General features: G+C 43.5%; 5 protein-coding genes across 5 annotated transcripts; 4 read left to right on the top strand and 1 right to left on the bottom strand.

The window, feature by feature from the left end:
• Positions 1–21,230: 21,230 nt before the first annotated feature.
• On the top strand, positions 21,231–21,590 carry LOC132897591 (uncharacterized). Its single transcript, XM_060938839.1, has one exon. It carries the CDS (start codon positions 21,231–21,233, stop codon positions 21,588–21,590), a length of 360 nt encoding a protein of 119 aa, XP_060794822.1.
• Positions 21,591–30,935: 9,345 nt separating this feature from the next.
• On the top strand, positions 30,936–37,272 carry noxo1b (NADPH oxidase organizer 1b). The gene is made up of 8 exons (XM_060938941.1): positions 30,936–31,045; positions 31,230–31,310; positions 32,618–32,690; positions 32,805–32,988; positions 34,361–34,569; positions 34,663–34,773; positions 34,902–35,016; positions 35,657–37,272. The coding sequence occupies exons 1-8, from the start codon at positions 30,980–30,982 to the stop codon at positions 36,201–36,203; spliced, it is 1,386 nt and encodes a 461-aa protein (XP_060794924.1). The 5' UTR covers positions 30,936–30,979; the 3' UTR covers positions 36,204–37,272.
• Positions 37,273–40,272: 3,000 nt separating this feature from the next.
• Positions 40,273–41,252, top strand: rnf151 (ring finger protein 151; the record flags this gene model as incomplete). Its single annotated transcript, XM_060938838.1, has 3 exons — positions 40,273–40,424; positions 40,528–40,624; positions 40,755–41,252. Coding segments are annotated over 3 exons (747 nt in total), but the record flags the coding sequence as incomplete, so codon positions are not given.
• A 527-nt stretch (positions 41,253–41,779) lies between these two features.
• Positions 41,780–60,431, bottom strand: tex2l (testis expressed 2, like). Its single transcript, XM_060938940.1, is given in 12 exon segments — positions 41,780–42,436; positions 42,614–42,734; positions 42,952–43,164; positions 47,278–47,409; positions 47,676–47,835; positions 48,604–48,703; positions 48,846–48,986; positions 49,422–49,612; positions 50,989–51,259; positions 51,402–51,602; positions 53,077–54,387; positions 60,346–60,431. Coding segments are annotated over 11 exon segments (2,973 nt in total). The 5' UTR covers positions 54,355–54,387; positions 60,346–60,431; the 3' UTR covers positions 41,780–42,271.
• A 9,842-nt stretch (positions 60,432–70,273) lies between these two features.
• Positions 70,274–71,277, top strand: neurl2 (neuralized E3 ubiquitin protein ligase 2). Its single transcript, XM_060938939.1, has 2 exons — positions 70,274–70,994; positions 71,104–71,277. Exons 1-2 carry the CDS (start codon positions 70,274–70,276, stop codon positions 71,217–71,219), a joined length of 837 nt encoding a protein of 278 aa, XP_060794922.1. The 3' UTR covers positions 71,220–71,277.
• Positions 71,278–71,605: the final 328 nt, after the last annotated feature.

The following is a 71,605-nucleotide window of genomic DNA, read 5'->3' as shown; positions in this document are numbered from 1 at the left end:
TCATTGCAGAGAAATTGCAAATAGATGATAGCTTGGATTGGCTTATTTTGATTAAATGTCTGGGTAATGCCAGTAAGCTCTCTGAGTTAAATGTCACCTCTCTCAAAGTTGCACGTGATTTCCTGCTGTGAGTTTGGTTTGGGCTGTTAATGTTATATAATGATAGAAGAATCTTATGGAATTGTTCACAGAATTAAAAATGATTAGATAAGTTATACAAGTGAATGTAGGCATAATAGGCCTACATCCAGCTTGCCTGCGACCCTGTACAGGATAAGCGGCTACAGATAATGGATGGATGGATGTTAATGAACTACATGCCATGCTTTTAATTAGAATATGTAAAACTGTGAAAAAAGTTCCTGTTGAGGCAATATAACATTTGTAATTTGATAGGAGTGACACAAGCACACATTCTCTCTCTCTCTCTCACACACACAATACTTTATTCTGTCCTACATTACAAATGGTGGCATGGTGGTGTAGTGGTTAGCGCTGTCGCCTCACAGCAAGAAGGTCTGGGTTCGAGCCCCGTGGCCGGCGAGGGCCTTTCTGTGCGGAGTTTGCATGTTCTCCCTGTGTCCACGTGGGTTTCCTCCGGGTGCTCCGGTTTCCCCCACAGTCCAAAGACATGCAGGTTAGGTTAACTGGTGACTCTAAATTGACCGTAGGTGTGAGTGTGAATGGTTGTGTCTATGTGTCAGCCCTGTGATGACCTGGCGACTTGTCCAGGGTGTACCCCGCCTTTCGCCCGTAGTCAGCTGGGATAGGCTCCAGCTTGCCTGCAACCCTGTAGAACAAGATAAAGCAGCTAGAGATAATGAGATGAGATGAGACATTACAAATGCATATTCTGCTATCAGTTTCTTTTCAACTTGCAGAAAGAGGTTATTAAAATAATGAAGGGTTTGTTTAGTTGTTTGTATAGAGAGTGGCGTCTGCACAGAGGTATTGTTGGCTTGAAGAGACATACCTGTGGGAACTCCTTTACTTTCAATGAGAAAAACATTAAAAAAAAGTGTGTGCTTTTAAAGGTCAGTAATTAATGGCAGGATGTTGTGGTGTGTTTCTACTCCACATATATTTTCCTATAACAGCATGTGCCAAAGTGTTTTATTCTTCCTATGCAACAGGTATTTGACAAAGCTAACTATGATTTTTAATTGTTAATGAACTACAGCCCTGTGATGACCTGGCGACTAGTCCAGTGTCAAGGACCAGACAGGAGAGGAGATCAAATGCACTCAAACCACAGTTTATTAATAACAGGGGAAAAGGGAGTTGGGAAAATGTGTGTGAAGTTCAGTGGCAGGAGGACTGAGAGGCTGGTGGGAGCGTGGTGATAACATCTGAGGTCTTCCATCCAAGTACTGACCAGGCCCAACCCTGCTTAGCAGCTGAGATCAGACAGGATCAGGCAAAGTCAGAGAGGTGTGGCTGTAGGCTGACAGCTCTTGGGTTTCAGGCAATCTCCCAGCAAGCAGTCCCTCAGCAGACAGGAGATAGAGAGCAGGCTGGAACACAGAGTCACAACTCAGGTAGCAAGATAGGGGACAGAAATGCAGGGTCAGGTTACCAGGGCAGAAGAGTAGGGCTCCAGGCAGGGCTGCTCACACCAGGCAGATGGAGAGGCAGGCAAGCAGCAGGGCTGGGCGAGCTGGAGATCAGGCGAAGGTACAGGAGAGGCAGGCAAGAGGCAGAGTTGACAGGACAGAAGGCAGATCAGGTTACCGGGGCTGGAGAGCAGACAGAGTCAGACGGAACAGAATATCGTCAGGAGTAAGAGTAGTAGGAACACAGAGCAAGTTATCACGCTGGAAGTTGCAGACGATCTGACACTGAGGCTTGGGAGAACTGCAGCTTAAATACACACAGGGGGGAAGCAGGTGATCGGCAACAGCCAATGACAGTCACTGAAAGTTAATAAGAGGAAGTGAGAGTGGGCGTGGCCGGTAATGCTGAGTGGAGATGTTACCTGAAGAGAGAAGCCCACAGGTAGGACCATGACAGAACCCCCCCCTCAAGGGACGGCTCCAGAAGTCCCTAGCCACAGATCCACCAAGACGGGCGGGAGGAGGGGGAATACCGGTGGAGGGTCAGAACTCCTCTGACCGGTCAGTGTCCAAGGCCTCAGGATCTGGTTCAGAATCGGACTCGGGGACAGTGGTGGTTGGCGCATCGTCATTCCGACAAGGACCCCTTGGTCGACCCCTCCGGTTGGCCGGCTGGTCCGGATGCAGGCGATGAAAGGTGCTGATGAGGGTACGGTCTAAAATTCTCCCAGCAGGAACCCACATCCTCTCCTCAGGACCATAGCCCTCCCAATCCACCAGGTATTGGAGGCCCCTGCCCCTGCGCCGTGACTTCAGCAGTCGCCGGACGGAGTAGACCGGGCCACCATTGATGAGACAAGGAGGAGGAGGAGAAGGTACAGCTGGGACCAACGGGCTCTCGTGCACTGGCTTAATCTTTGAGACGTGGAAGGTGGGGTGCACTCTCATAGACTTGGGCAGTCGGAGCTGGACAGCAGACTGGCTGATTATCCTCTGGATCGGAAATGGTCCGATGAATCGAGGTGCCAGCTTATGAGACTCCACCTGGAGGGGCATGTCCTTGGCTGACAACCACACCTTCTGGCCCACTCAGTAGGTGGGCGCAGGCATCCTATGCCGGTTGGCTCCAATGGAGTAGCTGGTGACTGACTTAAGGAGTGCAGCACGTGCTTGAGACCAGGTGCGGCGGCATCGGCGTGCATAGGTGAGGGCAGACAGGCAGGTGACCTCTCCCTCCTGGCTGGGGAACAGGGGTGGTTGGTAGCCATACACGCAGTGGAATGGGGACAGTCCAGTGGCTGAGCTGGTGAGGGAGTTGTGAGAGTATTCCACCCACAGCAGGTGCTCACACCAGGCCCTAGGGTTGCGTGACGCCATGCACCGAAGTGCCGTCTCCAACTCCTGGTTAGTCCTCTCAGACTGGCCGTTGGACTGGGGTCGGAATCCAGAGGTGAGGCTGGCGGTGGCCCCAAGCAGGTGACAGAATTCCTTCCAGAAAGAGGAGGTGAATTGTGGCCCCCGGTCCAAAACGATGTCCCTGGGCAGCCCATGGATGCGGAAGACCTGCTGCAGGACGATCTGGGCGGTCTCTTTGACCGACGGTAGTTTTGGAAGGGGAACAAAGTGTGCCATCTTGCTAAAACAGTCCACGATGGTGAGTATGACAGTCATCCCGTTAGAAGGGGGCAGACCCGTAACAAAATCCAGGGAAATGTGGGACCAGGGTCGCATAGGCACGGGGAGAGGCTGAAGCAAACTGGCAGGAGGCCGGCTGGAGGATTTATTCTGATTACAGGTAGGGCAGGCTCGGACGAAGTCTCGCACATCCCTGCTCATAGACGGCCACCAGAACCGTTGGGCGAGCAGGTGGTAGGTGCGAGTGGAACCAGGGTGGCAGGCTAGACGGGAGTCATGTCCCCATTGTATAACCTGGGATCGCAGGTCTTCAGGAACAAAGAGGCCACTTGCAGGGCATGCACTGGGGCTGGGTTGGTCACGGAGGGCTTCCCGCACTCGTTCTTCGATGTCCCAGGTCAGAGCAGCAACGATACAGGGGTCAGGTAGGATGGGAGCCGGATCCTTGGAGGAGGCATCATCCTTCTGGAACTGGTGGGAGAGTGCGTCAGGCTTGGTGTTGCGAGATCCGGGCCAGTATGAAAGGGTGAAATTGAATCTGGTGAAAAAGAGAGCCCAGCGGGCCTGTCTGGGGTTGAGTCGTTTGGCGATGCGGATGTATTCCAGATTCTTATGGTCTGTCCAGACCAGGAATGGGACTACGCACCCCTCCAGCCAGTGACGCCATTCCTCCAGGGCGAGCTTGACCGCCAGTAGTTCCTGGTTGCCTATGTCGTAATTGCATTCGGCCGGCGATAGCCGGCAGGAGAAGAACGCACAGGGGTGGAGTTTGTTGTCATCCACTGACCTCTGTGAGAGCACTGCCCCAACTCCCACATCCGAGGCGTCCACCTCAACGATGAATTGCCGCTCCGCATCTGGCATCTGGAGGATGGGAGCAGTGGTGAACCGAGCCTTGAGGGTGGCAAAGGCTTCGTTGGCAGCCGGAGTCCAGGTGAAGGGCTGTTTAGTACTGGTCAAGGCGGTGAGGGGTGACGCAACGGTGCTGTAATTATGAATGAATTTCCTGTAGAAATTAGCGAAGCCCAGGAACTGCTGAAGCTTCTTCCTGCTCTCTGGTACTGGCCATGAAGTCACTGCTGAGACTTTGGCAGGGTCCATCTGGATGCTCCCCTCTGCCATGATGTACCCCAGGAACACCACAGACTTGGCGTGAAACTCACACTTCTCTGCCTTGACGAAGAGGGAGCTTTCAAGGAGACGACAGAGCACTTGCTGGACATACTGGGTGTGTTCGGACAGGGTTTTTGAGAAGATCAGGATGTTGTTGAGGAAAACGAACATGAACTTGTTCAACATATCTCACAGGACATCATTCACCAGAGCCTGGAATACCGCTGGCGCATTGGTAAGGCCAAACGGCATCACCCGGTACTCATAGTGACCGGTGGGGGTGTTGAACGCGGTCTTCCACTCGTCTCCCTCCCTTATCCGAACCAGGTGGTAGGCATTCCGGAGATCGAGTTTGGTGAAGATCGTGGCTCCCTGGAGCAGCTCGAAGGCGGAAGTAAGCAGTGGGAGAGGGTATCGGTTCTTGACGGTGATGTTGTTGAGACCCCTGTAATCGATGCAGGGGCGCAGGGATCCATCCTTCTTTCCCACGAAGAAGAACCCAGCGCCGGCGGGAGAAGAGGATGGACGGATGAGGCCGGCAGCCAGAGAGTCACTGATGTAGGCCTCCATCGCCTTCCTTTCCGGGGCGGACAGAGAGTAGAGACAGCCCTTGGGTGGTGCAGTGCCTGGGAGGAGACCAATGGCGCAGTCGTAGGGCCGGTGAGGAGGCAAGGAAGTGGCCTTGGCTTTGCTGAATACCTCCCGAAGGCTGTGATAACACACTGGGACATTAGTGAGGTCGGGGGCAGAGCTGGCAGGTGGAGTACGAGGGGTTAGAGTGGAGGCTCGTAAGCAGGTCCGGTGGCAGTCCTTGCCCCATTCTCTTATCGCTCCAGTGGCCCAGTCGAGGTGAGGACTGTGCTGGCGGAGCCATGGATAGCCCAGGATGAGAGGTTGGCCGGGGGAATGGAGCAGGTGAAACTGGATGGTTTCGTGGTGTTGCCTGACAGAGTCATCGGGACAGGGGCAGTGAGGCGGGTGACGGTGCCAAGGAGATGGCCATCCAGCGCCCTGGCTGAAATGGGAAAGGATAAGCGATGGCTTTGCAGACCCAACTGGCGCGCAAGCTCGGTGTCCATGATGTTAGCCTTGGCGCCAGAGTCAACCAGGGCGGGGGTGGAATCTGACAGACGAAGGCAAACTTGGAGCATAGGTTTCTGGCTGGTGGAGGATTGGATGATCATTGAGCTCAACCGGGCCCCTCCTATGTCCGGTGAGCTCGGGCTTCTCTGTGCGCTGATGACTGACTGAGTCTGGCGGGCCCTCTCTCATCGACAGGTCTGGACCCGGCGGTCAATGCGGACGGCCAGGGCGATGACCTCATCAAGTGTCGATGGTTGTTCGTATGAGACCAATTCGTCCTTCACATAGTCGGCCAGGCTGTGCAGAAAGGTGTCGACCAGCGCCTGCATGTTCCACTTGCTGCGCTGGGCCAAGGTCTGGAAATCGATCGAGTAGTCAGCCACTGTTCGTCTGCCTTGGCAAATACTCATCAGTCCTCCAGATGCCTCTACCGCCGACAAGCCCAGGTCAAAGACCTTAATCATCTCCACTGCAAACAGGGAGAAGGAGGCACACGCCGGTGTCCGGCGTTCATACTCAGCAGTCCCCCACAGGTGGGCGCGGCCAGTCAGACGAGTGATGATGAAGGCCACCTTCGCTGCCTCCAACGCGAAGGTTCTGGGCTGCAAGTCGAACAGCAACCGGCAGCTGGTCAGGAAAGCACGGACTTGGGAGGGGTCACTGTCAAAACACTCCGGACTGCCAACCTTGGTTTCCGGGGCATCGAGTGCAGCAGGAGCACCTCCCGGAGCTGGCCAGTCAGCGGCAGGTATGACAGGGGCTGATGCAACGAGGGGCAGCGATGGTTGACTCGGAGGAACAGGGGGTGCTAGGGCGGTGAGCAGCTGGAATGCTTGGTCCAGTCGTTGTTGCTGCTGCTGATGACCAAGCTGGATCAGGGCTGCAACATCAGCAGATATCCGACTGACATCTCCTTCAGTGTACTGCAGCCGGTCTAGGGCAGAGGGTTCAGGCACTGACTCCATGTTTGGTCAGATCATTCTGTCAAGGACCAGACAGGAGAGGAGATCAAATGCACTCGAACCACAGTTTATTAATAACAGGGGAAAAGGGAGGGCGGCACGGTGGTGTAGTGGTTAGCGCTGTCGCCTCACAGCAAGAAGGTCCTGGGTTCGAGCCCCGGGGCCGGCGAGGGCCCTTCTGTGTGGAGTTTGCATGTTCTCCGGGTGCTCCGGTTTCCCCCACAGTCCAAAGACATGCAGGTTAGGTTAACTGGTGACTCTAAATTGACCGTAGGTGTGAATGTGAGTGTGAATGGTTGTCTGTGTCTATGTGTCAGCCCTGTGATGACCTGGCGACTTGTCCAGGGTGTACCCCGCCTTTCACCCGTAGTCAGCTGGGATAGGCTCCAGCTTGCCTGCGACCCTGTAGAAGGATAAAGCGGCTAGAGATGATATGAGGGGAAAAGGGAGTTGGGAGAGTGTGTGAAGTTCAGTGGCAGGAGGACGCGTCTGAGGTCTCCCATCCAAGTACTGGCCAGGCCTGACCTTGCTTAGCTTCTGAGATCAGACAGGATCAGGCATAGTCAGAGAGGTGTGGCTGTAGGCTGACAGCTCTTGGGTTTCAGGCAATCTCCCAGCAAGCAGTCCCTCAGCAGACAGGAGATAGAGAGCAGGCTGGAACACAGAGTCACAACTCAGGTAGCAAGATAGGGGACAGAAATGCAGGGTCAGGTTACCAGGGCAGAAGAGTAGGGCTCCAGGCAGGGCTGCTCACACCGGGCAGACGGAGAGGCAGGCGAGCAGCAGGGCTGGGCGAGCTGGAGATCAGGCGAAGGTACAGGAGAGGCAGGCAAGTGGCAGAGTCGACAGGACAGAAGGCAGATCAGGTTACCGGGGCTGGAGAGCAGACAGAGTCAGACGGAACAGAATATTGTCAGGAGTCAGAGTAGTAGGAACACAGAGCAAGTTATCATGCTGGAAGTTGCAGACGATCTGACACTGAGGCTTGGGAGAACTGCAGCTTAAATACACACAGGGGGGAAGCAGGTGATCGGCAACAGCCAATGACAGTCACTGAAAGTTAATAAGAGGAAGTGAGAGTGGGCGTGGCTGGTAATGCTGAGTGGAGATGTTACCTGAAGAGAGAAGCCCACAGGTAGGACCATGACAGTCCAGGGTGTACCCTGCCTCTCGCCCATAGTCAGCTGGGATAGACTCCAGCTTGCCTGCGACCCTGTAGAACAGGATAAGCAGCTACAGATAATGGATGGATGTTAATGAACTACATGCCATGCTTTTAAATAGAATATGTAAAACTGTGAAAAAAGTTCCTGTTGTGACATACATTAAAACAGTGATAAATGGTCATTCTCTTACCAGCCTCTCTTTTTCCTATCTTTTGGTTCATAAGACAAAAAAAAATTATCCTACTTATTTGGGTCTACTTGGACTTTGAGCATTGGAGATCATGCTGCATTTCTCAGACAGGACTGCCCGTATGTTGGCTAGAAAGGCAAAGTAAAAACCTCTTATAACACTAAGGACCTGCAGGAACGTTTAGCTGACACCAGAGTGGTGGTGCACTGCTCTACAGTGTACCTTTGCTTGCACAAATGTGATCTGCATAGAAGAGTCAGAAGGAAACCTTACCTGTGACCTCATCATAAAAGTGAATGTCTTATGTATGCAAAACAGCATCTAGAAAAGCCAGAGGCATTTTGGAAACAAGATCTGTGGAATGATAAAATAAAAAATTAAACTCTTGTGCCACAATCACCAAAAGTATGTTCAGAGAAAAAAGGGAATCCCATTTGATGAAAAGAACATCTCACCAACTGTTTAGCATGGTGGTGGATTTATTACACATTGGGGTTGTGTGGCAGCCAAAGGTCCAAAAAAATTACATGGGTAGATGAAAAAATGGATTCTAGTAAATATCAGCAAATGTAAGACAGTCAAGAAACTGGATTTCTGAAAAGAAATTGGCTTCTACAAGCAGGCCAATTATTCAAAACATACCTCAAAAGCCACCATGAAATATTTCAAGAAATGCAAACTGAAGCTTTTGGAATGGCCCTTAAAGTCTCCTGACCTGAGTATCATTAAAAAATATGCAGGTAGATCTTTAACATACTGTACATGAAAGATGGCCCAAGAACCTTTCCAAACTAGAAATGTTCTGCAAAAATAAGTGGGTTAAAATTTTCCAAAGATGAATAGAAAGACTCCTAGCTGGCTGGAAAAAGCATTTGCAAGCAGTGATATCAGCGAATGGGTGTGTCACTAAGTATTAAATTAATGTCCAAAGTTTTGCCCATGCCACAATTACTTTTTTCCTCAGTTTTTTAAGTTAATCAAATATAAAATAACTATGCATTAATATTTGTACATTAATTATTTTTAAAATAGTTTGCTGTGGAGTTTGTGTTTACTTCTTTTCATTTAAAAATAATAATAATAAAAAAAATCAACAAAATATGTCATTTGGCCAGGGGTGTCCAAACTTTTTTCATACAACTGTATAGAAATCTCAGATATTGTGGCGGAAACTAGAAATCTACCTCCATCTCTCTCTGTTGCTCTTCACCCCTCGAGTTGGCACAATATGTAATCTGCTTGTTTTATCTTTATTCCACTGTGGTATTTCCTGTGACTATTCATTTCCAACTCTAGTGCATTACATTCACATACCTTGTGTATTCAAAAGATTTGTATTTTCAAGCTTTGCATTTTAAATTAATTGGCACAGCCCTCACAGATTCTGTCCTTATTAAGCTATATCTATAGACAACCAGAAATGCAGACACTTAGGTTTCTTCCACATTATTCATGCCATACAATTGGTATGGCTCTTTAGAAAATATATGAAGCTTACAAATGGGATTTTGAAGGGAGAATATATGACTCAAGGTATACACTGTGCCCTGCAGTACCAGTCAAAAGTTTGGTTACACCTTCTAATTCAATATATTTATTTTTTATTAATTAAAAGCCTGTTCATGTCTTAAAGTAATGATGAATGTCATTTCTCTTTACTTAGTTGCGCAGTTCTTGACATAATATAGATTGCTTCAGTTGTGGAATCAGGCTATTTACTGTATTTTTTATTATTCACTATTAACTGTGCCCTGCGATGAGCTGGCGACTTGTCCAGGGTGTACCCTGCCTCTCACCCATGGTCAGCTGGGATAGGCTTCAGCTCGCCCCCGTGACCCCGCATGGGATAAGCGGTTATAGATAAAACAAACAAACTATTAACTGTACGATCTCAAATGCATAAAATGCAATGAATTCCACTAATTAACTTTTGACAAGGCACATCTGTTAATTAAAATGCATTCCAGGTGACTACCTCATGAAGCTTAAGATAATGCCAATAGTGTGCAAAGCGTCATCAAGGTAAACGGTGGCTACTTTGAAGAATCTAAAATATGAAATGCATTTCAACACTTTTTTTGTTTACCACATAATTCCATATATGTTCCCTATATTATTTTCCATTTTTGATGTCCTCAGTATTGTTCTTCAATGTAGAAAATAGTCAAAACAGAAAAACTTGGGAATGAGTAGGTGTGTCCAAACTTTTGACTAATACTGTGTTGTTGTTGTTTTGTTTTGTTTTTGAAAAGTGCTAGCTTTTTCACATTTTCATCTTTATTTGTTCATTTTTTAAATTTGAACATAATAAAGCAACACTTCAAGAGTATGATTTTGACCAAAAGAACATTATGTTTGGGCTAAACATACACTGTTTAGTGACTTTTCGTGCTGCCAGTGATCAGGTCTGTAATCATATTTAGGAAAGGTAATAACTAGAGTCTATAGTTGCACAAATGCATGTATACAGTGGATTTTCAGGTCTACACACCCCTGTTTTTTGCAGGTTTTGATGAGCTAAACAAAATGAAACCAAGATAAATCATGTCAGCTATTTTCCCAGCTCACTTTCACTCAAATGAAAAACAAACAGAACATCAGTCCAAAGCAAAGACAAGAAGAAAACATATCAGGGTGGCTGCCAAGAGACCTGCAGCAACATTAAAGAGGCTGCCAGAATATGTGACAAGTACTGGTCACCCTCTGCATGTGAAAACTCTCTCATATTCTTCATGTGTCTGGGCTATCAGGTAGGGTGGATGAACAGAAGCTCTTTCTCTTGGAAAAAGAAACTTACAAACCTGCCTAAATTAAAAACAAGACTGCTTATCACCCAAAGAACACCATCCCCACAGTGAAACATGGTGGTGGCAGCATTATGCTGCTTTTCTTCATTTGAGACTGGTGTTCTATTCAAGAATCATAAATAGCTCCAAAAAAGGCAAGGAAGTGAGAATAAAATTTCCATATCAAGAGGTGCTAAGTTGGTAGACTCTGACCCAACAAGACTGTAACAGAGGCTGAATGACAAACAAAAGGTGTAATTAAGGGGTGTGCATATTTGTGCAACCAGATTTCTGTAAGTTTTTCTGTTTCTTTTTTACCCTAAAATATTTCTATTTGTTTTTCACTTGAATTTGAATTGTTGGATGCTGTATCGCATTAAATGTGGAAAAAATATCTGGCGTAATTTATTGTAATTTCTTTCTTTCTTTTTTTTAAATCACAAAAACTTGCAATTTTAACAGGGTTTTGTTGACTTTTTATCTACTGTATATACACTTCTGTGGTGCATGGAAGCTGGCAAAAGTATGGATATATGAATTATATACATTATGACATTATTAAAAAATTTTCTGAGCTGTTTTTACATTTACATTTTGCCCATGTTTTTTTTTTTTTTTTTTTTTTGTACTTAGGGTAAGGATTTGCCTTTAAAAACATTGGATCGTTTTTGAGATTTAAAAAAAAAAACCCTCCAAATTGAAGTCAAAATTCAAATCTCAGAAATAGAGATTTTATATAAATGATGGCAGGAGTGAAGCATCCAGGATTCCCAGAGACTGTTCTTATGTTCGATGGCCATGTCAAATTAGAAAATATTCTGTCATGCTTTACAGACACATTTTCTACTCTGGCAGCTTCTGCTCCAATTTGGAAATACAATAAGATTTTTGTTTGTACAGTGGATATAAAAAGTGTACACACCCCATTAAAATGATAGGTTTTTCTGATGTAAAAAAAAAATGAAACTATGATAAATAATTTCAAAACTTTTCCCACCTTTAATGTGACCTGTACAATTAATAAACCTTTAATAAACCTGTACAATAAATCTGTTGGGGGGGGGGGGGGGGGGGACATAAAAAAAAACCATACAATAAGCTGGTTGCATAAGTGTGCACACCCTTAAACTAATACTTTGTTGAAGCACCTTTTGATTTAATTACAGCATTCAGTCTCTTTGTGTCAGTCTATCAGCCTACCATATCTAGACTTGGCAATATTTGCCCACTCTTCCTTGCAAAAGCATTCCAAATCTGTCAGACTGTGAGGGCATCTCTTGTGCACAGCCCTCTTCAGATCACCCCACAGATTTTCAATTGGATTTAGGTCTGGGCTCTGGCTGGGCCATTCCAAAACATTTTTGGGGTCACTGTCGTACTGAAAGATGAAATTCCTCTTCATCTTCAGCTTTCTAGTAGACACCTGAAAGTTTTGGGCCAAAATTGACTGGTATTTAGAACTGTTCATAATTCCCTCCACCTTGACTAAAGCCCCTGTTCCAGCTGAAGAAAAACAACTCCAAAACATGATGCTGCCACCACCATGCTTCACCGTGGGTATGGAGTTCTTTTGGTGATGCGCAGTGTTGTTTTTGCACCAAACATACCTTTTGGAATTGTGTCCAAAAAGTTCAACCTTGGTTTCATCACATTTTCCCACATGCTTTTGGGGGAGTTGATGTATTTTTTGCAAAATTTAGCCGGGTCTGGATGTTTTTCTTTGACCCTACCTCATAGTCCAGACATATGGAGAATGGGGGAGATTGTTATCATATGTAGTACACAACCAGTACTTGCCAGAAATTCCTGCAGCTCCTTCAGTGTTGCTGTAGGCCTCTTGGCAGCCTCTCTGACCAGTTTCCATCTTCTCTTTTCATTAGTTTTGGAGGGACGTCCAGTTCTCGGTAATGTCACTGTTGTCCCATATTTTCTCCACTTCTTGATGACTGTCTTCACTGTGCTCCATGGTACATCTAATGCCATGGAAATGTATTTGTACCCTTCTCCTGACTGATACCGTTCAACAATGAGATCTCTATGATGCTTTGTAAGCTCTCTGTGAACCCTGGCTTTTGCTGGAGGATGCAACTGAGTAAATGTCTGAACTTTATTTGGGGTTAATCACAGTCATTTTAATTGATGGCAGGTGTGAACCCAAAAAGACTGAATGCTGTAATTAAATCAAAAGGTGCTTCAACAAAGTATTAGTTTAAGGGTGTGCACACTTATGCAACCAGCTTATTGTACATTTGTAATGTTTTTCCCCCTAACAGATTTATTTGTTTTTCAATTGAATTGTACAGGTTATAGGTCGCATTAAAGGTGGGAAAAGTTTTGAAATTATTTATCATGGTAATATTTTTTTTTTTACATCAGAAAAACCTATCATTTTAATTGGGTGTGTACACTTTTTATATTCACTGTACATATAGTATGCAAAGTGATCTCTATACAGAGACAGACACCTTCAGCTTAGATGGAAACATCTGCGAGTTTTTCTGTGCCATCAGTAATGAGAAAAAAAAAATATGGTCAATAAATAGGAAATAAAACAGGGTGTGCTTTTATGGGAAAACAATCAAGGACAGAGTGGTCTGATACATTACCACCCCACCTACTGTGCAAAAGGCTTAGTCACCCTTATTTTTTGTGCTATTTTTGTCTTAGATGTTCATTTTAAGACTTACAGTATTGCATTATTGGATCAGTTAAAACATATTTTATATTTCTAAACATTATGTTTCTGACCGGGGCAGCACAGTGGTGTAGTGGTTAGTGCTGTCACCTCACAGCAAGAAGGTCCAGGTTTGAGCCCTGTGGCCAGCGAGGGCCTTTCTGTGCGGAGTTTGCATGTTCTCCCCGTGTCCGCGTGGGTTTCCTCCGGGTGCTCCGGTTTCCCCCACAGTCCAAAGACATGCAGGTTAGGTTAACTGGTGACTCTAAATTGACTGTAGGTGTGAATGTGAGTGTGAATGGTTGTCTGTGTCTATGTGTCAGCCCTGTGATGACCTGGCGACTTGTCCAGGGTGTACCCCGCCTTTCGCCCGTAGTCAGCTGGGATAGGCTCCAGCTTGCCTGCAACCCTGTAGAACAGGATAATGCAGCTAGAGATAATGAGATGAGATGTTTCTGACCAAAATTAAATGTTACAGAAAAATTTTGATGTCCATATGGAAAGTAACATGTTACATGACAGACTGCTTTTCAGACAAAAATGAATTACCGGCTGTCAGGGATCAGCTGCAACAATAGATGCAAGTGTGACCGTGAAAGTCTCCAGAAAAACAATGAAAGTCTCCAAAATGCTTAAAGGAGATACGCAGAACCATGGCCTCACTTTTTGTTTATAAATGCCTTGAGACCTCAAGAATGGCATAGGAATAATTTTAAGTGTTAACAATAAATCTAATAAAGTAATTTTTACAATTAAAATGATTCACATAGGTAGTGGTCTGAGTGAATGACCTTGACATCTGTGACGTCACTGCAGGAAGGCTATCGGTCTCATTGCCATTTCCGCTATACTAAAACACAGTGCTGATGGTAACTTCGAGTTTCCATTTTGAGCTAATTTATCGCCATGCCATGTAGATGTGCTGCTGGCGGGTGCAGCAACACAACAGAAGGTGGATTTACATTGCACTCATGGTCCAAGAATGTTCAAACTGCAAAGATTTGGACACGTTTTGCGAGAAGTTCATGGGCACATTGGGCCATGAAAGTGGTCTCTCCTCTGCTCTGCACGTTTTACTGAAGACTCGTACAAAACCTCTGATCTGTTGAGGAGCGTTGGCTATAAGCCCGTATTGAAAGAGGGTGCAGTACCAACAATTAAAGGAAAAGAAAACTACAAGAAAAGGAAAGTAAGTTCAGTTGCACCAGTTCTTCTGGAGTGTGAGCCAAGGGTTGTTGCTAAAACCCGGGATGGAACGGGATGGGATGTGACATATTATTGCTCAGGCAGTGACCTCCCTGCAGTTGTTGCTAAAACCGGTGACGTCCCATCCCGAGTTTTAGAAATTGCCTGAGCTGAGCAGTAATGGCGGAGTACTCAGTATGGAGAAAATGGAGAATGAGTGGAGCAGCCATCTGATTTCTCCACTGGTTATGCTTACCTCAGCAGCAATATCTCGCCCTTACGTGGAAGAAGCAAATGAACAGAGAACTGAAAGAAGAACTGAAAGTCAGATTGTTTCAAAACAGTCGGCCACAAGATCAGCCTTCAAGAAGTGAGAACACAGACGGGTAAGATGCGACTCTCATTTGGATACAAAACAACAAAAACAACAACATTTGTTGTTTACCTACATTTAGATTAATACATGTAACTTGTATTGTGTGTTTAAGTTACTGGTATAAGATTATTTAATTTGCTTCAGAATGTGATTGTCTCAGTTCATCTGATTATTTAATTAGCCTTTTATGTTTTATCAGTGAAAATGCATGCATGTACATGTATGTTGCATAAGTTATAACACCTATCCTGTTTTAATGAGAGTCAACCCACAATCAATGAAGTCAAATCAGTCTTAGTTGAGCAAGTCGGTAATGGTATTTCTTACTTTCACCAGAAATGTTTATTTATATGACTTTGGTCTATAGCTGTCAAAGGCCTCGGCCTTAAAACCAGCTCCTGCTGTGACGTCACACACTCAGGGTTGGCTGGCTCAGCGGGGCAGCTCAAATGCCAATTTTGCGGTTGATTTTAACTCTCAAAAATATATATTTTTTATTCCCATTTATGCAACATACAAGAGTCAAGGATGGAGATACTATCCACTCAAAAATGTACTTAAAATAAAGGTTCTGTATATCTCCTTTAGATAATAATACTGTACAAAGTGTACTTTGCATTTTTAAAGATAAAGGGTTGTCTGTGAAGATTCTCAGTCATCCAGGTCATAGTAAACTGTGGATGGTAAAAGAGAGCAACTGGACTTGCTTGAAGATTCTTGAAGACATTTCACCTCTCATCTGAAAGGCTTATTCAGTTCTGTCTGACTAATAGGGAGTATCAGGTATTTATCCTCTCATGGATGAAAAGCAATCCTAAGGTGTTGTTGAGTCATCCTGTTGGTGTGGGTCACTGGGGGCTGGGTGTGAATGGCCTAGAGAGTCATTGGGGTGATCAATGGGTTGTTGGTTCTCTCTGTCCTCCTGTGAGTCACTGAAAACAGCTGGGTTTTAGTGTGCATTCAGTTGTCTGGGAAGTGTGCCAAGGACTGCATTGTAGGTGGCTGATAAATGGTGTCTTAGACCACCACCTCTGTCCAGTGATGGTCATTCCAGGTTGATAAAAATAGCTTCTTTAACTCCTCACTCATACCAACGATCCTCTCTGCCTAAAATGCGTACGTTGCAATCCTGAAATGAGTGTCCTTTGTTGTTAAGATGAAGATAGACAGCAGAGTCTTGGCCTGAGGAACTGGGTATCCTGTGTTGAGCCATGCGCCTGTGAAGCGGTTGTTTTGTTTCCTCGATATACGAGTCCGTGCATTCCTCACTACACTGAATTGCATACACTACGTTGCCCTGTTTGTGTCTGGGTATTCTGTCCTTAGGGTGGACCAGTTTCTGCTTCAGGGTGTTACTGGGTCTGAAATGTACCGGAATGTTGTGTTTGTAGAAGATCCTCCTGAGTTTCTCAGATAGGCCAGAAATGTAGGGAATGACAATGTTCTTGTGTTTGTTCCTGTTATCTTCCTTGTCTGTTATGTTCCTTTTTCTGCTCTTGAAGAAAGCCCAGTTGGGATATCTACAGTTCTGAAGTGCTTTCTTGATGTGATTTTGCTCCTTCTCTTTTCCCTCTACTGTTGTAGGAATGTTATGAGCCCTTTAACTTACTTTCCTTATCTTGTAGTTTTCTTTTCCTTTAATTGATGGTACTGCACCCTCTTTCAGTATGGGCTTATAGCCAACGCTCCTCAACAGATCAGAAGTTTCATACAAGTCCTCAGTGAAATGCGCAGAGCAGAGGAGAGACCACTTTGTAGGCACCCAATCCATGAACTTCTCACAAAATGTGTCCAAATCTTTGTAGTTTGAACATTCTTGGGCCATGAATGCAACATAAATCCACCTTCTGTCGTGTTGCTGCACCTGCCACATGGCATGGCGATAAATTAGCTCAAAATGGAGGATCGAAGTTGCAGTTAGCTCTGTGTTGTAGTATAGCGGAAATGGCAATGAGACCGATAGCCTTCCTGCTGTGACGTCACAGATGTCAAGGTCATTCACTCAGACTGCTACCGATATGAATCACTTTAATCATAAAAATGACTATATTAGATTTATTGTTAATGTTTAAAACTATTCCTATGCCATTCTTGAGGTCTCAAGGCATTTATAAACAAAAAGTGAGGCCATGGTTCTGTGTATCTCCTTTAAGAAAAATGTTCCTCATTGGAAAATTGCAAATAATATGGGATCACATAATCAATGGGATATAATATCATTAAAAGATTCAGAGAATCGGGAGAAATCTCTTGACGCAAGGGACAAGGCCGAAAACCAACACTGGATGCCTGTGATCCTCAGGCCTTCAGGTGACACTGATTTAAAAACAGAGACAATTCTGTAGTGGAAATCACTTGTATGGGCTCAGGAACACTTCAGAAAACCATTGTCTGTGAGCGCAGTTCATCACTGCATCCACAAATACAAGTTAAAGCCATATATAAACAATATCCAGAAACACCACCACCTTCTCTGGGCCTGAGCTCATTTATGATGGACTGAGGCGAAGTAGAAAACTATCCTGTGGTCTGACAAATCAAAATTTTAAATTCTTTTTAAAAATCATGGACATTGTGTCCTCTGGACTAAAGAGAAGAGGGACAATCCAGCTTGTTATCAGTGTACAGTTTGAAAGCCAGCACCTATGATATTTAAGGGTTGCATTATTGCACACAGCATGGGTAGCTTGCACATATGGGAAGGCACCATCAATGCTGAAAGGTATGTACACATTTTGGAGCAACATGCTACCATCCAGATGACATCTTTTTCAGGGAAGGCCTTGCTTATTTAAGCAAGGCAATGGCAAACTGCATTCTGGTCATATTACAACTGCATGGCTCCATAGTAAAAAAGTCTGGGTGCTAAACTGGCCTGCCCACAGTCCAGACCTGTCTTCCACTGAAAACATTTATCACATTATGAAACAAAAAATATGACAAGTGAGACCCCAAACTATTAAGCAGCTGAAATCCTATATCAGGCAAGAATGGGATAAAATTTCACTTTCAAAACTACAGCAATTTGTCTGCTCAGTTCCCAAACATTTACAGAGTGTTGTGAAAAGTAGAGGTGATACAACACAGTGGTAAACATGCCCCTGTCCCAATGTTTTTGAAATGTGTTGCATATATGAGCATATATTTTCAAAAAAATAAAATTTCTCATTTTTAGTTTTTGATATTGTCATGATCCAGCCCAGAACTTCCAAATCCTGACCTGTGCCTTTGCACTCCACTCTGTGTTTTCCCTGTTCTCCCTGCGCTGCACTAGCACACCTGCTATGCATTTACCATTAGCCACTGTATATAAACACAGCAAGGAGAATTACACAACATGGATAAATACTAGCCATTAAGTTTTGTTAAGTTCACATTCACGTTTGGTTCCTGATTTGGATTACGTTTTTTGGACTAAGATTTTTGCCTGCTGATGTTGGGAATTTTGACTGGGACTTTGACTCAGGACTCTGTTTTTTCTGGCTCAGTTTTCCCCCTGTGATTATTATCATCTATTACTCTGCCTTCACTCTGTCTTCCTGGGATTTCGCTAAGTTATTTTCAGACTGTGCTGCTGAGCTTGCTTCCTGACTGTTCTCCTCATGAGCCTACTCATCAGGTAGGCCTCAGTTCATTTTTAGAAGGTGCACATTGGGTCCAATCTGTTCCCGTGACCTCCCAGTCGTGACAGAATTTATCCGCCACACCATGAACCCAGCAGACTACAATGCTCTCAAATCTGCATTGGCTAAGCAGGGCTCTGTTCTCGGATCTCATCACCAAGAGATCATAGCTGTTTGCCAGAGCATGTCCTCGATCACCAATAACCTACAAAGACTCTCCTTATAGATGGAGAGCCTTCAGACTTCAATCGCAGGCTGACCAGCACCGGCACCAACAAGTCAACTGGCTCCTCTGGCCTTACACACACACACACACACACACACACACACACACACACACACACAAGCTTCGACTACTTGCTCCACAGCCGTATGATGGTGCTCCCAGGACCTGCCATTCGTTCCTCTCACAGTTCTCCCTATCCATGGAACTTCAGGTGTCTGCCTTCCCATCTGAGAGTTCCTGTGCAGCTTATGTCATCACACTCTTAGATAGATAGATAGATAGATAGATAGATAGATAGATAGATAGATAGATAGATAGATTATTAAAAAAACTCACATAGCAGTCACATGACTGAATTGCATGACATATATACACAATTGAAAAAATATATATAAATATACATACAACAAATTTATAAATACATTTGAATAATTCATAAAACTTAGAAAATAGTTTGATTAACTAAAATTTCTATAAGATGTTCTTTATTACAAAAACTGCATTGCACACATAGCAGGTATAAAGGTGTTTCTATGCCTGTCAGTTTTAAACCGCGGTAAGCAGAAATTCCTATTTCATCTTAAAATTTGAAAAATAGTTTAATTAACTAAAATTTCTATAAGATGTTCTCTTTTACGAAAACTGCATTGCACACATAGCAGGTATAAAGGTGTTTCTATGCCTGTCCGTTTTAAACCGTGGCAAGCAGAAGTTCCTATTTCGTCTTAACGTATACTTTGAGCAGTTAACTGGTGGCAAGAGGCAGTTTAACTTGTGAGTAGGATCACTGGTGATAGCAGTGAAGAACTTGGCACAGATGTTGGAACGTCTCTCCTTGAGTGTAGTGAGACCGAGGTTGGCGATACCTTTGCTATACGACGAGTGTGGGGCAAGAACAGGAAAGGCATGGGAATGGGGAACAGCTGTTTGGGATGCCAGGGTGCCATGCTGTTTAAGTTTCAGGGAGTTCACTGAGGAGATGAAGAAAGTTTTTGACTGTTCTCCCAAGGGCAGGAAGACAGCTGATGGGGCTAAAGCAAAGTGCTCATTCAGTTCATGATTACATCATCAAATTCCGGACTCTTGCCATAGCAGTTGATTGGAATGCGAGTGACTTGTATAATGCCTTCTTTCATGGGCTAAATCATGCTATCTTGGATGAGATTACACCTCATAACCTTTCTGACAGCCTGGATGGCTTCGCAGACCTGGACAGTCGGGTGGACGGTCGCCTTCTGCTGCGCAATCAGAGAAGGGATCAGAGGTGGAGCTGAAGGGTTGAACCCAGGACCATCACCTCTCTGTCAGAGGATGCCACCCCCGGTGAGTCAGAGCCCATGCAATTAGGCAGGACCTGGGTAACCCCAGAGGAAAGAAGACACCATCGAGAAACTAGGTCCTGTTTTTACTGTGGACATTCTGGACATTTCATCTCCCTCTGCCCAGTAAAAGGGTCTGCCCACCAGTAGATGCAGGGATACAGGTGGGCATCTCTACACACACTTCCCCTGCTGCTAGGTTTACATTGGTCATTGAGATTTCTTTCCAAAACAAGGTTCAGTCTGTTCAAGCCCTCATTTATTCTGGTGCGGACCAGGGCTTTATCAGGACCTCCTGGGCAGAAGAATTGGGCATCCCCTTGTGTCAGCTAGATTGCCCCCTTGTGACCAGAGCTCTGAATGGGGTGGAACTCAGTCCCATTTCCCATGTCTCTGACCCAATTACTTTAGAGGTTTCAGGCAATCACATTGAATCAATTGTGTTCTACACCATGAACAACTCCCTTGAGTTTATTGTCCTTGGCCTTCCCTGGTTACACCTCCACAACCCCCACATTAAATGGAGCGATGGGACCATTCTCTCTTGGAGTACTTGCTGTCTGGCCTCCTGCCTATCTTCTGCTCAGACTCCTCTGGCCCCTCCTGTCACCAGTCGTAATGAGACAATAGACCTTTCCAATGTGCCCCCGTATATCTGGACCTTTGTTTGGTGTTCAGTAAGGCTCGCACCACCGCTCTTCTTCCACATCAACCCTACAATTGTGCCATAGAGGTGGTACCTGGAACCACACCTCCCAGGGGTCATATCTATTCTCTTTCCCCCCTGGAGCGGGAGGCTATGGACAAATACATCTCACAGTCTCTAGCAGCTGGCATTATTCATCCATCATGCTCTCCAGCTGGAGCAGGGTTCTTTTTTGTGGAGAAGAAAGACAAGTCCCTCAGGCCCTGCATTGACTATTGGGGACTTAATGCTATCATGGTCAAGAACTGCTGTCCCCTGCCACTCATGTCCATTGCCTTTGAGTTACTTCAGGGGGCTCAGTTTTTTACCAAGTTAGACCTCTGTAATGCCTACCACATGGTGCAAATAAGAGAAGGAGATGAGTGGAAGATGGCATTTAACATTCCTAGAGGCCACTACAAATATCTAGTTCTTCTATGTGGACTCACTAATGCCCCCACTGTCTTTCAAGCCCTGATCAATGATGTCTTACGAGATTTCATTAACCAGTTTGTCTTTGCTTATCTCAATGATATCCTCATCTTCTCCCCCACATTGGAGGTCCATCGGTTCCACATCAGACAGGTCCTGCAATGACTCCTAGAGAACCATCTCTTTGCCAAAGTAGAGAAGTGCGAGTTTCACAAGTGCACCATGTCCTTCTTGGGCTTTGTGATTTCCCCTGGGGTGGCCCAAATGGATCCCGACAAGGTCAAGGAGGTCTCTGAGTGGCCTGTTCCCTCTTCCTGTAAGGAACTGCAGTGCTTTTTGGGGTTTGCTAACTTTTATTTGAGGTTTATCAGGAACTATAACAGCATCGCTGCTCCCTTGACCGAATTTACATCTTCCAAGCACCCCTTTTCATGGATTGACCATGCTGAGAGTACCTTCTCTTCTCTTAAGAACAGATTCACCATGGCACCTGTTCACATCATCCCTGACCCTGCCATTCAGTTCATCCTTGAAGTAGATGCCTCAGACATGGACATTGGGGCTGTCCTGTCCCAGAGGTGAGCCAGGGATAACACGGTGCACCCCTGTGCATTTTTTTTCTTGTTGCATGACTCCAGTGGAATGCAACTATGGCATTGGTGATCGAGAACTACTAGCTATCAAGCTGGCCCTCGAAGAGTGGAGGCATTGGTTGGAGGGGACTGAGATTCCATTCATCATATGGATAGATCATAAGAACCTTGAGTACCTCAGGTCTGCTAAACACCTCAACGTGCATCAAGCCAGGTGGTCATTGTTTTTCTCCTGCTTCAACTTTGTGCTCTTCTTTAGACCAGGCTCCAAGAATGTCAAGCCAGATGCTCTTTCCAGGCAGTTTTCTCTGGACTCTCAACAAGGTAGCGCTGAGCCCATCCTCCCTGCCCATAGTCTCATTGCCGCTGCCTGGCTCAACATAGAAACTGCTGTCCAAAATGCCCTGCCCAATGATCCAGGACCAGGTAATGGCCCACCCAACTGTCTTTATGTGTCTCCTTGCATGCAATCCCAGGTGCTTCAGTGGGAGCACAGCTAGCCTGTCACCCTGGGGCAGCCTGAACCCTTGCCCTACTCAGGCAATGCTTCTGGTGGCCAACCATGTGGCGAGCTGTTAGGACCTTTATGGCAGCCTGTGATGTCTGCTCCAGAAACAAGGCAAGTAACTAACCTGCTGCCTTACTATTAAGACCCTTACCTGTACCTCATCATCCTTGGTCCCACATTGTGGTGGATTTCGTCACTGGCCTCCCCAGGTCCAAGGGTAACACTTGCATCATGACAATCATCGATCACTTCTCTAAGGCTGCTCTCTTCATTCCATTCCCTAAGCTGCCTTCAGCTAAAGAGAGAGCAGAACTGTTTATCAACCATGTGTTCCAGATTCACAGTCTTCCTATGGACATTGTCTGACAGAGGTCCTCAGTTCTCTGCTCACTTCTGGAAGGAGTTCTGCAAGCTCATCGGGGCCACTCCAAGCCTCTCCTCAGGTTACCACCCCAGACTAATGGGCAGACGGAGGATACCAATCAGAAGCTAGAGGTCGCTGTATGATGCCTAACATCTGGTGATTCTTCCTCCTGGAGCCAGGCGCTTCCTTGGATTGAATATGCCCACAGCGACCTTCCCTCATTGTCCACCAGGTTGACTCCTTTCCAGTGTTGCCTCAGTTACCAGCCCCCTCTTTTTCCCAAACAGGAGGAGGAGGCATCTGTTCCTTTGGCCCAAGCCTTTATCCAATGCTGTCACAGAGTTTGGGTGCATGCCAAATGTCACCTGTTACGTGCCAATCACGCATATAAGAGGATAGCAGATTGATATCGCAGGCCGGCTCCTGTCTACAACCTGGGACAAAGGGTCATGTTGTCCATAGCCAATTTCCCTCTCAGGGTTCCTTCATGTAAGCTGGCCCCCAGGTTTGTTGGCTCCTTTCCTATTTCTAAGGTCATTAACTCCATGACTGTGAGATTGGCATTGCCCATGTCTATGCAGCACCTCCACCCATCCTTTCATATCTCTCAACTGAAACCCCGGTCTCCAGTCCCTTTGCCCCTTCCAAGGCTCCTCCCCCTCCCAGGATTGTTGATGGAGGCGAGGCCTACACAGTCAGAAAACTACTAAAGGTCCATTGACAAGGTTGGGGATTACAGTTTCTGGTCAACTGGGAGGGTTATGGTCCAGTGTTTGGGTTATGGCCCAGTGTTCAGAGGTGTTTGGTGCCAGCACATTTCATCCTCGACTCTGCGCTCATCAGGGATTTCCACCACAAGAACCCAGGAGCTCTGTCTGGGACACCCAGAGGCATCTTTAAGAGGAGGTACTGTCATGATCCCACCTGGAACTTCCAAATCCTGACCTGCACCTTTGCACTCCACTCTGTTTTCCCCGTTCTCCCCGCACTGCACTAGCACACCTGCTACACATTTACTGTTAGCCACTCTATATAAACACAGCAAGGATAATTACACAACATGGATAAATACTAGCCATTAAGTTTTGTTAAGTTCACGTTCATGTTTGGTTCCTGATTCGGATTATGTTTTTTGGACTAAGATTTTTGCCTGCTGATTTGGGGATTTTTGACTGGGACTTTTGACTCAGGACTTTTTTCTGGCTCAGTTTCCCTCCCTGGGCTTATTGTCACCTGTTATTCTGCCTTCACTCTGTCTTCCTGGGATTTCGTTACATTATTTTCAGACTGTGCTGCTGCACCTGCTTCCTGCCTTTTCTCCTCACAAGCCTACTTATCAGGTATGGCTCAGTTCATTTCTAGTAGTTGCACATTGGGTCCAATCTATTCCCGTGACCTCCGGGTCGTGACAGATATGGTTTCTTTGTGCTATTTTCAATTAAACATAGGGTTTCCACAATTTACAAATTATCATATTTTGTTTTTATTTATACTGACATAGCATCCCAACTTTTTGGAACTTTTGGAAACAGGGTTGAGTGATTAACTCACCTAGGGTTCCCACTCTAAGTTAAATGTCAAATTCTCTGATTTTTCCATGACTTTCACTGACTAAAAAACTGAACTTCCAGGCCACCCTTGTCCTGAGCAGACAAAAACCAGTCACTGTATTTTAAACCAATAAATTTATTAGATTTATTTACTAGTTCGCAGACATTTCCAGTAAAAACAAAAACAAAAAACACTTAAAGTTTTTGCTGCTTAGACAAAATGAAATAACCAGATAAACAAAAATGCAGCATGGAAAATATTACATTTTTCATAAATGGCAAGTAAAATTTAAACATTCTACAAACAAAATTCCCTGATATTCCATGACTCTCCCTCCCCTCCCCCCCAAAAAAAGATCAAATTCCTTGACTTTTCATGTCTGGAGTATACTTTTTAAAATTCTGTGATATTCCAGAAATTCCATGACGTATGGGAACACGGCTCACAAATAAGAGTCTAAAGTGTGTGTCGCACTAGACTGGATGAGCTGACAGAAACTGTGACAAGACCAAGACATATTTGTATAAGTGTCTTTGATAGGTGGTAGAGCTTATCAAAGAAATGTGCTGCCTTTACTGCCCTGTAAGAAAAGAAAGAAAATGTCTCAGAGAAAGAAATTTGGATTTGACACGTGCTGACTTCTACAAGCCTGTTGTAAAGAACAAACAAACCACTGCTGATAGTGGCAAGGTCAAACACTGAGTAGAGCTGGAAGAAACATTAGGGGTGAGTCTAATGGAAGATTAATGGGCATTGGGGAAAGAAGATGGCAATCCTAACTGATCAGTAACGGTGGTAATAAGTGTACCTGATTAAATATAATTGATGTGGACACGGGCACAGATAGAGAGGGGGATGGGGGGGATTCGTTCCACCCAGATTTAAATTCACCTCGTTCGGTCCCCCCCACTTATAGGGAGGAAAAAACGTCTATGCTGTCTTTCTTTGCATAAGGCAAACCTCACGGAAAAATCAAAAGACTAATTACCATTCGGTTTATTGAGGTGCACAGCAGTACATACATAGTTGCAACTGCGCAGACTGCACGGGTTGCGAGCTCGAGCTTGGTTGCTATGGTTACCCACAACAAGTTTGACAGGCATATCGGGGACAGCTCCTCCTAGTTCAGGACCCCAACACGGCATGATGAAGGGTGCCAAAAGGCAGAAAACAATTGCATCATTTTTTCAAAAAAAAAAAACGACTGTAAGTAAACTGTGCCTTACTTTATCATATCACCTTGCAATTTTTTGATAGTCTGTTCAAAGTAATGTCGTAGTGAAAGTAAAATCGTACGGAGTAGAGATGACTTTCTGGTAGCCTCCTTCTTTCGGTGGTAGCCTGTAGATACAGTGCTCAGAAGGCAGTTTTAATGTTTAATCTGGCATTCCCTGCCATAATTTCAGCGAGCATATTGTTTCATAAGGAAACTTTGCGAAGAGTTGTTGACTGATTGCCGCTCACGCAACACACAGACATAGTTAGAAAGTCAGGATGCACTGGTTTACACTTTACACACACACGTAGCCCAGCCTCTCGCTATGTTTAACAGTTGGAACTTAGCGGTTTTAAAACTAGTTTTGCAGTTTTGCAATTTCTGTGCGTGATGATAATGTGTAAACTTTGGATTTCCATAGGCTATGTTAAAATGTCCTAGGTGACAGGCCAGACTAAGAGCAGTTCACCAAAACCCCTATGGAGAAAAATCCGAGGACCGTGACGTCGCCCGGGATGACGCAGCCGGGGCCCCACCCTGGAGCCAGGCCCGGGGTTGGGGCTCGTATGCGAGCGCTTGGTGGCCAGGCCTTTGCCCATGGGGCCCGGCCGGGCTCAGCCCGAAGAGGTGACGTGGGCCCGACCTCCTGTGGGTTCACCACCCACAGAGGTAGCAGTAGGGGACTGGTGCAATGTGGATTGGGTGGCAGTCGAAGGCAGGGGCCTCGACGACCTGATCCCCGGACACAGTGGCTGGCTGTTGGGACATGGAATGTCACTTCGCTGGGGGGGAAAGAGCCTGAGCTTGTGCGGGAGGTTGAGAGGTACCGGCTAGAGATAGTCGGGCTCACCTCCACGCACAGCTTGGGCTCTGGAACCCAGCTCCTCGAGAGGGGCTGGACTCTCCACTTCTCTGGAGTCGCCCGTGGTGAGCGGTGGCGGGCTGGTGTGGGCTTGCTTATAGCTCCCCAGCTCAGCCACCATGTGTTGGAGTTTACCCCAGTGAACAAGAGGGTCGCCTCTCTGCGCCTTCGGATTGGGGAGAGGGCTCTTGCTGTTGTTTGTGCCTACGGCCCAAGTAGCAGTATAGAGTATCCGGCCTTCTTGGAGTCCCTGGGAGAGGTACTGAGGAGTGCTCAGACTGGGGACTCCATTGTGTTACTGGGGGACTTCAATGCTCACGTGGGAGATGACAGTGACACCTGGAGGGGCATGGTTGGGAGGAACAGCCTCCCCGATCTGAACCCGAGTGGTGTTTTGTTATTGGACTTCTGTGTTAGTCACGGTTTGTCCATAACGAACACCATGTTCAAGCATAGGGGTGTCCATAAGTGCACGTGGCACCAGGACACCTTAGGTCGGAGGTCAATGATAGACTTTGTAGTCGTTTCATCTGATCTCCGGCCCTATGTCTTGGACACTCGGGTGAAGAGAGGGGCTGAGCTGTCAACTGATCACCACCTGGTGGTGAGTTGGATCCACTGGCGGAGGAGGAAGCTGGACAGACCTGGCAGGCCCAAATGTATGGTGAGGGTCTGCTGGGAACGTCTGGCCGAGCACTCGGTTGGGGAGGTCTTTAACTCCCACCTCCGGGAGAGCTTTTCCCAGCTTCCGAGGGAGGTGGGGGACATTGAGTCTGAGTGGACCATGTTCTCTGCCTCCATTGTGGACGCAGCTGTTCGGAGCTGTGGCCGCAAGGTCTCCGGTGCCTGTCGTGGCGGCAATCCCCGAACCCGGTGGTGGACACTGGAAGTAAGGGATGCCGTCAAGCTGAAGAAGGAGTCCTATTGGGCCATGTTAACCTCCAGGACTCCCGAGGCAGCTGACGGGTATCGGCAGGCCAGGCGTGCTGCAGCTCGGGCAGTTGCGGAGGCAAAAACTCGGAACTGGGAGGAGTTCGGGGAGGCCATGGAGAAGGACTATTGGTCGGCCTCGAAGAAATTCTGGCAAACCGTCTGGCGCCTCAGGAGGGGGAAGCAGTACTCTGCCAACACTGTTTACAGTGCGGGTGGGGAGCTGTTGACCTCGACTGGGGACATTGTCGGGCGGTGGAAGGAATACTTTGAGGATCTCCTCAATCCCACCGTCATGTCTTCCACTGAGGAGACTGAGGCTGATGACTCAGAGGTGGACTCGTCCATTACCCAAGCCGAAGTCACTGAGGTGGTTTGCAAGCTCCTCGGTGGCAAGGCACCGGGGGTGGATGAGATCCGCCCTGAGTATCTCAAGTCTCTGGATGTTGTGGGGCTGTCTTGGTTGACACGCCTCTGCAACATCGCGTGGCGGTCAGGGACAGTGCCTCTGGAGTGGCAGACTGGGGTGGTGGTCCCTCTTTTTAAGAAAGGGGACCGGAGAGTGTGCCCCAATTATAGGGGAATCACACTTCTCAGCCTCCCAGGGAAGGTTTACTCCAGGGTACTGGGGAGGAGACTTCGACCAATAGTCGAACCTCGGATCCAGGAGGAACAATGCGGTTTTCGTCCTGGTCGCGGAACACTGGACCAGCTCTATACCCTTCATAGGGTGCTCGAGGGTTCATGGGAGTTTGCCCAACCAGTCCACATGTGCTTTGTGGATCTGGAGAAGGCATTCGACCGTGTCCCCCATAGTATTCTGTGGGGGGTGCTTCGGGAGTATGGGGTTCGGGGCTCTTTGCTAAGGGCTGTCCGGTCCCTGTACGAATGGAGCAGGAGTCTGGTTCGCATTGCCGGCAGTAAGTCAGACCTGTTCCCAGTGCATGTTGGACTCCGGCAGGGCTGCCCTTTGTCACTGGTTCTGTTCATACTTTTTATGGACAGAATTTCTAGGCGCAGCCAGGGGCCAGAAGGAATCCTGTTTGGGAACCACAGGATTTCATCTCTGCTTTTTGCGGATGATGTTGTCCTGTTGGATTCTTCAAACCAGGACCTTCAGCATGCACTGGGGCGGTTTGCAGTCGAGTGTGAAGCAGCTGGGATGAGAATCAGCACCTCCAAGTCTGAGGCCATGGTTCTCGACCGGAAAAGGGTGGCTTGCCCTCTCCAGGTTGGTGGAGAAGTTCTGCCTCAAGTGGAGGAGTTTAAGTATCTCGGGATCTTGTTCACGAGTGAGGGAAGGATGGAGCGTGAGATCGACAGGCGGATCGGTGCAGCCTCCGCAGTGATGCGGTCGCTTTACCGGTCCGTCGTGGTGAAGAAGGAGCTGAGCCAAAAGGCGAAGCTCTCAATTTACCGGTCGATCTACGTTCCGACTCTCACCTATGGTCATGAGCTTTGGGTAATGACCGAAAGGACAAGATCGCGGATACAAGCGGCCGAAATGAGTTTCCTTCGCAGGGTGGCTGGGCGCTCCCTTAGAGATAGGGTGAGAAGCACAGTCACTCGGGAGGAGCTCGGAGTAGAGCTGCTGCTGCTCCACATCGAGAGGAATCAGCTGAGGTGGCTCAGGCATCTTTTTCGGATGCCTCCTGGATGCCTCCCTGGGGAGGTTTTCCAGGCATGTCCCCCCGGGAGGAGGCCCTGGGGAAGACCCAGGACACGCTGGAGGGACTATGTCTCTCGGCTGGCCTGGGAACGCCTCGGTGTTCTTCCCGAGGAGCTGGCCGAGGTGTCTGGGGAAAGGGAAGTTTGGGCCTCCCTGCTTAGACTGCTGCCTCCGCGACCCGGTCCCGGATAAAGTGGAAGAAGACGAGACGAGACGAGACGAGAGACGAGATGTTAAAATGTTATCATTGTCCTGGCCTGCAGGTAGTTCCTGGTGATGGCAGTGAGGGAGGTGAAATAACATGTATACACACTACCGTTCAAAAGTTTGGGGTCACCTAGACAATTTTGTGTTTTCCATGAAAAGTCACACTTTTATTTACCACCATAAGTTGTAAAATGAATAGAAAATATAGTCAAGACATTTTTCTGGCCATTTTGAGCATTTAATCGACCCCATAAATGTGATGCTCCAGAAACTCAATCTGCTCAAAGGAAGGTCAGTTTTATAGCTTCTCTAAAGAGCTAAACTGTTTTCAGCTGTGCTAACATGATTGTACAAGGGTTTTCTAATCATCCATTAGCCTTCTGAGGCAATGAGCAAACACATTGTACCATTAGAACACTGGAGTGACAGTTGCTGGAAATGGGCCTCTATACACCTATGGAGATATTGCACCAAAAACCAGACATTTGCAGCTAGAATAGTCATTTACCACATTAGCAATGTATAGAGTGGATTTCTGATTAGTTTAAAGTGATCTTCATTGAAAAGAACAGTGCTTTTCTTTCAAAAATAAGGACATTTCAAAGTGACCCCAAACTTTTGAACGGTAGTGTATATATATATATATATATATATATATATATATATTATATATATCAGCACACATACATGTATACACAAAATGGAATCATTTGCTGACAGCTCAGTCCCCCCCAGTTCAAAAATCCTATCTGCGCCCCTGGATGTGGATACACATGGGTGCAGATCCCGGGGAGGATGGGGGGGGGACATGACCCCCCCAATTTCTGAAAAACATGAATTGTCCCCCCCCCAATAAAAATCCACTAAATTATTAAAAATTGTACAAACAAATGTATTGGCAAGGCAAGGCAAATTTATTTGTATAGCGCATTTCATACACACAGGCAATTCAATGTGCTTCACAAAAAATAAAAGCATAAGAACAGTAACGGGCGGCACGGTGGTGTAGTGGTTAGCGCTGTCGCCTCACAGCAAGAAGGTCCTGGGTTCGAGCCCCGGGGCCGGCGAGGGCCTTTCTGTGTGGAGTTTGCATGTTCTCCCCGTGTCCGCGTGGGTTTCCTCCGGGTGCTCCGGTTTCCCCCACAGTCCAAAGACATGCAGGTTAGGTTAACTGGTGACTCTAAATTGACCGTAGGTGTGAATGTGAGTGTGAATGGTTGTCTGTGTCTATGTGTCAGCCCTGTGATGACCTGGCGACTTGTCCAGGGTGTACCCCGCCTTTCGCCCGTAGTCAGCTGGGATAGGCTCCAGCTTGCCTGCGACCCTGTAGAAGGATAAAGCGGCTAGAGATGATGAGATGAGATGAGAAGAACAGTAACAAAGAATTAAAGTAAAAGTGAAATCATTAAAATCCAAAATTAAAAAGAAATTAAAATAAAGAATTAAAGTAAAATCATTAAAATCAAAATTAAAAGAAATTATGTTAAAGGAAATTAATTACACTTTAGGTAAAAATTAATCAAGCGAAAGCATCTGAAAACAGCTTTGTCTTGAGCCTGGATTTAAAACTAACAACAGTAGGAGCATTTTTGATATCATCTGGAAGTTGGTTCCAAAGCTTAGCAGCATAGCAACTAAAGGCTTTGCCTTTTCAGACAAATGATTCCCTGTCCAGTACTTTTTGAATGATGTGGCGAGCCTCTACGAAGTTGTGATTTATGGTTGCATGGTATGAGTTGCATACGGGCAAAAAAAAAAAAAAAATCACTTTTGTGTCCCCCCCCCCCCCCAATCCTGACATCGGATCTGCACCCCTGTGGATACAATGCAGCTCTATTTAATGAAGTCGCGTGAGTGTGGAGAGGGTGATGAAATGCCAGAAAGGTTAGCACCGCCCACTGTGATGTGATTGGCTGGCGCGTTGGTCTGTTGAAAGGAAATTAGAAAAAAAAAAAACCTGGAGCAGGTGAGGATGATTTAGAGGTGCCGCGCGCGCGCTGTATCACTCGTGTGAAGCCTCAGCTTTGAACACTGACATCCTGTTTATGACCAACATCCTGCGCACATCACAATGGGTGATCCTCGCTATCCTATGCACGTCCGGATACTCGGTATAATATGCAAAGGCAACAGCAAAGTAAGAAAGTATTGTCATAACTACGATCTAACACTCACACACACACATATATATATATATATATATATATATATATATATATATATATATGTGTATATGTATGTGTGTGTGTGTGTGTGTGTGTGTGTGTGTGTGTACAGACACACACACACATATATATAATCTCATATGTTTTGTATTTCAGTTATATATGGCGTCTGTGCTGTGGTCGGATCAGACCGATGTGGTTGTGTACAGGTCCTTCCGAGACTTCAAACAACTTCACGTAAGAACCCGATGATGCTTAAATAGCCTAATCATTTTCTTGGACTTTCTCATACACTTAACGGGGAAAAATAATTAATGTTGCGTAATGTCCGAAACCACTGATCAAGCGACACAAAAGCACATGCAGTGAGGGTGGGTTCATTTCTGAGTCTCTGGTTTGCTCATTAGAGATGTAGCCTAAATAAAAATCTGCATCTGGTATCCTTGTCTATTATTGATCTATATTCTATGGTCTATGTCGTCATTCTATACTGAAGTGAATACAATTTAAATCAGTAGACAGTAGTCTTAATCAATAAAGCGGCATTTCTTTTAGCTACAATTAGGCCTATAATAAGTTTATAATGGGGGGGAGCTTAACGTGAAACTCTGTGCTTTATATTTACTTTATGGGATCATTCTTTTGATAGTAGATTGTAGTTTTGATCCATAAAGTGTGTGATATAAATTTGGTGTTTCTAGGCTGGAACACATTAAGTCATGTTCGGTTGTTTCCATATAATGCGATTCTATGGAACGTGAAATTTGTTGTGTGTGTGTGTTTCCGACTACAGTGTTGTCTTTTGCCAGTATCTAATGTTTTTGCCAAGATAGGTGCGTGAGAGATTTGAGATTAACTTGGTCTTGTCATAAAGAAGTAGAATAAAAACTTCATTCCTAACACTCAGTGTGAAATCTGTGTATAGCGTCTAATTTTCTATTATGCACTGTAACTAAAATGTAGCCTGACTTTCATGAGGCAACATGAAAGTCAAATGTGGTTAAAATGAAAATCTCTCTCTCTCTCTGTCTCTGTGTGTGTGTGTGTGTGTGTCCCCGATGATTTTGTATTATTATTATTATTATTATTATTATTAACACCAAGGCCTGAACCTGTAGGCTATACTTGGGTGTGGTTAAAATGAAAATCTGTGTGTGTGTCCCTCTCTCTCAGGATACTTTATTCTGTCCTGTACGACAAATGCATTTTTGCTGTCAGTCCAACTTGCAGAAAGAAGTTATTAAAATAATGAGGGCTTTGTTTGTATAGAAAGTGACCTCTGCACAGAGACATTATTGGCTTGAAGAGACATACTTGTGTGCCTTACCTTCAGTGAGGAAAAAAAATTGAAAAATAAACAGGGTGTGTTTGCGCTTTTAAGGGCCCACCTTAAAAGCACACCTTTTTCTATAATGAATGGCAGGATAGTGTGGTAGTGGTGTGTTAAGTTGTTTTTCCTTACCTTAAGCATTTTAGAAGCTCCTGCCAGCTCAGCAATTCAAGTTCACATTAAAAAAAAATTATTTTCATTAATCTCAAAACAGAAGCAGCTAAAGAAGAAATTTCCACTGGAGAACCCGTTTCGCCCCCAGGACCGGGTGCTGCCCAGATTCGGAGGTACAGTGCAGCAGCTGCTCCGCCATCAGGGCGCATTATTCATTTAGCAATGGAATAAATCCAAACTCTCTTCTTTTTAATATCATTCTTTAATATTGACCACTCTTTTGTCAGGTTTAGTGATGAAGCTGAATCTCCAGATTAAGATTCCGGCTCGGTGTGTATATCGAGTCAAGGCTCTGGAGCGCTACTGCACTGCGCTGCTGCGCTGCGAACCCAGCGTCTCTCAGTCCTCCGACCTCATTCACTTCTTTATTCCCAAGGAAGAAGAGCTGCATCCTGAGTTTACACAGAACAGGTATCCTAGTTTCTCCCCTGATTTTCTGTCTTGTGGTGTGAGCAGGAGTTGAACTGGGATTGTAGGATGGTCTATACTCTCGGAGGGAGTACATTTCTTTGTCACTTTGGACATTTGGTATGTTTCATTTACATGATCATGTGAATGTAGTGGACTTGTAAACATGATTTGAAGTGCATACAGTGCCCTCCACAATTATTGGGACCCTATTGTAAAGATTAGTAAAAAGGGTGAGGAAAAAATCTCCCTTTTGGTGAAGTAGCTTCATCTTACACTGAAAAAAATGAGAAAAAAATCCAACTTTTAATTGAAATAAATTTATTCAGAGAAAAACCAAATCCCTTATCAAGAAATAATTACCAACAAAACACATGTGCTACTATTATTGGCATCCCTGCATTTAATACAACATTCCTATGCCAAGAAAACAGCACTAAGTCTTCTCTTATAGCATTTTATAAGGTTGGAGATACAGAGCAGGGCATCTGAGACTGTTCCTCCTGACGCAATCTCTCTACGTCATCCAGGGTCCTTGGCCCTCTCTTGTGCTCTCTCCTGTTCAGCTCACCCCACAGGTTTTCAACGGGGTACAGGTCAGGGGACTGAGATGGCCAGGGCAGAAGCTTTATTCTGTGGTCAGCTAACCATTTTTGTGTTGATTTGGACATACGCTTCGGATCATTGTCCTACTGGAAGATCCAATGACGACCCAGATTTAGTTTCCTGGCAGAAGCAGACAGATTTAGATTTAAAATGTCCTGGTATTTCATGGAGTCCATGATGCCATGTACCCTAACAAGCTTTCCAGGGCCTTTGGAGGAAAAACAGCCCCAAAACATCACAGAACTTCCACCATATTGTACAGTTGAGATAGGGTTCTTTTCATTATAGCCAACCTTTTAACACCAAACCCACCTTGAATGGTTATTGCCAAAAATCTCCATTTTAAAGGTACAATTCATGCACATTTTCAGTTAAGATATAGGAAATGATGCAAAAAATGAATTGTGTACAATTCCCAGTACAAGGAAATGTACAGTGTTTATTTGTGAGCCAAAAAATATGGGAGTCCTTTTAGATTTATTTTATTGTATGGGCATCTTAACATTAGTACCATTTTAAAACTTTTTCATATATCTAATAAGCCTAAAGCCTTGATTTAAAGACTTGATTGTGTGGCCAGACCTGAAATTTCTTTGTTTATTTGATCTCTTGTTCTTTCTATATGATCTTTTTTGACATAAAATATTGTCAAAATATTATATCAAAATATCTTTTTAATCTGATGATAAAGCAGTTAACAAATGCTTTGACGAAAGGAATACTCTGGGTAAAAGAGCTTTTGTGTACTGTTCTGGATTTTTTTTTCCAGCATATTGATTTTTCGACCAGAAGATGCCCTTGATGGTCAGCCAAGCGTCGACCTGAGCAGTAAACGCTTCAGTGTTGGGAACGTGTCCCAGCCATGTATCACCAAACTGTATCGGTGTTTAGCGTCATATGCGACTAAGGATACCAAGAACAGATCATTTAGTGTGACTGTGGATGACACACTGGAAGTACTCATTAAAGATCCAGCTGGTATATCTTGCCCTGTTCCTAAGCAATGAGCGAGAGGAATGATTGTTGTTGATTTTGCAGTTACCAGTGTTTGTTTCCATCTGAAATTGTCAGGATGGTGGCTGGTAGAGAATGAAGAGAAGCGGTTAGCCTGGTTCCCTGCTCCCTACTTACAGTTGTGTGAGGATGAAGATGATGATGAGCTTGACAGTGCAGGTGGTAAAAGTAAGTTACAGGGCTAAAAAGATGATGATGAAAGTGTATATTTGCATTTATTTGGTGTCATTTGAAAATGTCTAAAAGGCTTTTCAAAGCAATTTAATCTTAATTTTTCATTTTTGTCTCCCCAACAGCTCTCTACTGTGCTATAAGGACCTACAACTCAACCATGAAGGATGAGCTATCGGTGAACATCGGAGCCGTGGTCGAGGTTATTCAGAAGTCTGACAATGGCTGGTGGCTCGCTAGGTAACCGTCTATCCATTTTTACAGATGTTGTATCATTGGAATCAGGATTTTGCATCACAGTGCAAAAACATATATAGAATTAAACTACTACACTGGATACAGTGTCTTGGGGGAGTCCACTGGTGTTATCAAGGTTATTAATAACTTATTAAAAATGTCTTAATAAGTTGGATGTATAGTGGGGTAAGGGTTAAATGTAACCTTTTTTTCTGATGCACTTGACATAGATTAGAAGGATTTCTGAATAAAATCGGTGCAGCAACTTATATATATATATATATATATATATATATATATATATATATATATATATATATATATATATATATATATATATATGGAATGCAGACACTACACTGCAAGGTTCTTCAAGGGTTCTTTGGATAGATATGGCTTCTTGGCTCCATCATGGAACCCTCTGGTAAACCCTTTTGGACCACTCCAGTATTAGGGTCCGACAGAGACCCATTAAGCATTCCCCCAAAAACCCTTTTTCTAAAAATGTATGTGCTTTTGTAATCTAAGCATTATAGTTGTGTTGTAAATACTTTTTTAAGTGAATAGATGTTATTTAAGTATTCTTTGTGTCTGATTCTTACTAACTCAAACTGAATTGTAAGATATTACTTTGCTTTTACAGATATAATGGAAAGGCAGGTTATGTGCCATCTATATACCTGCAGCCATACTCCAACCCTATGTTTAGTATGCAGAAAAAGTTGCACAGCTCCAACTTAAATCTGTCCACTCTATCAACTGTTCTGTCTCACCCCACCAAGAAGTCTCAATTCCACAAGTCCCACTCTATGGAGGTGTTATCTGAGCCTCCAAGCCACAGTACTCCAGTCCAACGCAATGAATTTGACAGGTGCGAGAGCAGCTTCAGTGGTGACACCGACTTCTGCTCCAGCTCCTCTGTTTATCAGGGCCTAAGCCTGGATAGCTCTGAGGGGGAAGAGAACCCAAGACAGTCAGAGGATGATGCAGGCAGTCCTGACAGTGCTTTGTGTATAGAGCTTCAAAGCCCCACCAATTCAGAAACCAGCAGCCCTTGCAAACAGTACCCACAGGTCCCCCCTCGTCCACAACCCCAAGAGATCCTCACCCGCTGTACCACCTACACCCGCAAAGCAGCCCTGGAAACCCAAGCTCGCCTGTTGAGTGATAGAGAGGTTTTGGAATCCTGAACTGCTCTCATGCTGACTCATGATACTATTATTTCTGACTGGTACAGTCGTTTATGGTTGAATTCCTTCACATTCAAAACAAATTTTAAATCAATGAACCTGAGTACTCAAAGTATTCTAGTTATTGTATGCATGTACTATCATCCATCTAGCTGATTATATGCTAGTAATGTCTACAGTAGATGGATAGATGGATATGAATGGATGGCTGCATAAATGCTAATCTAGTGAGAGAACATGAATACCTCAGTTATTTCCACTGGTAAGACTGGTTCTAAAGATATGTTCAATAATAATGTTTGCCTTTCTTTTTCATAGTTACATGTCATGTCATATTATGCCATATCATAAGAGGCTTGTCATGGTAAGAAAGCAGCCTGTTAATTACAACCCTTGACAAAGGTGCTTGACAAAGGTTTGCCAAAGTAATCCTGAGCACATGTGATTCTATCAGTTATAGACGAATGCCTATAATAATGCGTGGGTTTCCTCCGGGTGCTCCGGTTTCCCCCACAATTCAAAGACATGCAGTTAGGTTGATGTGGGGCGGCCTTGGGCTGAGGTGCCCTTGAGCAAGGTACCAAACCCCTGACTGCTCCCCGGGCGCTCTGGGCTGCCCACTGCTCTGGGTGTGTGTACGTGTGTTCACTGCTTCAGATGGGTTAAATGCAGAGGATGAATTTCACTGTGCTTGAAGTGTGCATGTGACGAATAAAGGTTTCTTCTTCTTTTTTAATTGTTTTTAAACGTTTCAGTAATTTTCTCATGCAGTTTTTGACAAACTGGAGATTCTCTGCCCATCTTTGCTACTCAAAGATTAAGCCTTTCCTAGATACTGATTTTGTACCAAATCATGATTACAATCACTTGTTGACATCACCTGTTTCAAATCACATCATTTAATTGGTTTACCTCATTACTAGCACTAAACTGCCCTATTCCAACTTTTTTGGAAGGTGTTACGTGCCTGAAATGCAGGAATGGATGTACGGTATATTAACAAATGAAATGAAGTTGAAAACTTTGAAATTTCTTTGGTTCATCCTGTCTGCAATGAAATACAAATCAAAGTAAATTTAGAAATCACTGTTTTCTTTTTTTCTTTTAATTTGATTTTGACATACTGTCCCAACTTTTTCTGATTTGGGGTTGTTATATAAAATATTTTGTAGATTGTTTTTCCATAAGCTGGACTATGTCTTTCAACATTGTCTTTATTCCACATGTTAAATCATAGTTCATTAGATCCCAGTAGAATTATTAAAATGTGAAATTTCTAGCAACATTCACTCAATCACTCAGGTTTGTAGAGTGGCAAGATACTGATGTTCCAGGGTACCCATATGTCTGTGTTATACTGTGTATACTGTAATCCTTTACAACCTTTCCTTTTGAGTACAGTTCCTCTCAAAGTTTATTTCTCATGTTTTTCCTGGCTTGCTCATTCAGGATCTGAATCTATATCTCAAGGATTCCTACTATTGAAAGTGTTGTAAAATAAATATTAACATCTTAAAGACTGTAATGATTTCTCAGCATTCCTCAAAACCAAAATTAGTAGACAGTCTAATCAGTAAATCATTCTTTCTGTACAAATATGTGACTGCACTATCAACTTGCCAAACATCAGTATCCTTTTCAAGAAGTAAGATTAAAAAGGCATGACTTCCTGAAAGACAATAATTTTTTGTAAAAGCACCTATGCAAGGAAACTAATATGAGTTTCCCTGTTATGTTTCCTACTGACATCTGTCAGATTGCAGGCACTTATGGATGTATGTGCAGAAAGAGATTGAGAAGCAGACTGCAAACAAAGCCAAATCGTGTGACGAGAGACGTATTTGGTAACCAGGCGAGGGTTGATCAATCATGCAAACAACACAAAGTAGACGAGGCAAAAGACACAAGAGAAATACTAGCTGGGGTTAGAATAACGAGATAGCAGGCAGACAATGAAAAGGCTTGGTAGTACTGGTTGGACCCCAGAGCAATACTTTGCAATGAAGGTGTGGAACTGTCATGGGGGGACTAATTATGCATGTGAAGATTGTCAGCTGAGTTCAATAGGCCGGTGACAGAAGGCACTCTGTGTTCTGGAACGTAGTTCTGGGAGTCCATGTTTGTGGTTTGGTTAGTGACAACATCTATGTATATAACGTTTGGTATGTCATGTCAATTCACTTGTCAAAACATGATTCATGGCCCAAAGCTCTGAGTGAATGATTCTTCTGTATTCAGCATACCGTAAATGCATATCATTTATCTCATCATCTCTAGCTGCTTTATCCTGTTCTACAGGGTCGCAGGCAAGCTGGAGCCTATCCCAGCTGACTACGGGCGAAAGGCAGGGTACACCCTGGACAAGTCGCCAGGTCATCACAGGGCTGACACATAGACACAGACAACCATTCACATTCACACCTATGGTCAATTTAGAGTCACCAGTTAACCTAACCTGCAATGTCTTTGGACTGTGGGGGAAACTGGGGCACCTGGAGGAATCCCTCGCGGACACAGGGAGAACATGCAAACTCCACACAGAAAGGCCCTCGCTGGCCACGGGGCTCGAACCCGGACCTTCTTGCTGTGAGGCGACAGCGTTAACCACTACACCACCGTGCCACCCCGCATATCTCATCTCATCTCATTATCTCTAGCCGCTTTATCCTGTTCTACAGGGTTGCAGGCAAGCTAGAGCCTATCCCAGCTGACTACGGGCGAAAGGCGGGGTACACCCTGGACAAGTCGCCAGGTCATCACAGGGCTGACACATAGACACAGACAACCATTCACACTCACATTCACACCTACGGTCAATTTAGAGTCACCAGTTAACCTAACCTGCATGTCTTTGGACTGTGGGGGAAACCGGAGCACCCGGAGGAAACCCACGTGGACACAGGGAGAACATGCAAACTCCGCACAGAAAGGCCCTCGCCGGCCATGGGGCTCGAACCCGGACCTTCTTGCTGTGAGGTGACAGCGCTAACCACTACACCACCATGCCGCCGCCCCACATATCATTCAGTAAAATAGAAAAAAAAAGTTTGCTCCACTAAAAAAATAAACATTGAGTAGGCAGTGTGCAAATGTCTGCTTTGATAAGGAATAATATGCAGATATTATGTTAATGTTAGTGAACAACTTCAGTGTTTTTTTTATTAAATAGTCAGAAGATGAAAGACTACTACCATTATATATCCACATGAGCCAACCTGCAGAAAACACCACTGTGTTCCACTAGCCATTCAGAAACAACAGTGTCAAGAGAATAGAGTTTGTAGTCTGTAGAGCACACGAGCTATTGAAAGCTGAATGGTTTCCACAGCACCACCTTTGTCCACAAAGTAAAACCTGGATGGTACTAAAATAGGCCTCTGTTGGTTAGGTGTCTAACACCTTCTAGACAAGTGTGGGTAGCACCTGTCAACATTTACAACACCCTGTGCTAGAATGTAAAACAAAAGAAAAATGGAAACATTAATAGATTTCTGAATCATGTGGTGTCGTATGGTCTCAGCTGGGCCTGGTTAAACTGTATATTGTTGGATGGCAGTATCTGCTTGGACTTCATGGAGCACAGAGCTCTTTAGGATGCATCATTTCACTACCAGCTATAGTGTTACACACACTGAAATATGGTGAGTTCTGATGTACTGGTTCACTGACTTCACTGACTGTAATCTGACTAGACAAAAAAATAGACTTAGCTGCAATTACAATATTTTGTTTTTGCCTCTGAAGATCATTCAAGGCTTTGTTGAAAGTAAAATCAGGGTTACTTATCACCTCTGGCTTGCTGAATATGGTTAAATTTAAAATTGAATTTATAAGTTTAAAATTTATATCCAGGGTGTGTGTGTGTGTGTGTGTGTGTGTATATATATATATATATATATATATATATATATATATATATATATATATACTGTATATTTTTTCTGTAAAGCTGCTTTGTGACAATGTCTATTGTTAAAACTGAACTGAAATAATATTTCAATAATATTTAGAATTAATGGTAGTTTATGAAAAATTAAATCAGTGATGTTTGGTTGGTTATTATGTTTCATGCCAGAGTGGTGGCTATGAAGTCGACCTTTTTGTGGACCCCCCAGACTATGACCTTCTCTGTATCATATGCAAAGGGGTTCTACGCTGCCCTGTGCGTGTGGCATGTAACCATGTCTTTTGCAAGAAATGCATTTTGCAGTGGATGAGGAGGTATGAAAACTAAAAATTACATGTATATTAGAAGAGACAATTCATGCAAAAAGTAGTATTTTCAATGTGAATATACTAAACAGTGTGTACTAAACTGATCCAGACAGGAAACATGTCCATGCTGCCGGAAGCCTGTCAGCCAGCGCCTTATGTTTGTTATGTTCAAACTCAGTAAATCCATTGGCCGTTTACCAATCAAGGTAAGAAGAACCTTGATAAGAATGCTAGAGGAAGACTAGTATAAATGATAACCAAATACCTATTATTATAATAATTTTTACATGTCAACCCAGATGCCAAAAATTCATCATATCATGTGATTATTCTCAGTGTCGAAATGAGCAGCAGGGATGCACGGCCACCTTCCCTCTCTCAGAGGAGTATCTCCACAGCTCCACATGCCCATTCGAGTGGTTGCTGTGCCCACAACAGGGCTGTGGGACTAGGGTACTGAGGAAGGAGGCCCAGGCACATGCTCAGACCTGCAGCCACTGGAGGCAGCTGTGCCCGATGGGTTGTGGCACACTGCTGAGCCGCAATACTCAGGCCCAGCACAACTGCTACAGAGAGCTGCAGGAGCAGTACGAGGCCCAGAGACAGACGCAGCGAACCATTGCCTCTGCACTGCGCAGGAAGATGCAACGCATGCAGAACTGCATGGTCCACATGACTCGGCAGATCAGCCTGATCTGCGAAAACCTGGAGCTCAGTGAAAACCTGGAGGAAGAGGAGGAGGAGAACCCTGGTGAGGGAACCAGTACAGAGAGAAGCTCCAGAGTCGGCCACAGCTCCATCACACACACCAGCTCCAGTAGTAGCAGCTCCTAAGAAATATGCACTTCATATAATTTTATGTGTGTTAATGTATAATTTCTGATAAAATCTTAAACCCAGTACTTATATCTACTGTACCTCAAATGCTCGTCATGTCAACTGTGTGGTTTTATCACTAAATGAATGATCTAACAGCTGGGCTGCATATACTAAGCAATACTACTACAATATTATGTAGACCACAGAAAGTAGCTATACTGTGTTGAGTATGTCAAGTTTTTCATGACTAAATGTTCAGAAAACTTTAGTGTTAGTTCAAATTTATTTCATGTTTGAAATCTATACAGTAAATAGCATACTAAACCATAAAGTCCACAATAATGTACATAATTAATGTGTCCCCGCCACACATGTAATCAAGTTGAGTACTTTTATAATCAATTTTTCATAGTGCACTCTTTAGTACTGGTATGGAGAGACCACATCTATTAAAAACAAAAACTTCACAGTATGTCGTAGATGCATATAGGAAGCATGTTAAACAGTGAGCCCATCTTCTGCTTGCAGTGAGTTTATAGTCATTTAAACAGAAATATAAACATATCTAAAAATCACTATTGTTTTTATATATATACATTTTACTTTTAGAACTGGGGCAGCATGGTGGTGTAGTGGTTAGCGCTGTCGCCTCACAGCAAGAAGGTCCGGGTTCTGTGTGGAGTTTGCATGTTCTCCCCGTGTCCGCGTGGGTTTCCTCTGGGTGCTCCGGTTTCCCCCACAGTCCAAAGACTTGCAGGTTAGGTTAACTGGTGACTCTAAATTGACCGTAGGTGTGAATGTGAGTGTGAATGGCTGTCTGTGTCTATGTGTCAGCCCTGTGATGACCTGGCAACTTGTCCAGGGTGTACCCCGCCTTTCGCCCATAGTCAGCTGGGATAGGCTCCAGCTTGCCTGCGACCCTGTAGAACAGGATAAAGCGGCTAGAGATAATGAGATGAGGCTTTTATAACTGAACAAACCTACCAAATGCACAGTGATGATGGCGTATTTTCATAAATGGCCACAGAGAGGCACTACTCTAAAGGGAATGAATGGTTCAGGGTGCAGGTCTCACTGAAGCCCAAAGCAGAACAGTGTGAAGGCTGTGCAGGAGAATGCTGAGGTGCTGGCTGGCTCTCCAAGGTTGAGTGCATTAAAGGAAGGTATATGTCATCCATGTTCGGCAAGACAAACACTTTCTGTAGGGTAGTTACAATAAAACATACAATAAAATTTGCAAAAGATATTAAGAACTGGTCTAAAAAATATTTCTATGGACATACAGTTAAGTACATCAATTAATCATGTTCATATTTATGCTGGTGCAAAAAGAAAAGTGCAAAAAGAAATGTAGCAGAAAACAGTAAATATTTAACCTGAAACTCATCTTGAAGTTTTTTCTCAATCCATTCAGTGGCATGACACAAGTTTACTTGCCGCTCCCCCAGTTTTGGCTGAACTCGCAGGTCAAGCTTTGGAGGTACACAGAAACCGTACCTGAAATAAAAAAAATTTAAAAAAAAAATACACCAGCTCTTTCATTAACCATTTTATGAAACATGCACTGTCAGGACAAATGCAATTAGATGGTTATTACATTAGCTGATGGTAATCCAAGGGATAATAAAGTTTGATGTAACTCTGGTTATTAGTTATTTAACATATTTTCAAATTATTAGGATTACCACAGACTGTTTGTGAGTGTGGACTGTACCAGATTCGATCTGTAGGGGGAGGTGGAATGTTGACAGTAAGTTCTCCAGAAAGTTCTTTAACCTCAACAGTGAGCAGCAAAGGCGTGTTTGACATCTCCTCAATCTTCTTTTTGATGTACTCATTTTCTGTAGCCTTCTGGAAGTATTTGGATTTAGCAATTTTGTCAACAAGTTTCAAAATCCGCCGGCCTGTGCTGCCCCCAGCCAAACTGCTGTAAAGAGGAGAAATTAGAGATGTCTGACATCTGGACTGGGTTAAGCATTAGATTCTTTAATCTGGCAGTGTGCATGAAGCACAGAAGATTAAACCTAGCTGTCTCACTGAATTTCACTAAATCTAGATTTGAAAGCAGTTTAAAAAGAAATAATCCATGCATCACCATATAAAAAGCCAATTGGCTTCTGTATATTAAAGGTCATAGGCAACGGTCGGAGGTGAACTGTAGAATATCAACTTTATTGTCTAGAACAGACCTGGGCATTTTACGGCCCGCGGGCCGCATCCGGCCCTTTGGTTCATTCTGACCGGCCCACGTAAGGTTAATTAGAAATTACAAAATAAACGTATTTTCTAATTTTACCTCATGCATGGACTGAATGTGCATTGCTTTTATTTTGAAGTTGTGTTCAACAAAAACGCAATGCGCGCGACATGAACATGACATGAAATCCCACGAAACCTAAATCCCGCGATAACTACTTCCATAATTTGTCCAGACCAACCACAAACTTGTACGTCATCCTTCAAACGGTCCAGCCAATCACAGTGTGATGTCACCAGCAGGCACCGAAGCCCGAGCTGATCTGTAGATCTGATACCTACACCGAATCGACTGATGATCATCTGTCAGCTGTGCTTCGCTTTTCCACCTCAGACATTCAACCTGACTCTGATGCACTCGTTAAAGACCAACAGAGACTAGAGTTCTCTCACTGAACAAATAAAAAACTGAAAAACACCAAATGAGGTGATTAGACTACAAATGTGGGCATCATTATTATAATATGATGCATCTTGCTTGATATTTGGAGTAGAAAGACAATATTGTGATGTCTTTATTGTGTTTTGGGGTGAATGTGACTGAAAAAAAATGGTACAAACGTTCACATTTTGTTAACCATTGTTTTGGGAGGTGGCACGGTGGTGTAGTGGTTAGCGCTGTCGCCTCACAGCAAGAAGGTCCGGGTTCGAGCCCCGTGGCCGGCGAGGGCCTTTCTGTGTGGAATTTGCATGTTCTCCCCTGTCTGCGTGGGTTTCCTCCGGGTGCTCCGGTTTCCCCCACAGTCCAAAGATATGCAGGTTAGGTTAACTGGTGACTCTAAATTGACCGTTGATGTGAATGGGTGTCTATGTGTCAGTCCTGTGATGACCTGGCGACTTGTCCAGGGTGTACCCCGCCTTTCACCCATAGTCAGCTGGGATAGGCTCCAAGCTTGCCTGCGACCCTGTAGAACAGGATAAAGCGGCTAGAGATGATGAGATTGTTTTGGGAAATTTGATTGAATAAATGACATTTTTTGTAAGGCAACCTCGTTTTTTCCATACTCTTACCAGTCTTAGCAGCTTGTAAAAATAATGTTATTTATTGCTTTATATAAAGAAATACAATTAATTTTATGCAGAATTTAGTTCAGCCTTTTGGTCCGGCCCTCCACAAAATTTTCTGTTTCTCATGTGGCCCCATGGAAAAAATGATTGCCAACCCCTGGTCTAGAAGAACAACCCAAAAAGCGAATTCAATCTTCTTAGTGTCTAATTTGCACCTTAAAATTGAATAAAATGGTTAAAATATACTGTTTTGCCCAATTTCCGAAGGTTTGTTTACATCTCACTTATGGGCACTTTCACCACCAGGGGACCGTCGTCGTGACGTCATTTAAGCCAAACAGACCAGGAGCAGTTATGTTTACCTGTGAACTGAGCACACGTGTACGGACTTTGGTCGTGAGAGGTTGTGTAAAATGTCTGATAGCGATTTTGAAGTAGGAACTCTCCAAATTGAATATCGAGAGGTGAAACCATATATGTATGAACCTATGGCCTTTGTGAAGCAATCTGTGAATGTGGCTCACTGGTTTGACCGTGCGGCCTCAGAATCGGACAGCGACTCGGCCGACTCTGATCGCGGTGACCCCAGACCTCAACAAGACTCACGCCCAAACGATTTATCCTGGTAATTATGATAAATTCTTACTTTCGTCGTAATACTAAATAAGAGCCCTTTTGAAGAATAATTAAACCGCCCTCCCTAGTGGATATAGGTAAAGATTACTTGACAGTGCATCGGTAGGCCACATTAGCCTGCCATTCACGGCATTATACTATTTATAGCTATTCTAAGCGAGGAAATATCCCTTTGTCTCATTTCCACAATGATTGTACAGGATCCCTCAGGATTCTTGACTTGTCAATTGGAAGCAAAAGTAAAAATGTTTACCTCCAATCTTCTCCTTTTTGCTTGAGCGTTGCTGGTCCATTTCTTCTTTGACTGCTTGATTTTGTTTCACGCGCACAATCCACTCTCTCCACTTCGTCTCCTCTTCCAGAAAAAAACAACCCTCTGGTTTCACGTGCACAATCCACTCTCTCCGCCTCTTCTCCTCTTCCAGAAAAAAACAACCCTCTGGCTTCACGTGCACAATCCACTCTCTCCGCCTCTTCTCCTCTTCCGGAAAAAAACAACCCTCTGGCTTCACGTGCACAATCCACTCTCTCCGCCTCTTCTCCTGTTCCAGAAAAAAACAACCCTCTGGCTTCACACGCACAATCCATTCTCTCCACCTCATCTCCTCTTCCAGAAAAAAACAACCCTCTGGCTCCACACACACAATCCATTCTCTCCGCCTCTTCTCCTCTTCCGGAAAAAACAACCCTCTGGCTTCACGTGCACAATCCACTCTCTCCGCCTCTTCTCCTCTTCCAGAAAAAAACAACCCTCTGGCTTCACGTGCACAATCCACTCTCTCCGCCTCTTCTCCTCTTCCGGAAAAAAACAACCCTCTGGCTTCACGCGCACAATCCATTCTCTCCACCTCATCTCCTCTTCCAGAAAAAAACAACCCTCTGGCTCCACACACACAATTCATTCTCTCCGCCTCTTCTCCTCTTCCAGAAAAAAACAACCCTCTGGCTTCACGCGCACAATCCATTCTCTCCACCTCATCTCCTCTTCCAGAAAAAAACAACCCTCTGGCTCCACACACACAATCCATTCTCTCCGCCTCTTCTCCTCTTCCGGAAAAAACAACCCTCTGGCTTCACGTGCACAATCCACTCTCTCCGCCTCTTCTCCTCTTCCAGAAAAAAACAACCCTCTGGCTTCACATGCACAATCCACTCTCTCCGCCTCTTCTCCTCTTCCGGAAAAAAACAACCCTCTGGCTTCACGCGCACAATCCATTCTCTCCACCTCATCTCCTCTTCCAGAAAAAAACAACCCTCTGGCTCCACACACACAATTCATTCTCTCCGCCTCTTCTCCTCTTCCAGAAAAAAACAACCCTCTGGCTTCACACACACAATCCATTCTTTCCGCCTCGTCTCCTCTTCCAGAAAAAAACAACCCTCTGGCTTCATGCGCACAATCCATTCTCTCTGCCTCGTCTCCTCTTTCGGAAAAAGCCAACCCTTTCACTCTGCCTCTTCTCCTTTTTTGGAAAAAGCCAACCTACTCACTCCGCCTCTTCTCCTTTTTCGGAAAAAGCCAACCCTCTCGCTCCGCCTCTTCTCCTTTTTCAGAAAAAGCCAACTCTCTCGCTCCGCCTCTTCTCTTCTTTCAGAAAAAGCCAACTCACTCGCTCCGCCTCTTCTCCTTTTTCGGAAAAAGCCAACCCACTTGCTCCACCTCTTCTCCTTTTTCGGAAAAAGCCAATTCTCTCACTCCGCCTCTTCTCCTCTTCCGGAAAAAGCCAATCCACTCTCTCTGCCTCTTCTCCTCTCTCGGAAAAAGGTAAAAACTTCTTCCTGAACTGGTCCTGTTGATACAGTTCACTGCACAACAATAAGGCATGTTTTTTTTTTTTTTGAAAATTCCCGAACGCATGTCTGCAATCAAGCTGAATGGCAATGAAAATACACGGAAGTGGACTCAACTCGAGCGGTTTGTTTGTCTTAAATGACGTCACGTGCCGAGTGGTCACAAAAATAGCCAAACAGAAAGTCGCCGTGATCCACACTAACTTATTTTAATTATTACTTATTAACAATTCTTCTTGGGACCAGAATAAAATTACAGAGAGTTTTTTAACATATAAAGTTTCAAATGTGCATAAAATTAAAACCGTTGCCTATGACCTTTAAAGAATATTTTTGATGCTTCAGTAACCTCTCAGCACCAGGAACAGTGCCCTTCTCTCCCTGAGTTTTCGGAGGCTCATGGGAATAAACTTCCTCTTCATCAGATGATCCTGCACTTGAGGATTCCTCATCACTGTCAGCCAGTACAGTGAGTTTAGACCTAAGGAAAGCCACAACAGTCAGGCAATAAGAATACAAAATTTTCTGTTATCATGTGATGATAGGCAGAGAGTGAAATGAGCAGTTCTTCATTTTATTAAATGATGAAGCTAATTTCTGGGCTAGAAAATATAATAAAAAAGTAAACCATATCCTGAAATGAAGAATCCAGTGATCCATTGTATAGCCATACTGCAAATCATAGTTTCTCTAAGGAATATTTAAATTTAGAAATATTATGAGTCTAGGCAATATTGCAAACTGTACCTTTAGAAGTGTTCAGCACAAACTAACCTTGCATGGTCCGGCTGCATCTCTTTGACTGCTTTCGGAGCTTCTTCCTTGCCCAGTTTTGACAGGTTAATCTTTGTCTCTAATGTCATCTGCAGGGCTCCTGTGTACTCAATACTCAACTGGAGCCATAGACCTCATATTGAGAAACACATAATACAGTGATAACCTGCAATGGCATTTATAAATATATACACATTTAAAGCTTTTTCTCTCATAATTTAAGCCCTGAAACTCCTACATTCCTCACCGTCATTACTACCGGTACATACCTGTCCTATTAGTTTCAAAGTAACTACTGAATATTTTATTAAAATGAAAAGGAATAACTAAATTCTAAAATGGGATTTTTAAGGCTAATTGTTTGTGTGAGTTAAACGATAGCAGAATAAACAGTCATTATATTCCTCCAAAAACAATCAATACATGGAGCAAAATTAAAATAACATAAATTAAAGCTTAATCAGGGTCCTGATGGAAATGATTAGAGGACTGTGATAACACAGACCACAAATGACAAACTATTACAGCGGATTATGAGGCCCAATCACATGATAATGAGTGCAATCAATCTGTGAGTGGGATGATGTGTGATTAGAACAGCAGGACCGTGATGCACAGCATTGCATAACAACTGCAAATCATCAGGCACAGAGCAGCAAAAGTAACACACACACCTTCTCTTTCACAGAGAAAATATATTCTGTACATCTTCAACCACTACAGAGATTGTCAATAAACAATCATATGCACAAATACATGATACAGCCAAATGTTTGTGGACACCTGACCATCACATTCGTATGTGTTCTTATGCACAGATAGTCAACCTTCCTTCCTCTGTGTGAGAAAACATCTCATCTGTTCCTGTAAGATTATCTGTTGAGGCTTGTTCATCACTCACCTCTGGCATCGACCTGTGGCTGAAACAAGCCTGTGATCTGGGGCATGCAGGAGCCCATAGAAAGCTCAGTTACAGTCAGTCCATTCATGAAGCAAGGCAACTGTGGTGGAGAAAGTAATACATAGCAGAGTAAAACAACTGACGTATCTGAAGAACAATAATCCATTCCTTGTTAACCTTTACAATAACTTGATTAATTTTGATGGAACACTACTATTTTTGGTGAGCTTTTTGTAGCTTACTCTTATTTTGCTTAGCTTGCACTGAATCTTGTAAACAATTTGATCAGACCAGTACTTCTCACAGAGGAAATCCCAGAAGATACGACCGATCAGGGCATTAATCCATACAGGCTGCATGCCTTCTCCATGATAACATACATTCTAGAGTAAAGAAACAAAATGAGAACTTTAACAATAATAATAATAATAATAATTATTATTATTATTACAGTTCTTGAAAGGTCAAACACATTCATTGTCCCCTGAAAGCATTTGCTGTTCTAATTAAAAGATAAGCGTGACAAAGTTATTATACAATTAATGCTGTATAGCCCTGAGATGGACTGGCGACCTGGCCAGAGTGCACCCTGCCTCTCACCCGAAGTGAGGTGAGATTAGCTTCAGCTTCCTCTGCAACCCTGACAGATAAGCAATATAGATAATGTTTGGATGGATGGATGGATGGATGATGCATATTATCAATGCCCATATTCACTACTGATTTCTTTGGCTGTATATACATAATCGTTTCTTAATTGTATTCAACTGCAGTAGGTCAACTTTAAGAGGAATTGGACAGGATTTATTTTTGCAGACCTGATCGTTTTCTGTAGGAGTGCCTTTTTTGCTGTCATGGCAGAAGCATGGTGAAGATTTGCCCTGGCCTGAAGAGATGAGATCAGTCATGTAGGTGGTGTAGTCATAAGCAGACATCGATGAGATATTCTCAATGCTGCCAGTGACCTGCACTGAACTAGAGGATTTTGCCTCTTGCAATACAGGCACATCTATATGGGGAGAAAAATTACTGAGATGATTAACAGGATTGTATGAGCACAGTTATATAGGCATTTGAACAAAATCTAATTGACACTGCATGCCTGTATATTTAACACAAGAATTTTCTTTTATCACATGAAGTCCCTTTGGTCAGTAAGACATCTATAATCCCTATGTGTAAGAATTTGGCCACCTGGCAAATTCATACTCCACATTCCAAACAAATAGGGGGCAGTATATCACCAGAAAGGTAACACTGCTATCTTATAATCTTCATGTGTGCCATTAGGTTAGAGTTTATATTATAGCTTGCTTAGTTCAGTTTTATAAAGAAAACATCAATAGTGCAGTGAGGTGTAGCGTATATCTCATGAAGTGACAATGACTCGTGACCTTTCCAACAATACTAGTTGCTTGTCTATGCGAGAAAAGTTATTTGGAATTTATCAAATTGAATCATAGTGACTACCTGCATACAGCGCTGCCTCCATCTCCACACACACCTTGTTTGAATTACTCATGAACTCGTCATTGCATAGATATGAAACACATTGTAATGATGCTAGTAACATGCGTACAGGATTTTTACAGACCAAAATTGTTGATCTGGTTTTTAAATCACAGCAAATAAAACAATGGCCTTTATATCCGTGACACGTGTTTTTGCAAATTGCTAAGTCAGCTTGTGAATAAGCATTAGTACATCTTCCACACAGCCACTGCGAAACTGTTCATGAGTTACATGATTTGTAACTTTTAAACTCAAAGTGTATGCACTCAGTACAAAAATGAGGTCAGGGTCTTTAATCCACTGTTTGTTCAAATACCATTGCTTGGAACTGCGATTGAGTTTCTTCAGGTTCGGTGCCTTAACTATCTCTTTTCCCTTCTCTAAAAATAAATGCAAATCCATGTTTCGATACCTGGATCCCGCTTGTTTTTTTGTGTGTGATGACATCATGTGCACAACTTCTCTTTCAATAGCGATCAGATTGGGATGCTACAGTGACTCACTATCACCTCTTCAGGTACAAAGTGGTATTATGAGACGGACAGTGGGTCTTGTCTCGAGGCTAGCTGGTTAGCATGCTAACTTCAGGAGATCTCTCTGCAGCACAATACATAGATGTCTGACATAATGCCAAAGCTGATATTTCTTCACATTCTGTTGATAATTGTTGCTACCTTTTTAATGTTTTAAACTTAAATTCTTACACATAGGAACTTTTTAAAATGTACATTGCTTTTCCTCTTAGTTTCAGTAAAGCTACTGAACAATTCATACTAGCATAATAAGAATACTAGAATAATAAAACGAATAACTGAGTCCTAAGCCAGGACACTGATATTATCACTGCAGAATCACAGACACTGCAGCCCTTACCAGATTCATGCTGGCCTTCGTTTCTGTACATGGATGCTGTGCAAAGGTGATGGAACCACTCCTCTTTCTCCCTTCCTGTTCTGGCAAAGAGGTAGAGTGTGATATTATGATTGGTTTTAGATGGAGAGAGTGCTGATTTCTCATTGAAATGTGGGTCCTGTTGATCATCAACCTCCTCTGTTAGTTCCTCTGCCCTTGCAACACTGATGCATATGGGATACTTCCTGTTCCACACTCTCTTCCGTGCCAGGGATGGAGGCAACAGGAACACCTATTGGCAAAATAACAACTTTCATGTTCTTGTGTATTGTTCAGTCAGAAGGATATGCAATCAAACAAGTGACACAACAGGAAACAATGCTGTCGTGGTCTTGAGTTCAGAAGGATGTTATAATAAGATGTGGAGCACAGACCTTACTGCCATCCAGGTGAAACCTACGAGAGTGGGTGAAGCTTTGATCATAAAACGGCTCATTGAAGGTGGCCCACCGGGGGATGTTGCGGCTGGGATAGTCCAACTGAATACATGGCCCCTCCAGTGTCACATAAACAGAGTGCATCAGAGATGGGTGGTATGTTTCTGGATCATATGTGTACATCTCATTAATCCAGCCCTGAAATGCAAAGCAGGTTTTCTTCCATCTTCTATCTCAACATAAAAAATAAACCACAGGGTTACCACTGCAGCATTCTCTACCGTGTTTTAGACACTTCTCAATGTTTATCAATTTATAAAAATAGTTTAAGGGGCTTTGGTATGAGACTGACTTCAAAACAATTCAATCAATAAAGGCAGACATGTTAAAGAGCTGTCACTTCTCTTTAAAAGCAGCATCTGGATCTGACAGGTCGTGGGTGGCTGCTGCTCTGCTGGTGTACAGGCTGAATCCCAAAGAAGAACAATAAAACTTCTAACTGCATATTCTGAGAAGCAGTACATTGTGATATAAATTAATAAAGCTCCAAGGATCAATGCTGTGGAATTAGTAAAAATAAAGCCTGTCTGTCACCTTGGAGGATTTACAACAGCTTTTTTGTACTGGAGATCCTCAAAAATACCAGAGATTACTGTCTTGTGGTGCGGTGATGTATATTATGCGGCATAACAGTACACTATTGGAAAGAACAGTTAAATCTGACACCCTAAAATATCCTTTAGTTTGTTCCCTTGGACACCTTGTAACACAGAAGTTTTCAAAAGTTTGGTTCCAAAAAAGCTATATCCACACCATTAATCATTAGGCATATAACGATATATCGTGCAACGATAAATCACAATACAAATTTATGACGATTTGAATTTATGACATAAAAAACGAATTCCGATTATTCGTTGCATTATGGGACTGCGTAATTGCTTAGTTTTTCTTAGCCGTAATTGTATTGTTTCTACAACAGAGTAATGTAAAATGGGGGAATGCATGTGACTTGAGTGCAGGTGGAAGTTACAATGCTCTAATGCCCTGAGGGGAAGAAAAAAAAAACCACAGATCTAAAATGGGAAAGAGTTGTTGTAGGTTTGACTGTACAAACAGATCCATCAAAAATACAAGCTATCTTTATACAGACCGGGGAAAGCTAAAGAAAAGAGAAAATGAGAATTCATTGTTTTGTGTTTAAGCTGACTCTACAGCCTTCACAAATGTTCATAAATGGCTATTAGGAAATGGCCTATTTATGAAGGCTTTCATTTTTAATAAAATGAATATTTTTGTTAATAGACTATTGTATTTTATTCCAACCTTTACAAATGTGGGTAAATAATTATTGTTGGTTATTAAGAAAATGAACAAAAGTTGTTTTTAACAAAAAGGAATATTTAAGTTGAAAAAAAATAGGTAAATAAATGTTGCATTTTTTGGTAATAAAATTTTCTTCATTTAATTTTTTTCAAAAATATCATGGGAAAATCAAATCATGAGCCCAGTATCGTGAACTGAACTGAATCATGAGTGAATGGTTACTTGCCTATTAACCATCCAAAGAACCCTTGAGGAATTATTTTTCTAAGGGTGTATAAACTTTATTTGTTTTACAACAGTAGTATCAAATTAACAGGAACATGTTTTTTTTTTTTAATCAAATTACCTGAAGTGTCTTCTTTTTTCTCTCACTCTGAATCCAGTCATATGTGTTCTGATTAAACCTATTTGAGAGACCGGAATAGGGATGTCTGGCCAGTCCTACTTGGATAAGGAGGAGCCCCAGGATGAAGCCAAATGCCAAGCCAACAAATATTCCAGACCAATAAGAGGACAAAGGCAAGATGAAATAGCAGTATGACAAAACAGCAACACAGCTAAGACCCATCCCTGGGACTGGAGAACAGGGCTGCTCTGATGTGTGTTCAGCTGCCAGATCACTTTTATTTGTTACATTTATATTGTGTGCAGCATCGTCATGTGTGCAGATCTCAATGGGCTCTTCACCCTCCAATTTGCTGAGGTGATTGTGCGAATGGCAGGATCTGCAGTGAATACATTTGAGTCTCACAGGCTGATTAGACATGGCCAGTCCCTCACATACTATTTCCTTACAGCTTCTCATAGGAGTCTTGGTCACTGAAAGCTCACCACTTGATCTTCCAAGCCCTTTAGAATAGAAAGAATCAATGGAACCTGTGCTTTTCTGTTGCTTAAGCCTGCCCATGCTGTCCTCACGCATGATCTTACTGAACACACTGAGAGGCTCATGCATGGCCTCAGTGAGTTTCCGACGAGTGTCTTCTAGCTCCACTTTAAAAAAGCCTGTTTTGGCCTCAGTTGGGGAGAGATCAACAGGAGATGGAGGGGCAGTGCGAGAGTCTCCATTATGGCCTTTAGACTGCGTGAGCTGGGTCCACAGGTGCAAGCTGAGCTTAGAGTCTGAATTGGATTGGGACACTTCAGGATTGCTGCGAGAAAGCTCAGTGGAGATGGACTTCACCAAGCTGATGAAAGGCTTGGGCTTGAGTGATGAAGTGTCTTTCAACTCCAGCTCAGTGGACAGAGACTTCACCAGGTTAGCCAGAGGCTTGTGGGTGGGGGAGAGGAAGCCCAGACTGGAGGATCTGGAGGATGAGCAGTCTTCAAGGGATCCTGGTGAAGATGGGGACAGAGGAACATTGAACACTGGAGAGTGGAGAGCCCACTCTTTGTTTTTATCTGTCTGCATGTCACTGGAAGATGGCTTGGGATTGAGGAATTTCTGGTTATTCCTGTCAAGTGTGACGATAAGATCAGTGCCTTCGAGACCATCATCCCATTCACCCTTCGTGCTTGTTAGCTGGATGACAATACCACTCCTACCAGACTTGTGCTGTTCAGTCCACGGTGTTGGGTGTTCAATCTCAGTGGATGTCTTGTGGCCTATTTCATTTCCTGCCATGCTTCTTATCTTTTTGTGGCACACACAAAGCACCTTCATGTCAGCAGAAAAGACAAAATAGACCGTCAGCTACTTTGCCTTACAAATATGCCATTATCACTTCATAGTAATGCTTCCATTTATTATACACCAGCATTTTTTTAAGATAAGCCACTGAAAATTATTGCCTGGGACTAGGTTATTACATTCCAATTTACCTTTTTAATATAAGTATTCAATAATAAAAGTATTGAATGGATCTCTTTCTGATATAATGTACCTGTCTGTCACCAAAAACAATATGATGTCATGGGTAGTAGTAACTTAGTGGTTAAGACACTGGATTTCTGAGTGGAAGGTTGTGAGTTCAAATCAAAAGGAGATATGCAGAACCTTTATTTTTAAATAAATTTCTGAGTGGATAGTATCTCCATCCTTGACTCTTGTATGCTGCATAAATGGGAATAAAAAATATATATTTTTGAGAGTTAAACTCGACCGCAAAGTTGGCATTCAAGCTGCCCCACTGAGCCAACCAGCCCTGACTGCGTGACGTCACAGTGGTAACCGGTTTTAAGGCTGAGGCCTTTGACAGCTATAGACCAAAGCTGGACTTGGCAGGTGAGAGTGGTTGCAATGGCCTCTTTGTTCAGATTTACTGGAGATTCTTCAGATTCCCCAGATAGTAATACATCTGACTGTGATAGTCGAAACTGGAATGTGTGTACATGCTACTGCTATACACATAGAATTGTATCAGTTCGAACCATCGGAAAGTGAATCCGATAGTAACATGTCGGCCACGGAGGCCCCCACCTTGCACCCAATTCCGTCTAGAGAATTGGATGCAATTGAACTGACAGTCTCATGTGACTCTCATTAAAACAGGATAGGTGTTATAACTTATGCAACATACATGCATTTTCACTGATAAAACATAAAAGGCTAGTTAAATAACCAGATGAACTGAGACAATCACATTCTGACGCTGTTAGTATTTTGCTGGGATTCGAACCTGGTTCACTGGTGTGATAACCCAGCAAACCCCCACTAGGCCGATGATGCAAATGTAGAGGCGTGAGGCAGAAGTAGAAAAAGTATCAAAAAGGTTTATTTACAATATATACAGTCCAAAAGAAATAATCCAAAACGCTCAGAAGATGAAGGGAAAAATAAGAAATATCCAAAGTACAAAAGTCAAAACAAAAGCCAAAAAAAAAACAGAAAAGAAAAGGCAAAAATACCAACACTCAGAAGATCCAAAAAACAGTAAATACTAGGTCCAAAAAGTCCAAAAAAGAAAAGCAAAGAGTAAAACCAAAAAGACAAAGGCAAGGAACACGGTACAGAGGAAACTGGAGCTAAACATAACAGCACAAAGACTCCGTGACAAGAGGACTGAACTCAGGGGTATAAATACACAAACTAATTAAGGGCAGGGCAGGAAACAGGCAATAAGACAAAAACAAAACACAGAACACAGTGGTGACCTCTAGAGGCCAAAACAAACATGACCAGAAAAGGAAATAACAGCGGCTTCTAGAGGCCAAAACAGTCCCAGTCCTAACAGATGCAAATTAAATTATCTTATACTGGTAACTTAGGCTACGTTCACACTGCAGGCTGAAGTGGCTCAAATCCGATCTTTTCGCCCATATGTGACCTGTATCCGATCTTTTATTGACAATATGAACGACACAGATCCGATTTTTTCAAATCCGACCCAGGCCGTTTGGATATGTGGTGCTAATTCCGATTCCTATCCGCTCTTTTCATATGCGACTTCAGTCTGAACCGCCAGGTCGCATTCATCCGACTTACACGTCATCAACAAGCCACAAACGTCACTATTCTGCGCTGAAGTAGGCGGCGGGTCTCTCAAAAAAAGTTACAACAACATGGCGCATAATCACGGGCGCAGATAGAGGGGGGGACTCGTCATATTTAAATTCACCTCGTTCGGTCCCCCCTACTTATAGGGAGGAAAAAACATCTATGCTGTTTTTCTTTGCATAAGGCAAACCTCACGGAAAAATCAAAAGACTAATTACCATTCGGTTTATTGAGGTGCACAGCAGTACATACATATAGTTGCAACAACTCACATAAAACAAAACAAAGACTGATATTCGGTTGGTTGAGCTGCGCAGACTGCACAGGTTGCGAGCTCGAGCTTGGTTGCTATGGTTACTAACAACAAGTTTGACAGGCATATCGGGGTTGGGGTTGGTTTGCTGGCAGCTTTGTCCCCCCCCCAGTTTTTTGTCCCCCCCAGTTCAAAAAACGTATCTGCGCCCCTGCGCATGACATCAATGCGAGGGACGCTTCGGGCTGTGAAGGTTCTGAATCTTCTCAATGGAAGGACGCAGAGGTTAGGGAGCTGATTTCCATTTGGGGGGATGCAGCTATTCAAGCTAGATTGGATGGGTCATACCGCAACCGGGCGGTTTTACTTCCGTAAACACTGGCCATGCTCACTGCGTGTGACGTCGTCGTATCCTGCAGTGCGCATGCGGAACACTTTTAGGTCGCTTTTCATTCATACTGAGGATCACATACAAGTCGCATATATTTGTTAATGTGAACGACCTCACAAAAAAATCGGATTTCACAAAAAAATCGGAATTGAGCATTAAGCCTTGCAGTGTGAACGTAGCGTTAGATACACAATGCAAGTTACATGTATTAATCTAAATGCAGGTAAAAAACGAGTGTTGTTGTTGTGATGTAACCAAATGAGAGTCGCATCTTACCCATCTGTGTTCTCGCTTCTTGAAGGCCGATCTTGTGGCTGATTGTTTTGAAATAAATCTGACTTTCAGTTCTTCGTTCAGTTCTTCATTCATTCGCTTCTTCCATGTAAGGGAGAGATATTGCTGCTAAGGCAAGCATATCCAGTGGGGTGGGGGTGGGGGGATAAAAGCATATGCAGCAGAGAAATCTGACGACTGCTCCACCCATTTTCTCCATACTGAGTACTCCGCCATTACTGCTCAGCTCACACTCCGGGAGAACTGGTGCAACTGAACTTACTTTCCTTTTCTTGTAGTTTTCTTTTTCTTAAATTGTTGGTACTGCACCCTCTTTCAATACGGGCTTATAGCCAACACTCCTCAACAGATCAGAGGTTTCGTACGAGTCATCAGTAAAATGTGCCCGTGAATTTCTCGCAAAACATGTCCAAATCTTTGCTGTTTGAACATTCTTGGTCCATGAATGCAACACAAATCCGCCTTCTGTCGTGTTGCTGCACCCACCAGCAACACATCTACATGGCATTGTGATAAATTAGCTCAAAATGGAGGCTCGAAGTTGCAGTTAGTTCTGTGTTTTAGTATAGCGAAAATGGCGATGAGACTGATAGCCTTCCTGCTGTGACGTCACAGATGTCAAGGTCATTCACTCAGACCGCTACCTATATGAATCATTTTAATCATAAAAATGATTATATTAGATTTACTGTTAACGCTTAAAACTATTCTTATGCCATTCTTGAGGTCTCAGGGCATTTATAAACAAAAAGTGAGGCCATGGTTCTGCGTATCTCCTTTAAGTTGCTCTGAATAAGGGCATTTGATAAATGTTGTGTTGTACACAAACATAGAAGGGATTTTTTAAATTGAGGACAGATTTTTTTTAATGATATGAGGACAGAGCCCTTGCTCTAAATTTTTAGAGTATAGTAAATTGTCAAATTAGTGAAAATCAACATCTCCAATTAATATATGAAGAAATAAAGTACTGTGCCAGCAAACTTTGTCTAGGTCTATAGCTGCTGAATTAATGGAGCAGAATTTAATATATCCTCCATAAGCGCCTCTGCCTTATGTTTAGTATGGATGCGTGTTCCATAAAGTACTCAGTAAATTCTGCCCCAAAGGTTTGTTCTTACATTCCATCCTGAAGAAAGCAATCCACAGAGCCTGTTTTCATTTTCTAAATCATGTTATTTGGTGCATGACAGTGCCATTGTGTTTCCTAGCACTGTTGGAAAATGCTTAAGCCATTCAGAATTCATGCTAATTAAATGATTAAGTTTTAAAGGTGGGTGTGTGTGTCACAGAACTAGAACTATCAAGAAAATGGACTAGAAGGTGAATGAAGAATAAAATCAGTGAACTTCCATTATCATTCTGTGTCGATTAACATTTTAAAAGTAAGTACAGAAACTATACTTCGACCTACAAAAGATGGAATAACAGGAAAACCGGGCATCCAGCTGCCACATCAGAATTCCTAATACATGCATTTCTATGCAGCATTACACACTCCTTTGCGAGCATTAGCAGATGTAAGCCATGACTCATTCGCATTATAAGCAACTGACTGTCAATAAGTAAAATTACAAAAAAAAAAGATACAGTCGCAAATGTGATTGGTTAAAATTATAATTGTTACAGATAATAAAACTGCCACAGTTCGCAAAGTACTGATTGATATCTGAGGTATTATATTAATAAGCATTAGATATCCTTTCCTGAGCCAAACGTTGGACAGCTGTTTTAAATCAGTATCAACCTGAGACATTTCTTAGGAGGAAAAGTAAAGTAGAAAGGATCTAATTTTATATGATTCTTTCTGTGGTTTAAGTGGTTATGTTGGTGGTTCATGAAATCAGTGGTTAACTGATTTTACACAACTTTTTACACAACTTTTTACACAAATCATTGAACTCATTAAAATGTTTATTTTTTAACCCTTTCATGCATAAATTATTTATAAATATTTAGAAACATTGTTTTATATTTTCTTTTTCTGCTTAAAATTTCAAGATATATGAATTTTTATTTTTCCTCTGGATGCTCCGGTTTCCCCCCCAGTCCAAAGACATGCAGGTTAGGTTAACTGGTGACTCTAAATTGACCGTAGGTGTGAATGTGAGTGTGAATGGTTGTCTGTGTCTATGTGTCAGCCCTGTGATGACCTGGCGACTTGTCCAGGGTGTACCCCGCCTCTCGCCCATAGTCAGCTGGGATAGGCTCCAGCTTGCCTGCGACCCTGTAGAACAGGATAAAGTGGCTACAGATAATGGATGGATGGATGGATGGATGAATTTTGATTCTTTGTAAATATAATTATAGTAAAAAGTAAAGAAATTGTCCATGAGTTAAAAAGCTAAAGCAGTTTACCTGAAATAATAATTTTTAAAAAATTAAAAAAAAATTTGCATTCAGGTCTAAAATATGTAATATTAAAGACAAAAATGTTAGAAATATAATTTCTGAACATAAAAAATGACAGTTTGGGACTGATGTATGACACAAGGGGGTTTAAAAAAATCTTTTTTTCAATGTCTAAGATGATCAGTAGAGTCTGACAAAACATATATATATATATATATATATATATATATATATATATATATATATATATATATATATATACACACACACAGAGAGTAAATGTTTTGTCAGACGCTGAAAAAAAACCTTGATTTTTTAAACCCCCTTGTGTGTGTGTGTGTGTGTGTGTGTGTGTGTGTGTGTGTATATATATATATATATATATATATATATATATATATATATATATATATATATATATATATATTTACTTAAGTTCAGAAAGCTTGAGAACAACAATAATCTACAGAAGTTTGGGTTAATTTATAGTAAAGTGATTTGGAGATGTTTTACTTTTTCCTAAAATGTAAAAAAAAGAGCCTCAACTGCCTGCCCATCTGTTTGCACTATTCAAAAGGGTTAAATCCATAAATGCAGGGCTAAAAGCAGCATGTCTCCACCAGTCGCTTCCCTCAGTATTGTCCTGTTCCCTTTCTATCATTTTGACTGATAATTAAGATCCCAATCCAAATAAATTGAAAATGTGGACGCATTTGTGATCATAATCACCATAAACAGGGAAACGATCACCTCCTGACATGTGAATATTTTTGAACAAAATAAGACTTATCAAATATTAAAATAACAGTTCATTGTGCACATGATTTCATCTGATTTAAATCAATAGCAGTAACAGGGTCTTCCCCATGGGGTAACAGGAGCGACTTACCCAGATCCAGATCCAGCACAGAGCCTTACGCGCTCATGTCTTCTGAACTCTGCTCTCATCTTCCTGTAAAACACACCTTCACAAAGAGCATCGTGCTTTTCCAAAAACCGGAATCTAACCATGATTTGATCTCATTACAAACTATGATTCTGGCAAACGCGCGTAAAGACCTGGGAAGGTGTGTTGGGAAAGTCCGCAGTGTCCCTCCCGAGCGCTTGATATTAGAAAAAAGAAAAGAAGAAATTACATCACGATATTTAACAGATATTTAAATAGTCCTAGTGTTTACATTTACCGCCGGAGAACATGGCTAATACCGAGGCAGTCACTTAACATCTCGAGGTTTCTGCCTCTGTCCTGATGTTTGGTGAACAGCAGGGTGGTTATGGAATGCATGGTTACAGATCACTTTAATCCAGATTAAGTAATGCAGCGCCAACATACTCACTCTTACTGCACACTATTTAGAGCACTGACTTTGGGGCTTTTGATATTTGAACATTAGTGACTATTAAAGCTGAGTAAATTGAAATTCTGCCAGCCAGGATTAGAATTATTTCAAGACTTTACAGTCTGAGAATCAACCTCATTGATTCAGTATACAAATAATATCTGAATATTGCTTTCAAAGAGGATACTACTAGCATTTAATGACTTTTGGTCCTCTTCAAGGGCAGCACGGTGGTGTAGTGGTTAGCACTGTCGCCTCACAGCAAGAAGGTCCTGGGTCTTCGAGCCCAGCGGCCGGCAAGGGCCTTTCTGTATGGATTTTGCATGTTCTCCCCGTGTCCGCGTGGGTTTCCTCCGGGTGCTCCGGTTTCCCCCATAGTCCAAAGGCATGCAGGTTAGGCTAATTGGTGGCCCTAAATTGACCGTAGGTGTGAATGTGAGTGTGAATGGTTGTCTGTGCCTATGTGTCAGCCCTGTGATGACCTGGCGACTTGTCCAGGGTGTACCCCGCCTCTCGCCCATAGTCGGCTGGGATGGGCTCCGGCTTGCCTGTGACCCTGTAGGACAGGATAAGCGGCTACAGATAATAGATGGATGGATAGTCCTCTTCAAATGTTTTGGAATGGCAAGTCCAATTCTTTTGTTTTTGCTATACTTTGAACACATTTGGGTTTGATATAGCTTAGAATTTCAGGTTCCATTTCCTAATATGTACATCCAGATGTATTAAACAACGTAGAACATGGCACCTTTTGTTTGAATTCACCCACTTTTCAAGTGATGAGAAATACTGGCCACCCAATCCATTGGGTGGCAGTCGAAGGCAGGGGCCTCGACGACCTGATCCCCGGACACAGCGGCTGGCTGTTGGGACATGGAATGTCACTTCGCTGGGGGGGAAGGAGCCTGAGCTTGTGCGGGAGGTTGAGAGGTACCGGCTAGAGATAGTCGGGCTCACCTCCACGCACAGCTTGGGCTCTGGAACCCAGCTCCTCGAGAGGGGCTGGACTTTCCACTTCTCTGGAGTCGCCCATGGTGAGCGGCGGCGGGCTGGTGTGGGCTTCCTTATAGCTCCCCAGCTCAGCCGCCATGTGTTGGAGTTTACCCCAGTGAACGAGAGGGTCGCCTCTCTGCGCCTTCGGATTGGGGAGAGGGCTCTTGCTGTTGTTTGTGCCTACGGGCCAAATAGCAGTATAGAGTATCCGGCCTTCTTGGAGTCCCTGGGAGAGGTACTGAGGGGTGCTCAGACTGGGGACTCCATTGTGCTACTGGGGGACTTCAATGCTCACGTGGGCGATGACAGTGACACCTGGAGGGGCGTGGTTGGGAGGAACGGCCTCCCCGATCTGAACCCGAGTGGTGTTTTGTTATTGGACTTCTGTGCTAGTCACGGTTTGTCCATAACGAACACCATGTTCGAGCATAGGGGTGTCCATAAGTGCACGTGGCACCAGGACACCTTAGGTCGGAGGTCGATGATCGACTTTGTAGTCGTGTCATCTGATCTCCGACCCTATGTCTTGGACACTCGGGTGAAGAGAGGGGCTGAGTTGTCAACTGATCACCACCTGGTGGTGAGTTGGATCCGCTGGCGGAGGAGGAAGCTGGACAGACCTGGCAGGCCCAAACGTATGGTGAGGGTCTGCTGGGAACGTCTGGCCGAGCACTCTGTTGGGGAGGTCTTTAACTCCCACCTCCGGGAGAGCTTTTCCCAGCTTCCAAGGGAGGCGGGGGACATTGAGTCTGAGTGGACCATGTTCTCTACCTCCATTGTGGACGCAGCTGTTCGGAGCTGTGGCCGCAAGGTCTCCGGTGCCTGTCGTGGCGGCAATCCCCGAACCCGGTGGTGGACACCGGAAGTAAGGGATGCCGTCAAGCTGAAGAAGGAGTCCTATCGGGCCATGTTGACCTCCGGGACTCCTGAGGCAGCCGACGGGTATCGGCAGGCCAGGCGTGCTGCAGCTCGGGCAGTTGCGGAGGCAAAAACTCGGAACTGGGAGGAGTTCGGGGAGGCCATGGAGAAGGACTATCGGTCGGCCTCGAAGAAATTCTGGCAAACCGTCCGGCGCCTCAGGAGGGGGAAGCAGTACTCTGCCAACACTGTTTACAGTGCGGGTGGGGAGCTGTTGACCTCGACTGGGGACATTGTCGGGCGGTGGAAGGAATACTTTGAGGATCTCCTCAATCCCACCGTCATGTCTTCCACTGAGGAGACTGAGGCTGATGACTCAGAGGTGGACTCGTCCATTACCCAAGCCGAAGTCACTGAGGTGGTTTGCAAGCTCCTCGGTGGCAAGGCACCGGGGGTGGATGAGATCCGCCCTGAGTATCTCAAGTCTCTGGATGTTGTGGGGCTGTCTTGGTTGACACGCCTCTGCAACATCGCGTGGCGGTCGGGGACAGTGCCTCTGGAGTGGCAGACTGGGGTGGTGGTCCCTCTTTTTAAGAAAGGGGACCGGAGAGTGTGCTCCAATTATAGGGGAATCACACTTCTCAGCCTCCCAGGGAAAGTTTACTCCAGGGTACTGGAGAGGAGAATTCGACCAATAGTCGAACCTCGGATCCAGGAGGAACAATGCGGTTTTCGTCCTGGTCGCGGAACACTGGACCAGCTCTATACCCTTCATAGGGTGCTCGAGGGTTCATGGGAGTTTGCCCAACCAGTCCACATGTGCTTTGTGGATCTGGAGAAGGCATTCGACCGTGTCCCCCGTGGTATTCTGTGGGGGGTGCTTCGGGAGTATGGGGTTCGGGGCTCTTTGCTAAGGGCTGTCCGGTCCCTGTACGAACGGAGCAGGAGTCTGGTTCGCATTGCCGGCAGTAAGTCAGACCTGTTCCCAGTGCATGTTGGACTCCGGCAGGGCTGCCCTTTGTCACCGGTTCTGTTCATAATTTTTATGGACAGAATTTCTAGGCGCAGCCAGGGGCCGGAAGGAATCCTGTTTGGGAACCACAGGATTTCATCTCTGCTTTTTGCGGATGATGTTGTCCTGTTGGATTCTTCAAACCAGGACCTTCAGCATGCACTGGGGCGGTTTGCAGTCGAGTGTGAAGCGGCTGGGATGAGAATCAGCACCTCCAAGTCCGAGGCCATGGTTCTCGACCGGAAAAGGGTGGCTTGCCCTCTCCAGGTTGGTGGAGAAGTCCTGCCTCAAGTGGAGGAGTTTAAGTATCTCGGGATCTTGTTCACGAGTGAGGGAAGGATGGAGCGTGAGATCGACAGGCGGATCGGTGCAGCCTCCGCAGTGATGCGGTCGCTTTACCGGTCCGTCGTGGTGAAGAAGGAGCTGAGCCAAAAGGCGAAGCTCTCAATTTACCGGTCGATCTACGTTCCGACTCTCACCTATGGTCATGAGCTTTGGGTAATGACAGAAAGAACAAGATCGCGGATACAAGCGGCTGAAATGAGTTTCCTTCGCAGGGTGGCTGGGCGCTCCCTTAGAGATAGGGTGAGAAGCACAGTCACTCGGGAGGAGCTCGGAGTAGAGCCGCTGCTCCTCCACATCGAGAGGAACCAGCTGAGGTGGCTCGGGCATCTTTTTCGGATGCCTCCTGGACGCCTCCCTGGGGAGGTGTTCCAGGCATGTGCCCCCGGGAGGAGGCCCCGGGGAAGACCCAGGACACGCTGGAGGGACTATGTCTCTCGGCTGGCCTGGGAACGCCTCGGTGTTCTTCCCGAGGAGCTGGCCGAGGTGTCTGGGGAAAGGGAAGTTTGGGCTTCCATGCTTAGACTGCTGCCTCCGCGACCCGGTCCTGGATAAGCGGAAGAAGACGAGACGAGACGAGACGAGAAATACTGGAATATGTGACTGACACAGGTTGCTTGTTGCCCAGGTGTGCCCTGTTTGATTGGTTGTTTAAACAATTAATAGCTCTGAATGTCTAATCTTGGTTTTAGCCCTGGGTTTCACTTGAAGACTGCATTTGTTAAAAGGGGGGGGGGGGGGGGAACAAAAAACAGAGAGCTGTCTATGCAAGAAAAGCAAGCCATTTTGAAGCTTAAAAAAGAGGAAAAATGGATCAAAGCCATTGCACAAGCATTGGGCATAGTCAGTACAACAAAATGAAAAATAAAGAAAGACTGATGTACTAACAACCAGCCATTGAACAGTTTAGCCAAGGAAAACAACAGCAGCTGATGACAAAAACACTATGAAAGCTGTGAAGAAAGACCCAAAAAACAACAGTCTACATTACTAACAGCCTCTACAGGGCAAGGGTGAAAGTATCACTATCCACCATTTGAAGAAGACTTTGAGAGCAGAAATATAGAGGCTATACCATAAGATGTAAACCACTTATCAGCAGTAAGAATCTGAAGACCCAGAGGTGGACAGTAACGAAATACATTTGCTTGAGTACTGTACTTAAGTACACTTTTTGAGTATCTGTACTTTACTTGAGTATTAATTTTTTGGCAACTTATGACTTTAATTTCTTACTTACTTAGGTCCTTCTGTGCCTATTGACACATTGGGCAGCAAATTTCCGCCACTTGAATTTGTCAGCTGCATCAGCCTTCTCCCAGGGGATGTTCATTCTCTTTAGGTCCTCCTGGAAAGTCCTCCTCCATGTAATCTTTGGCCTTCCTCTCCTTCTCTTGCTGACTGGCAGTGTCCATGTTATGGCTGTTTTTGCATGGCAGTGGTCTGGCAGGCGTAAGATGTGGCCTGCGAGCCATAGTCTTCTTTCAGTAACAGTTTCACTCAAAGGTCATGATCTGGCCCTCCGCAATATTTCCTCATTTGTAACATGGTCCTGCCATCTCACTTTTAGGATCTTCCACAGGCTTCTTTGGTGAAAGACATCCAGCTTTTTTCTTACACTTGCTGTATACTTCCAGGCCTCACTGGCAGAGTACAATACTTTTGAAATATCAAACAAAAACGACAAATCAAAATACAAAAAAGTCAATTTTTCTAGACTGGCAAACAAATTAGTATATATGAGAGTTTTTTTCTTTGTTTTTTGTAAAGGCTTTACCCCGTTTAAAACAAAACAAAAAACAAACAACAAAGAAAAAAACTCTCATATATACTAACCCTGATTAACCTGTATACCCTGTATGCCCCCACATTTTGTATGCTGCTGAATCTGTCCTTTTTTCAGTAGCTTTGTATAAACAACAACCGCTAAATGTAATGCAATGTTATGTAAGGTGATCGCCTAGGCATTCTCATTGTGAAAAGTAAGTCACATGTACATGGACTGGCATTTAATGTATTTGTTCTTTTCTATTTGTTTTTTGTCTGTTCATATTCTTTTTGGGGGAGTAAAGTCAGTTTAAAAATGCCGTTAAATGCATATAGGCCTATAGGCCAAGTTTAATGACCTTGAGGTTATCAGAGGTCATATGTCGTTTTACAAATGAAAAATGAATTCAGCACCCAAACATTTAACAAACAAGGCCATTTGCTAACTTCATTAATCATTTTAGTACATTTCATTCCTTAGAAAGCTGAGAAACTGGGTTCGGCTGAGACGTTTACAGGCCCAAAGTTCAATGACCTCTAGAGGTCAACAGAGGTCAGATAGAGCTCGGCATATTGCAGATTTGAATTCGGCACACCCAAATTGACAAAATAAGACTGTTTGCCGACTTTGTCTCAAAAATGCCTTTGGGTGTCACAATTCTGGATTTTGGTACCAGTCTATGATTGTTTTATTTTAAACTCTACTACCTAAACATAATATATGGTGTATTTATATAAATATTTACTGCTAAAAGTAATCCCATTATAACAACTTAATGTACATCAAATTAATTTTAAAAGGATGTTTATTCATCTAATAATTCACTTTAATTACAACTTACAAGTATATTTGAGGGTGGCACGGTGGTGTAGTGGTTAGCGCTGTTGCCTCACAGCAAGAAGGTCCTGGGTTCGAGCCCCGGGGCTGGCGAGGGCCTTTCTGTGTGGAATTTGCATGTTCTCCATGTGGGTTTCCCCCACAGTCCAAAGACATGCAGGTTAGGTTAACTGGTGACTCTAAATTGAGTGTGAATGGTTGTCTATGTGTCAGCCCTGTGATGACCTGGTGACTTGTCCAGGGTGTACCCTGCCTTTTGCCTGTAGTCAGCTGGGATAGGCTCCAGCTTGCCTGCGACCCTGTAGAAGGATAAAGCGGCTAGAGATAATGAGATGAGTATATTTGACATTCTTGTCTTTCAGTGTCTGAAATATGCATTGAATTTTAATTCAGGTTCCCCCAAAATTCAAGAGACATACAAATGTAAAGTGCAGTACAGACGTAATTACAAACTACAAACAACAAATAGAATACACTTTTCAGACATTTAAAAGAAAGAAATGTATTTCCCTCTTCATAGTCGTCTTCTTCCTCTCTCTGCTTCCTCCTCCTCGGCAGGTGGCGCTGGCGCACAGATGTAGTCTGAGTTACCGCCACCTAGAGATTGGAAAGTGTAGTTACCACTGATCTCTATGTAAAATATCGGGATGACTCGTTGGCCAGTCAGAGTGAAGCCATCTGGCCGCTGTAATACTAAGGACATAGGTTCAGTACGGTCGTCTCTCTGCCTAGAAATTAATTTGTTCCTTTTGTTAATGATTTTCAACCCTTGTTTAACTGCCATAAAAGGCATTGATGTTTCATTTTTGTAATTTTTGATGTAATTTGATTTGTTTTGTATTTATATAATTTATTTTTGTGCTAATCTGTTTAAGTACTAGGTAGGAACCTTGTTCACGGGCTGTTGCGCAGGGACACTTTAGTAGTCGCAATATTTTGATACCATGAAGCCATGCATGAAGTACGAGAGGTTTTTGCTCCGTTTGGGAGATAAAATTTAAGTTTCTTCAATAAGTTTCCTTTTTTTCTTTTGCATTTTCCATTTCCCTGGAGGTTTTTTTTTGTTGTTGTTTGCCCGTTTTCACCCCTCTTAGTTTTGTGCAGCCAGCGAGGTACTTTTATTAACGTTATATTGTATCACATATATAGTTTTTCAGCCTGTGATGTGTTTATTGTAAACTATTGTTTTTGCTCAGTTTGACTGTGGATTTAACGGTGATGAAGCTCTAACGAATAAATCTATGAGTAAAAGAAGAACTTATGGAGTGGTGTATTTCCTGGAGGGAGTGACACTATGCCTCTAAATGTAAGCGATTTCATGTCTACCTTTGTCATTCACTGACTGTTTGAAATAAAGTTGTCCAAAAAAAAATCATCTGCCTAGGAAGCTACACAAAACTGGACATGTTATTTATCTCATTGGAGGAAAAAACACAAATAGGACATGTTAAATTTTTTTTATCTCTAAATTTGTAGTTTTTCTTTATCCTTTTTTGTATACTTAGTACTTTTGCAATACTCCTTCACTGTCTTTTTCTCTTTATATATTTTGCTGCTGTAACAATGTAAATTTCCCCTTGTGGGATAATAAAAGGCTATCTTATGTGTGTGTGAATGGTTGATGTTTGTGGGGTGTTCGTGTTTTAATCATGTACAGTATTCAATGCATTTTATCATTATGGATACATTCAGGAAGGTTACATTTATTATTATTATTATTATTACAGTGCATGCGTTAAATTGTGAGGTGCGAGCAAGTCAGTGCTCCGCGCATGCGCAAGTATCATCACTCAGGAAACGTGGATAACTTTTTTGCAGTTGTTTTCATTTCAATAAGTAAATCAAGCCACACATACAACTGTTATTAAATAAGTATAGAGGCGGGAGAAAGAGGCATACAATAAAATTAATTCTAATACATGAGTTTAGTTATCAGAGGTTAATAAAAAAAATTGTTTAATTTCCTTATTCAAATTTCCCAGTGATCTTATCAAGAAGATAAAATTCATTTACAGCTTTCCTATTGTATTTGATGTTATACAAGGATTCATAAAACAGCTTTCAGTCTACCAGAAATAATCTAAAATTAGGTTTGTAGGAGGTTATTCTTAATTTATGTAAAAGAAATTTCCCCAACTGTGCTAGAAGCCTTCTGGAATAAAGACCTGTGTTCAATATAAAGAACAATACCATTAACTTATCAATGAGAAGGTATTTATGGAAAGTTTTTGGGGGAATCAACATTGGTACATCTTTCCAAACATCTGCTGAATATGCACATGAAAGGAAAGGTGCCAAATTTCAGATGTACATTTCCTGAGAAATGGTAATCGGAATTTAGCTCTGCCCCTGTGTATGATCACACCCCAAACTTAGAGGATTCATGTGTTATCCAGTCACATCCTGTCTAGCTGTTATGCTGTAAGAGAGAATTAGCAGATATCAAGGACAGTAACAAAATGAGAAGAAAAGCGGTAGTAATATGTAGGTTTCACTGGTATACCTATCTGGCACTATACCATAATGAGGAAGTCAGAATTAGTTATCATTAATGTTGTACTATGACATCAAACAAATTTCCAGGCACAAAATGTCCATCCATTATCTATAGCCACTTATCCTGTCCTACAGGGTCGCAGGCAAGCTGGAGTCTATCCCAGCTGACTATGGGTGAGAGGCGGGGTACACCCTGGAGAAGTCGCCAGGCCATCACAGGGCTGACACATAGAGACAGACAACCATTTACACTCACATTCACACCTACGGTCAATTTAGAGCCACCAATTAGCCTAACCTGCATGCCTTTGGACTGTGGGGGAAACCGGAGCACCCGGAGGAAACCCACGCGGACACGGGTAGTACATGCAAACTCCACACAGAAAGGCCCTCGCCGGCCACGGGGCTCGAACCAGGACCTTCTTGCTGTGAGGCGACAGCGCTAACCACTACACCACTGTGCCGCCTATATTTAAAATATTATACATTAATATGCTACTAGTTCCTAAGAAATCCAGAATTTAAGATGGCAGCATATGTCCTGAAAATAATAGCAGCATCTCTTCCCAGCAACCTCCTTCCTTCAAATGTCTTTGTGCCTGCTTCACCCTTTGAGACTGTACTAGATAAGAAGGTAGGGCAAATTAAATATGTTCTGGCCCAGATAAAGGTTTGTGGAGTCCAGAATGGGAATTTTACAAGAAGGGGTACTGTCTGCAGTAAAATATTTTTCTGACCTCTGTATGTAAAATGTGTTGCATTTAGTTAATCAGAAAGTAAATTCAACTACAAAAATGATTGACTATACAACAGTATATGCCTGTAGGGGGCACTGAAAAGGGGGATCCTTATTTTGGGATTCTTATAACTCCACCCAGTCACCCATATCTCTTCTGCATACCTTGCCATCTATTTAAAGTACCAGTGACACATGCAGTGGATCAAAAATAGCAAGCATGCTGAATCTAGAAACTTCTTAGTTACTGGAGTGTGTTGTAGAGGTATTTGTCTGCCCCAAACCATACATTTCAGCAAGGATTTAAAATATGTAGCAGTAAGTAAAGAAGTTTCTGATTTTTTACAGGTAGACGGCACATATGCTAAAGTAATCATTGCTGTAATTTATGTAAAAGTGACATTTGTTAAGATTAAAATTGGAGGTCTTCTTAAAATGGCTAAAGTTTTGGGGCAGTTTATGGAGTTTCACCCAATTCACGGTACCAATGTGCGACTGGACAACTATGGGACTAAAGCCACCCGAGTGGAAAGTTTTGCTAATGGAATCTGCTTTAGTAAACATCCTTTAAACCCTGGAGAGATTTTTCTGTTGGAAATCGAGGATAAGGAGATAGGCTGGTGTGGCCACCTCAGGATTGGACTAACCGCACATGATCCTCAAAAGTTGGACACGGTTCCTGAGTATTCTTTGCCTGACCTGGTGGACCAGGGGGGAAGTTGGGTGTTTGCCATAACAAGAAACCACAACAAAGTTACTGAGGATGAGGTTGAAGAAGCCCAAGGAGCAGGTGGGAGGCAAGCAGATGGAAATGAGGGCAGCAATCTTAAATCTTTTTTCACTGAAAGTCACTTGTATATCGAGAACGTGTGCATACCAAAGGACAAGTTGGTGGGACGAAGTCGGCCTGGTCGGTTTAGTCACATCCTGGATGATCTGTATAAAATGAATACTTTGCCTCCCACTGCCAGACGTAGTCGGATAGGAGTTGTGTATGTGCCAAAAAGGCAAGGCTTTGCTGATATGCATATTGTCATCAATGGTGAAGATATGGGTGCCTGTGCCAAAGGAATTCCCACTAGTCAGCCCCTCTATGCTGTTGTGGATGTATTTGCTGCTACTAAAAGTGTCAGAATTGTACAAGTGGAATATGGCCGTGAGTTCCCAAAATAAATATGTAGTATAATCAAACACACACACACAGAGTTTATATATAAAATCTAAAGTTGAACTACACTTTTTCCTCTCTCCTCTTTTTGTTCTAGTTCCCTCACTGCAGACACTTTGTCGAAAGACTATTCAGAAGCATATCATTCACAGAATGGCTTTGGACTGGTTGGAGCTCCCAGAGATGCTAAAACATTACTGTAAATTTGAGTAACAGAGTTATGGGAGAACTGGAAAAGCTCTGAGACATAGTTTACACACTCTGGAGCTAAGAGCTGGATTATAACACCTGCTGAACACATGTATATAGTGACAAATAGTAAGCAATATATGTATGTAACAAATTATTTAATTACCATTTTAATTCTTCTACGCTCATCTTGAATAAACTGTAGTCTGTTGTATCCCTTTTCTAAGACATTTTTTTCATCCTTAAAAGTGTCTTGTATGTCATTAAGATGACAATACATTGATGAATTTAGAAAACACTATCTCATCTCATTATCTCTAGCCGCTTTATCCTTCTACAGGGTCGCAGGCAAGCTGGAGCCTATCCCAGCTGACTACGGGCGAAAGGCGGGGTACACCCTGGACAAGTCG

Source organism: Neoarius graeffei, chromosome 14 (assembly GCF_027579695.1).
Source record: "Neoarius graeffei isolate fNeoGra1 chromosome 14, fNeoGra1.pri, whole genome shotgun sequence".
NCBI classification, from domain to species: domain Eukaryota; kingdom Metazoa; phylum Chordata; class Actinopteri; order Siluriformes; family Ariidae; genus Neoarius; species Neoarius graeffei.
Note: the sequence above shows the minus strand (reverse complement) of the source record. Positions and strands in the feature narration are given on the sequence as shown.

Coding starts and splice junctions, on each gene's coding strand:
- LOC132897591 (XM_060938839.1), top strand. CDS start 21,231: ATGTCCTTCTTGGGCTTTGTGATTTCCCCTGGGGTGGCCCAAATGGAT.
- noxo1b (XM_060938941.1), top strand. CDS start 30,980: ATGGGTGATCCTCGCTATCCTATGCACGTCCGGATACTCGGTATAATA. Junction 31,311..32,617: donor GAGACTTCAAACAACTTCAC/GTAAGAACCCGA, acceptor ATCTCAAAACAG/AAGCAGCTAAAGAAGAAATT. Junction 32,691..32,804: donor GGTGCTGCCCAGATTCGGAG/GTACAGTGCAGC, acceptor CTCTTTTGTCAG/GTTTAGTGATGAAGCTGAAT.
- neurl2 (XM_060938939.1), top strand. CDS start 70,274: ATGGCTAAAGTTTTGGGGCAGTTTATGGAGTTTCACCCAATTCACGGT. Junction 70,995..71,103: donor TGTACAAGTGGAATATGGCC/GTGAGTTCCCAA, acceptor TTTTTGTTCTAG/TTCCCTCACTGCAGACACTT.